The sequence below is a fragment of the Myxine glutinosa genome, chromosome 6, assembly GCF_964187855.1.
Source record: "Myxine glutinosa chromosome 6, kmMyxGlut1.1, whole genome shotgun sequence".
Taxonomy (NCBI): domain Eukaryota; kingdom Metazoa; phylum Chordata; class Myxini; order Myxiniformes; family Myxinidae; genus Myxine; species Myxine glutinosa.
Genome location: NC_136266.1, coordinates 10,945,409 through 11,017,497, shown reverse-complemented (window position 1 = coordinate 11,017,497; position 72,089 = coordinate 10,945,409). Strand labels below are relative to the sequence as shown.

Sequence of the window (72,089 nt, the reverse complement as noted above, 5' to 3'; positions counted from 1 at the left end):
ATTGTGTACGTACATAATGCCAGCAATCGTCGTCCACAACTCGGGCACAATTTGGTGTCTCGTGGTGACCTTTAACAGAGAAACTAGTCTATTAGTACGTGGGCTGATCCCTTAAAAAAACAAAATTCGTCTGCACCTCTTAGATATTAGGTTTCTGTGTTTTATTTTGTACATATGTGTATAAGAAAACATTTTAACTTGGGAAACTCTCTGAGAAAGTGTCCATTCTGCCTCAAAATTACGTTTCAACCGTGTCACCCCCTCTTGAACCGAAACTAACAACTTTCAATTCGAACATTGTATTTCGCATGTGTATACATCTTTACAATCACTTGAAGTGGGTTTCTAACTTATTCTAACATGCTGATTACAGATACAGAGACCACAGACTGTTCAACCTTGTTAGGTTACGATATTCTCTAGGTCATTCTTTACACGCGGATTGTTGCAAACCTCAACCGCTTTTGCATACACAGCTTGGTCAGATGTGATTACAAGTCTGCCATGTTCAGTGTTAGTGGCCTGATAGTCCAGCAGGTCCACAACGTTGCTCGCATTGGTCAAAGCTGTATACACCGTGGAAAGATCTCCAGGTGCTTCGTTGATCACAGGCATGTACCCTATGTTATGGGAAAGCTGTCCCTCATCGGTGCTACACAGGATCTGGTTTTGTCGGCTCCATCCAGGCACCACCTGCAACAACAAGAAAGGTGCTCGTTTCAGAAAAGGCATTATTTGAATTTGAATTTGTGTAATCATGGTAGTGTAGCGGTTACCGCTGGATGCACACAATCGCCTTGCACCGGCCAGAACACGGCCAGACGTGCCTCTCCCGGGCATGCCCGGACTCACTGTTCCCGGGCATGCCCGCTATCGCCTTTCCAGGGCTCGCCCAGAGCGTCCGGGCATGCCCGCTATCGCCTTTCCAGGGCTCGCCCAGAGCGTCCGGGCATGCCCGCTATCGCCTTTCCAGGGCTCGCCCAGAGCGTCCGGGCATGCCCGCTCTCGCCTTTCCAGTGCTCGTCCAAAGCGCCCGGGCACGCCCAGCCTCGACTTGCCAGGCCGCAGCCAAACACGCCCGGGCAGGTCCAGACTCGCCTTTCCAAGGCTCGCCCTTGACACCCGGGCATGCCCGGTATAGCTTTTGCCGGGCAAACTTCCCGACATAAATGTGTATATATATTGCTGCCCGATAAACGGGCTTTGGTCAGAATACCTGAGCTGTTTTGTTTCAATAAAGCAACTCGGACGAATTCCGTCTTTGGTCGCGTCAATTCTTTCGACTCGCGTTGGAGCGCAGCTCCTTCAGTAGCATACGTCATGCTTCAGGAAATCCCCTGCGATGGAATTTGTGCCACCCCGTGCCCCTCCTGCAAGATGATTGACAATACGACTGTCGTTACGTACGGCTGCTGCTTCTTTGAGTTTCTCCACTGCAGAGAGCAATGTGAATGGTGTGGCCTTGTGTTTTTTCGTCGGTCTTTTTTATCTTGTTTGTGTAGCTCTTGGCATATGATACACTTTCCCAGATCAGTGGGTTGAACTTTAGAGCGTGTAAATCTTTTTTGTGGGGAACAACCGGCGATTTCATCAAATGCATCCTCAAGTGGTGAACGAGCTACACGCTTCTTTTCCATCGAGCGTACACTCTTTTCGAGGGTGTACACTTTGTAGCAGTTGATATGTTTCACGATGCTACTGGCTTCGACTGGCAGTGGAACTGTTCCGTCAATGTATTGTTTGAGGGTTTCGTAGACATGGTCTTTCCGACGTTTCGCGGCATCGCACAATTTACCCCACGAAGCTGTTGTGAACGTGACTTCCTTGCCTGGAGTTTCACTGTACCCATGACAGACGCACTGGTTCCATTTCACCGGTGGCATCGTGCCTCCTCAACGTCGACGAATCACTGTTTCAGATCTGGAAGTATATGATAAATATTATATAATTACTGTAAACATATATGAGTATTTGAAATCTTAGCACTAGCTGTAGAATATGGTGAATAATATATATCCACCATGCTAAAAAAACAATATCTATATTGTGTTCATTGGTTGTTTCTGATTCATATCTGCTTCAAATAATTTTCAGCAAACTAAAACATGAATACATGCGTTTGGTGTCATATTGAGGTTACTTGCTTTCTAAATGAAAGAAAAAGTAATTTTTTTCGAATTTGCTGCAGCCCTGTTCGACATACACTTGACATTTACCAACAATTATGTGTAGTTTACCAAAGAAATAATGTGGGCATTGTATCCTCATGTCTGGAAACATACAAAACGATAGTTCATACACGTATGTACCTGATCTAGATTAGAACATGTGAGAATTAAAATGTTTCATCATAATCGGTTGTGGCCATCTTGGATTTCACAGATGGGCCCAACCTAAAAAGGTTTAACAGTCTGTGGTCATTGTATCTGCACTCAGCACGTCAGAGTAACTGAGAAACGCGCTTCAAATGATCGAAAAGATGGATATACATAGGAAAAACAATGTTCCAATTTATAATTGTTGGCTTCGGATCGGTCGGATTTCAGGGGGGGGGGGGGGGAGGCGTACCGTTGAAATGTAATTTTGAAGCAGAATGGACACTTTCTCAGAGGGTTTCCCTAGCTAAAATTGTTTCATATACAAATATGTACAAAATAAAACCCAGAAACCTAATATCTAAGAGGTGCAGACGAAAACTGCATTTTAAGGGTCTTATGGGAATCGGCCCACCGACTATATCCATGAGTCTGTGAGCTAAGTTGTCCAATTTCCAGAAGATCGCATGGTTTTTTTTTCTTTCTACATCTTTGGCAGGTGAGTGCTTCTACGGGTGGCTAGAACCACTTCTCGCACGCATTGCTGAAAACCGCACACGTGTGGTTAGCCCCGAGATTGTTGCCATTGACCCGGACACCTTTGAGTTTTCGAAACCCAGTGGTTCGGCGCACGAGGCAAGCCGTGGGATTTTTGACTGGGCCCTCACATTCGGCTGGGAACCCGTTCCAGTCCGACTTCGATGGCACCGGCGGGACCAGTTGGACCCCATCATGTAAGTGTATTGGTTTATGGAATCGATTTGGGGAATGAGAGACCATGTGTGGAAATTTTTTGAATTTTTTTTTGGACATCATGGAAGGCTGATGTAGAACTGGTTAATAACATAGCATTGCTCAATGCATGACTTCCATCTAAATCTTCTGACCTCGCCTTTATATTTGACCTCCAATGTTACTTTCTGGCCATGTGACCAGCTGCTGACTGTGTCTCCCCATAGGTCACCAACATTTGCAGGTGGTCTTTTTTCTATCTCGAAGTCATACTTTGAGCATTTGGGAACATATGACGAGCAGATGGAGATATGGGGAGGAGAAAACATTGAGATGTCATTCCGGGTAATTTAACTTATTTTGTTCAGAAGGAACGTCGACTTTGACTCGCGTTGTTTTCATGACGCCAAGCTCGCTGGGTTGACCCCAGCCAAGAACCAGGGAGGCATGGTGGAAAACATGCGTCTTGACCATGAATAGGAGGAAATGGTTTGGACTGCTCTGTTGGTCCAGTCCATTTCGTGAAGTAAAAAAGAGAAACCAACATATACAAGATGATTTAATATCCATTATTGAAAAACGATTCACCAGTTGTGTATTCTTCTGTGTTAGGTGTGGCAGTGTGGAGGTCGCCTCGAAATCATTCCCTGCTCGGTGGTTGGTCACGTTTTTCGCACGAAGAGCCCCCACAGCTTCCCAGCAGGACCGTCCGTCATTACACGTAACCTTGTGCGAGCTGCCGAGGTTTGGATGGATGAATACAAATCTATTTTCTATCGGCGCAACCGTGAGGCAGCGAGGATTGCATCCCAGGTGCGTGGGCGCATGCGATGCCAATCACTGCCAAGGCTTGGAGCGAGATGTGTCTGGAGCGAGATGTGTCTGGAGCGAGATGTGTCTGGCACGAAGCTGCATGCCATGAATTATGTTCTAGACTTGGGCAAGCTTTTTCAATGTCTCAGTAATTTTGAGTGTGTGTGTGTGTGTGTGTTTGTGTGTGTGTTTGTGTGTGTGTGTGTGTGTGTGTGTGTGTGTGTGTGTGTGTGTGTGTGTGTGTGTGTGTGTGTCCTGCTTCGTGTGGTCACCACTATCTCTAAAGAGGAACTGGACAACTTTTAAAACATTCTTCAGTGTCTGGTGGAGTTAGATGTCGTAAGGACTAGCAACTCCACTTGTGGAGATAGTTTTTTTTCTGGTTTTTTTTGGATACAGGATCGAGGCTCAGGCAAGAGCTAACATTTATCACACAAAAAAATCAAAACAGACACACAAAGTATATTATAAAAAGGGGAGCGGTAGACAAGATGGGGAGAGAAGGGGAAGCACACAAACACAACATTTGAGAGCAGGGACATCGGGAATGTGTGGGAGGGAGAGGGCTTGGGGGGAGGAGGCATGGGAAGTGGGGGGGAGAAGTTTCAAACACAAGGACACCAAGGACTTCCAGGAAAGAAGTTGGTATTTCAAAAAAGTGGATTTGGGGTGAAATTAGCGGGGGTAGAAAAGATCAAGGTTTTGGACGGGGGAAGATAAGAGATGGTGGTGAACAGCTGTTTTAAAGACCTGGAGGGAGGAGTGGGATTGAAGAGAGTGAGGGAGTTTGTTCCAGAGGTGGGAGAAAAGAGGAATGAAGGAGTGAATTAGTTGGGCACATTGTTTGGATAGTAACCCCCTTGTTCTTTTCACACAGTTGTGTTTTCAGAGGAAAGGCCTGTAAATGTTTCCTTGGTATGTTTATGTATCACGGGGCATACAGCAGCGATACTTCTGTAAGAAAGACCAAATTGAATGATTTTTGATCATTCCTCGGTTGTCTGTTGCTTTTCCTAATCTTTCATCACACAGAAGGCATTTGGTGATATATCTGAGCGTCTCAAACTCAGACAACAACTTTCTTGCAAGAACTTCAGCTGGTACCTGACCCACGTGTATCCGGAAGCGTACATCCCCGATCTCCATCCTGAAATCTTTGGAGCCGTAAGTTTCCTTTGTGTCCCTCTTTGTCGCCCTTGTTTTTCTGTACCTGCTTCTCATTCCACCTGCACGAAACTCCCATATATACAGTGGAGTTCCATTATCAGGAACACTCGTTAATCAAGTGGCGCTTATGCTGGACAATCCTGTTTGAATTAATTAATTTCATCTTGATAATAAAAATGATGAAATGTAAAATGTTCAGGAGAAAAAAATAATTAATATCCATTGAAACTTTGTGGATAAATTAAATAAAACTATGTTATGGCTAAATGTCAACTTTCAGGTTGAACCATATTAGGTGAAATGTAGATTTTTTTAAATTTTATTTTATATTTATTTCGGTGATGTCATGGCGGTGTTGTGCTCCCTTGCACTGAATTACAGGGGACATCCTTTATGCTTACTTATTTATTTGGCAGGAAAGGCGGGAGGGAATGGTAGGAATGAGGACCGACCTGTACACAGATTGTACCTGCAGGTTATCACCACGCTGTTGTAATTGGAGTAAGTCAGCCCGATGTTAATGTGCTCACCATTAAACTGTCTTGTTTTCGGTTCTGTACAAATCTCAACACTTTTTGCCTTTCCGATGTGATGTCAACAGGGGGCGCCGCATTCTGGAGCATATACCGTCTTTCAGAGGGGACGTAAATGCGCTCGTCTGACTTGTGAGGGTCCCGCAGAAATAACAGTGCACGAAAAGGGTCATTGTGAGTGTTGTTGGATTGATGGTGAGTTGTGTTTTTTTTTTTACTGTTAGGTCTGCCTACAGAAGGGAACGAACGGACAGGAAAAGAGGAACAGGAGGGGGAGCAGGGGGAGGAAACGCTGAAACTAGCAAGTAAGATTGGTGGGTTGGATAGGTTAATGGGGATACTAAATACCATGTGGCAGGATTGGGGATGACAAGAGATGGGAGCGCACTGGTTGCTTGAGGCCCTGGATGGAAGAGTGAGACAGGACAACCTATGCAACGTGATTCCATAGATGGAAGATGCGAAGAATAAAATAGTTGAAGTGTGCAGTCAGCCTGAATTTTGGAAGTTTAACCAGGAAGGGATTACCGAAAGAACGTGTGCATTCTGGAGTTGCTGGGGAGGGTCGGAGGATTGAGACAGAGCAGAGGGAGCGATGTTAGAGTATGGACGATGGAAAACAGAGACCCCACCGACCTGCCTACGGTGTGAAAGCAACAGACCTGTGCTTCACCCTCATCATGGGAGATTCCAATAATTCTGAGAGATTTCGATTTGATAGAATCCAGGAGAGACAGAGGTGATGCTGGAGCACCATCTCGTACCACTAACCTACTCCGGCACCATTGAGCTATGCGCAAAGGCCTTGTAAGCTATGAGTAGCTCTGATTTTTATTTTTTCCAAGGAAAGACCAGGATCAACGGAGGATTCCCAGTCTGCAGCTAGCTTTGGAGGCCAGCTTTGCTATGTGGTCAGCCCAGGAAAAGTCATGGCTGATTGTGAGGCCTAGAAGTTCAAAAGACTGAACCTCTTCCAGTGGCTGACCATAGAAATGGGCAGGTGGGTTCGTTTGATGATCTTTCCGGAGCGACAGGGTGAGACTGAGATTTTCCAGGATTTAAAGACATGTTCCATTTAACAGACCAGCATCTCATCAATTACAGATCAGCAGAGAGTGATGTAGCTGCTGTCGGCCTATCAGTGAGATGGGAGTATTATATAACACAATGTGGAGTTGTCTGTAAGAGGGAAGGAAGGTTTTCCAGAGCATCAGATAGGTCATTTATATGGACGAGGAACAGGTCTGGGCCCAAAACATTGCCACGGCAAACTCCAGGTTACACTGGAAATGTGGAGGAGAGGGATCTTATTAAAGGCAGCACATTGACTGACTGAGTGGAGGAAGTCAGGAATCCAGCAATGAAGGCCTTTTATGCCACAGGCAGAGATCTTGGTAAGTAAAGCAGGATTCCAGACTTTGTCGAATGGCCAGAATATGCCCAGGGAGACGGTCCAAACCACTTGTTTGAGATTTAAGACCTTCAAATCATTCCTGAGAGGAGCAGAGGCATGTCCAGTATAGAGTGGCCAGGACAGTGTCTTCATTGGGAAAGTTGGAGTGATTGGGCGAGTTTCTGTTTTATTTCATGTATATGGCAACCTGGGGGTTGCAGGACACTTGTTTTCTGACCTGCTGCAGGTCCTGGTGGACTTGAGCGGAAATGACATTGGAGTCAAAACTGTGACAAAGTCACTTGAAAACCCAGGTTACCAAGGTGTAGCTCGTGCTGTTTATTTTGCACTAGTGTATGCAAAAGGTCTTTATAGTCCACGCACAGGGTCAAAATCTAATTGGTCGGTAATAGTCTACTCAAGGGATCTCGTGCGTCATCTTTTGCAAAATTTGATTTTTATTTCTTCGTTTGCAGGATTTGAGGAATAGTATGATGACCAAATGCAAGCTGATTTTTAAGTTAATCATCTGTAATAGGATATGAAAGTTAGCTACAGGTAAATCGGGTAAAAAGGAAATAAGGACAACGAAACAAATGGCGTTTTCTCCTTTTTAAAGGTTCGGAATCGAGGATTGGACAAGTGCTTGGACACTGGGGGGGAAGGTGGACAACCTGGTAAAGCACTCATACTGTACCCCTGCCATGGCCTTGGAGGCAATCAGGTATAAAGACTTCTTGCAGATTCCAAAATGTGTTTAAAATCTGTTTGAATTCGAGATAACATTTCTTCAACAAAATAAAGAAAAGATGTGTTTTTATTTTCAGTGCCCCCCTTCCTGCACCCCCCGCATCCCCCACCCCCCAAAGCAATTTGTGATGTATCTGCTTCGCTCCCTCTTAATCACATCACATTGGATAATACTACATTGACTCCTCTTAATCCTCGTTTCACCGTTGCCCGTTACCTCCTCCCATGTTCCCGATACCGCTTGCTGCACATGGAGACAGTACTTTGAATACACGGTACAGGGGGACATGCGACACAATGTGCAGTGGCCACTGTGCGTACATGCCATGCTGGATGCCGTGTGCCTCGAGGTGTGTCGCCATCACAGCGCCGGTATGCTCGTGCCTGGCGAGCAGCGGTGGACCCTACGTAAGGTACTTGCTCGGCTCGCCGCAGGTTTCGTTTTTTGATCCTCCTTTTCTTCCTGGTTCTCAAACATGTGCTTACAAAAATGCAAGTGATCATTCCGGATTCGTCTGTGCTGCCATTGATTTGATGTTCTCTGTTTGTGTTGGTTGCTCTTCGTATAGAGTGATTACTCGTGTATTTTTTCACGCTCCTATTTATTTTGATCCTGCGGCTCAGGCTCTGATTATTTTGGGCCTACCGTTTTTACGGTGTAGCCCATCGGGCAGAGCCGTCTAGAACAGTGTTTGTTCGTCTGTATGTATGGATGTATGTATGCATGTATGTATATATGTATGTATGTATGTCCCCTCAAACGTATACCAACCAGAGCTGAGAATCTGGTTGCATGACAGGGTGATGTGATTACGTCTGATGTCATTACGGCGGTGCTGCAGCTGACTCTCCACGCACCGCCATTTTGATTTCTATACCGTTCATTCCGAACATATCGTCGAACCTGTCATATATCACATTCGCCATGCTCTAACTTTACGTTTTTCATTCAGTGTGAAACACAAACAAACCAATTGTTAAAATGACCATCAAATATCGAAAGCATAGACGTTACGTCTCTTCCACCAATACGGTACATATAGGCCTTAGGCGTTATGACTCACCGTCCGCTTCAGACAAATTTAACCCAGGTTTCTTAATACAGTAGTATCGTTTTTGTAGTAATAATAATATTACAGTAAATATAACCATAACACTTTAATCCCAATGTCGTGAATGGAAAGTTGATGGATTTAAGTGGTGTAAAAGCGGAAGTGAGGAATTCACCTGTTTTAAAAATAAATAAATATAATTTTCATAATAATAACGTAACGTTATTATTATAGCAAATCTAATCGTAACACCAATCCCTTTGTAGTGACTGCAACGTTACTGGAGGTTAAATATATATCTTATATATATTAAAGTAGCGGAAGTTTTGTGTCTGACCGTCATTGTGTATATGATGTCATTAGGGCGTAAACACCCGCTCACTTTGAGAGCGGCAGGAAGGGTCATTCCTCTTTGGGGTATATAGATTGCAGTCTCTCTATGGTCGGGTCTCAAGAACATTGGGTGTGTGTTCATTTACAAAGTTTCTTGTGGAGAGATCGCCAAGTGGTTAAAGCATTCGTGCAAGCACTCCATTCAAAACCATTAAGGAACGGCTGGCTTGGCAAGCGCTCACTAGCTGATTGGTAAATGAGCACACCTCCAACCATTGTGGGGTATATAGATTACAGTAGATCTTCGCTCAGTTCTGTAAGTAAAACTTACCTCATGGATGTCTGGATTCCTCCAAATTTCTTTGTTTAATGTTATAAACAGCATCAGCGACTGTTTAAAAAGCCAATCATGTGTGTTTGTGGTTTATAATATTTTGCAAGCCCGGCTCTGCCACTGTTAGACTTTTGGTCTTGTTTCTAATGATTTCCCATATAATACTCGCTATCACCCTGTCTCCATCCCCTCTGTTCCATTATTCACCACCCTAGCTTTGTTTCCTTCCTCATACCTAATGTTTAGTAATAAAATAAAAAATAAAACTTTCTTTACCTAACAATTTGTTTCTCTATCTCGCTTTCTGTTGACTACGTATTCCACAGGCCCTGCCTCCTTATCTCTTCCGAGAAGGCAAATCTGAAGGCAACCTCCAATCATTCCACAATGCCTAGACCAAGTGTGTGTCCACTCCAAGGAAAACCAGGAAACAATATCTGGCCAACCTCAAGGTTGGACTCTCAAACCTTTCTCCTTCTTCAAAGACTCGGTGGTGCCTGGTTAAGTCTATCTCTGGGGTATGCTCCCCTTCATCCTTTCCCTCACTTCAAATGAACCACAGCTGACTGCTCATGAGAAGGCCGAATGTCTCAATTCTGTGCTTGCTTCCAAATATTGTGTACCAAACGCCTCACTCCCTACACCTACCTCACTGGTACCCAACTGCTCATGGATACTGTCTTTCACACTTGAGAATGTAGAGAGGTGTATGGCAAACCTCAACTCCAATTCTGCGACAGCCACAGACATCATCAGTGCATGTGTCATTAAAACCTCCTCTGCTGCTCTTGCTCATCCTCTTTCTACTCTGTTCACTTGATCGTTCTCTCCGGGTCAGTTTCCAACTATCTGGGAGTTAGCCAACATCGCTGCAATGCACCAAATGTGGTGCAAAAATGGATCCTCGTAATTACAGGCCTATCCGTTTGCTTCCAATTTATAAGCAAAGTCATGAAATCTATCATTACAGTTAACATGAATCCTTCCTTTTATCCAACGACCTGACCTCAGATTACCAGTTCGGATTCAGGCCTGGTCATGTTACCCTAGACATGCTCTAGGGCCGTCTCTGGACATATCTCGAGCATGTTGATACAGTCTGACACCACGCTCTGATCTCCAAACTCTGCGTATGGTATCCAAGGCCGCCTCCTCTCATGGATCACTGACTTCCTCTACTCCCATAGTCAGTGTGTATCTCTTAACAGGATCCTCTAATGTCCTCTCCCTGTCAAGGCTGGAGTGCCCTAAGATAGTGTCTTGGGCAAGGTCTTGTTCCTCATCTTCATCAAAGGTCTTTCTGATTTCCTGGGAAATTCTGCTCATCTCTTTGCTGACGATTCCACCATCTACTGTATAATTTTCATCCTCCTTTACTGACAGGCAGGTAGCAGCCTCTTCCCTCTCTGCACACCTTGGTAGAATCAGGAGCTAGTCCAACACTTGACATATGTCTTTGAATCCTGACAGATCTCACACAGTCATCCTGTATTCTCCAATATGGCAGTCTGGCAAACCCTCCCATCTACTTCCTAAACAAACCACTTGAAGAGGTTAAGTTACTCGAACTTTTGAGCCTCACTATCAGCCATGATTTTCCTTGGGCAGACCTTACTTCCAAGATGGCTTCCAAAGGCAGCCACCAACTGGGCATCCTTTGTCGTGCAACCTCTTTCCTTTGCTAATCTGAACTTTTGAGAACCTACTAGGCGTTCATTCGCAGCTTGATGGAGTACTGCTCTCACCTTTGGGCTGGTGCCCTGGATATGGATACTAGTGTCCGTTATTAGTGTCCGCTAGCCCTGGCGTCACACCTTGCCCTTCTTGATGCCGTGGAAAGCAAAGCTCTCAAAATAATTGGGATCTCTCACGACGAAGCTGAGTGTCTATGCCTGCTACTTTCCTTTCCTCTTCTTGCTGTGATTCATTACCCTCGCCTGAGGAGAGGGTATTGCATTTGAGTCCGTTTGTTACTTGCCGGAATAGTTTCCGGCAAGTATGTTGGTCGGTTGGTTTGTCTGTCTGTCTGTTTGTGCGCAGTAATAGGTCTACATCGTTGCACATAGCGTCGCCATACTTTACACACATATTTGCCTTGCCCTGGAATATACTGTGCCCAATTTTTAACTCTCTAAGCCCAAGGTCAAGCTCAAGGTCACCCAAAACGTGAAATCAGGGGGGTCGAGTTTTCATTTAACATATATTTCAAACCATTATAACTCTAAAAGTACAAGAGATATGCATACACTTACTGTTACTGACATATAGGAAGTCACATACGACATTTCATTTGGCACCATGACCTTTGACCTTGAGTGACCTTGAAAGGTCAAACTCAAGGGCAAAATTTGTTTTTTTTACTAATACCTCAGTCAAACTTCATCCGATTCCCTTCTAACCAACACCCCTGGAAAAAACAGTACATTCCGGCAAGTCCTCGGTCTCTGACCGATTTCTAGTTTGTTTGTTTCTCCGCACAGAATAAATATGATTTTTCTGTGCAACCGTTGGTCCGATTGACAGGAAATTTTCACCATAGGTGCAACTCCACCTGTAGATTTTTTTTTAATGACAATTATGACGTCATAGGTCACGTGGTTCGTCACCATCTTGGAAAAACCGAAAAACTTTGCACCTCCATATCTCCGAAAGCGCTGCATAGAACAAATTGAGACATGGCTCATTGTAAAGAACTCTCTATGTGGAATAACATCTGTTAATGATGATGTCATAGGTGCCTCCATTATGACGTCATAATTCAACAAGTACAAAATATCATCCGATCAAGATGAAATTTCTTGAGTATAATCCAGGAATAAATTGGTGGAGAAAAAAATAATAATGATATCATTGGTCACGTGGTTCGGCCGCCATATTTGTTTTAACACAAAACCTTTAAAAGCCACTGAAAACGCATCCTGGCGAGGGTTTGCAATCTCTGATTGCTCTTTCTTGTTCATCTTGTGTGTAGCTTTTTCACCCTCATGTGTTTTTTCTTCCCAACCTCTTTATCTCACTCTCACTTCTACTCTGCTGTTGGTGTTTCCGTCTTTCCATTTTGTTCCCTTCCATGAACCTTGATCATGTATACAAAAAAGAAGGAAAGAAAGGAAGAAAAAGAGCTCATGAGTTGATGGTGCCCTTTTTAATTCTTCTTGTTCTCTTGATTGACTCCATTGTATATAAAAAAAACTTCAACATTACAATTGGATTAACTTTTGGAATAAGCTTTTTGAGGATAAATGCGGGGTACAGTTCCATAGTTTTCCTTCCGTCTTTGGTTGGAAAAGCTGCACAGTTAGTTTGATATATTGCATCGGTTGGAAACGTGTATATAAACCGTTGTTGAAACTTCCCAAGGAAGCAAGAAACACTGCTGTGCCGTTTCCAATGGTCACATGTGTCAAAACAGCCAAAAAGACAGCTCGGTGCAGTTTGTTTTTGGTAAAGCGTTACCTTCATACACAGGAGGTGTTTGTCTCTGTGTAAAAATAGGACTTTTGAGTGCTGTTTGCAGACTCTCACATCTGTGCTCGTTTCGTTATCCCTCCCTGGTCCCCGGAAGAACAAGTTGATTTACAACCCCCTCACGGACCTTTGCCTGACGGCCAGGGGAGAGAGCCCGTCGCTGGTTCCGTGCAACCCACGTGACAAGCACCAGCAGTGGATCTTCGCGTAGAGGAGTCGGTGACCTTTAGAAAGTGTGGCGCGGAAAGCCAGCACGGGTCCAAAGAACACATCGCCGTGCCAGTGGAATCACGGCCTTGACCCGAGCCCTTGGCACGTGTTCCTCACTTGAAAACAGACTCGCGAATGCTCCGTCCAATGACTTCAATTCCCAATGGATCATTCATCTTCGGTCTCGGTAGTTTACGTGTGCAAGGTGTGCCTTTTTCGATGAATACCAAATGCTTTGATTTTGATGTTTGTATGGAAGATTGTGATTTTGCTATAACACAAAGCGGTGTTAGCTTTGTTTATTCGTTCCCCCTCCACTCCCTTTACTACCTCATTCGTGGAGTTCATCAGACATTTTGCTGGACAACACGAGTACATTAGGCTACATTGTGAGGAAGTACCGACGTGACCTCATAGTGGATAATAAAATAAATTAAAGTTTTTGTGAATCGTGTGTTGACTTTTCTACAAACCAAAAACGAGTGTTGAAAAGGCATTTTCGAAGATGGTATTTTGATTATGACCGAGTACTTGTGTTATGTATGGGTATTATGCTTACCTCCACCAAAAAGGTGCATGGAGGTTATGTTTTCACCCCTGTCTGTTTGTCTGTCCGTTTGTTACTTGCCGGAAAAGATTCCGGCAAGTATGTTGGTTGGTTGGTTTGTCTGTCGGTCTGTCTGTCTGTTTGTGCGCAGTACTACGTCCACATCGTTGCACATAGCATCGCCATACTTCACACACATATTTGTCTTGCCCTGGAATAGACTGTGTCCAATTTTTAACTCTCTAGGTCCAAGGCCTCCATTCTGACGTCATAATTCGACAAGTACAAAACTTCATCCAATCAAGATACAATTTCTTGAGCGCCATGTCGGCATAAACTGGTGGAGAAAAAATAGAAGTCATCGGTCACGTGGTTCGGCCGCCATCTTGGAAAAACCGAAAAACTTTGCACCTCTTTCTCCGAAAGTGCTGAATAGAAAAAATTGAGACATGGCTCATTGTAAAGAAATCTCCATGGGGAATAAAATATGTTAATGATGATGTCATAGGTGCCTCCATTATGACGTCATAATTCGACAAGTACAAAACTTCATCCGATCAAGATGAAATTTCTGGAGCATAATCTTGGAATAAATTAGTTTAGAAAACAAATAATGATGACGTCATCGGTCACGTGGTTCGGCTACCATATTGGTTTTAACACAAAAGCCTTAAAAACCACTGAGAATACATCCTGGCGAGGGTTTGCAATCTCTGATTGCTCTTTTTCTTGTTATCCTTATTGTCAAGGTCATCCAAAACGTGAAATCATGGGGGTCGAGTTTACATTTAAAATATATTTCAAACCACTATAACTCTAAAAGTACAAGAGATATGCATGCACTTACTGTTACTGACATATAGGAAGTCACATACGACATTTCATTTGGTACCATGACCTTTGACCTTGAAAGGTCAATCTCAAGGTCAATTTTTTTTTTTTTTTACTAATAACTCTGTCAAACATTATCCGATTCCCTTCTAACCAACACCAAAATGTTCATTATTCAATTCCCGAAAAATAACGTGTTGCATAAAATGGTGAAAAATGCTGAGTTTTAATTATTTTTTAGGGTCAAAGGTCAGGGGGCCAAAGTTTGGGGTCAAAGTTTTCATTGAAAAAAAATTTCAAACCACTATAACTCTGAAAGGACAAGAGATATGCATACACTTACTCAGTTACCTTCCACTGCTTTGCCTATCTACATGTTTAGATTTCCCGCCATTTTGATCCAAAATGGCCGATAAAAAAGTACATTCCGTTAAGTCCTCGGTCTGAACGATTTTTCGTCTGTCTGTGCGCAGTACTACGTCTACACCGTTGCACATAGAATCGCCATACTTTACACACATATTTGTATTGCCCTGAAATAGACTATGCCCAATTTTTAACTCTCTCGGCCCAAGGCCTCCATTATGACGTCATAATTCGATAATTCTACAAGTACAAAACTTCATCCAATGAAGATGCAATTTATTGAGTGACATGTCGGCATAAACTGGTGGAGAAAAAAAAATTGATGATGCCATCAGTCACGTGGTTCGGCCGCCATCTTGGAAAAACCGAAAAACTTTGCACCTCTATATCTCCAAAAGTGCTGAATAGTAGTTTTTCTGGTTCTGTTCTGTAGTTTTTCTGGTTCTGTTCTGTAGTTTTTCTGGTTCTGTTCTGTAATTTTTCCTGGTTCTGTTATGGAGTTTTTCTGGTTCTGTTCTGTAGTTTGTCTGGTTCTGACCTGTAGTTTTTCTGGTTGTTCTGTAATTTTTTCTGGTTCTGTTATGGTTTTTCTGGTTCTGTTCTGTAGTTTTTCTGGTTCTGTTCTGTAGTTTTTCTGGTTCTGTTCTGTAGTTTTTCTGGTTCTGACCTGTAGTTTTTCTGGTTCTGACCTGTAGTTTTTCTGTTTCTGACCTGTAGTTTTTCTGTTTCTGACCTGTAGTTTTTCTGGTTCTGGCCTGTAGTTTTTCTGGTTCTGACTAGTTTTTCTGTTTCTGACCTGTAGTTTTTCTGTTTCTGACCTGTAGTTTTTCTGTTTCTGACCTGTAGTTTTTCTGTTTCTGACCTGTAGGTTTTCTGGTTCTGACCTGTAGGTTTTCTGTTTCTGACCTGTAGTTTTTCTGGTTCTGACCTGTAGTTTTTCTGGTTCTGACCTGTAGTTTTTCTGGTTCTGACCTGTAGTTTTTCTGGTTCTGACCTGTAGTTTTTCTGTTTCTGACCTGTAGTTTTTCTGTTTCTGACCTGTAGTTTTTCTGGTTCTGACCTGTAGTTTTTCTGGTTCTGACCTGTAGTTTTTCTGGTTCTGTTCTGTAGTTTTTCTGGTTCTGACCTGTAGTTTTTCTGGTTCTGACCTGTAGTTTTTCTGGTTCTGACCTGTAGTTTTTCTGGTTCTGACCTGTAGTTTTTCTGGTTCTGACCTGTAGGTTTTCTGGTTCTGACCTGTAGTTTTTCTGGTTCTGTTCTGTAGTTTTATTCTGTTCTGTAGTTTTTCTGGTTCTGACCTGTAGTTTTTCTGGTTCTGACCTGTAGGTTTTCTGGTTCTGACCTGTAGTTTTTCTGTTTCTGACCTGTAGTTTTTCTGTTTCTGACCTGTTGGTTTTCTGGTTCTGACCTGTAGTTTTTCTGGTTCTGACCTGTAGTTTTTCTGGTTCTGACCTGTAGTTTTTCTGGTTCTGTTCTGTAGTTTTTCTGGTTCTGACCTGTAGTTTTTCTGGTTCTGACCTGTAGTTTTTCTGGTTCTGACCTGTAGTTTTTCTGGTTCTGACATGTAGTTTTTCTGGTTCTGACCTGTAGTTTTTCTGGTTCTGACCTGTAGTTTTTCTGTTTCTGACCTGTAGTTTTTCTGGTTCTGTTATGGAGTTTTTCTGGTTCTGTTCTGTAGTTTTTCTGGTTCTGTTCTGTAGTTTTTCTGGTTCTGACCTGTAGTTTTTCTGGTTCTGACCTGTAGTTTTTCTGGTTCTGTTCTGTAGTTTTTCTGGTTCTGACCTGTAGTTTTTCTGGTTCTGACCTGTAGTTTTTCTGGTTCTGACCTGTAGTTTTTCTGGTTCTGACCTGTAGTTTTTCTGGTTCTGTTCTGTAGTTTTTCTGGTTCTGACCTGTAGTTTTTCCGGTTCTGACCTGTAGTTTGTCTGGTTCTGACATGTAGTTTTTCTGGTTCTGACCTGTAGTTTTTCCGGTTCTGACCTGTAGTTTGTCTGGTTCTGACGTAGTTTTTCTGGTTCTGACCTGTAGTTTTTCCGGTTCTGACCTGTAGTTTTTCTGGTTCTGTTCTGTAGTTTGTCTGGTTCTGACATGTAGTTTTTCTGGTTCTGTTCTGTAGTTTTTCTGGTTCTGACCTGTAGTTTTTCTGGTTCTGACCTGTAGTTTTTCTGGTTCTGTTCTGTAGTTTTTCTGGTTCTGACCTGTAGTTTTTCTGGTTCTGACCTGTAGTTTTTTTGGTTCTGACCTGTAGTTTTTCTGGTTCTGTTCTGTAGTTTTTCTGGTTCTGTTCTGTAGTTTTTCTGGTTCTGACCTGTAGTTTTTCTGGTTCTGACCTGTAGTTTTTCTGGTTCTGTTCTGTAGTTTTTCTGGTTCTGTTCTGTAGTTTTTCTGGTTCTGTTCTGTAGTTTTTCTGGTTCTGACCTGTAGTTTTTCTGGTTCTGACCTGTAGTTTTTCTGGTTCTGACCTGTAGTTTTTCTGGTTCTGACCTGTAGTTTTTCTGGTTCTGACCTGTAGTTTTTCTGGTTCTGACCTGTAGTTTTTCTGGTTCGGACCTGTAGTTTTTCTGGTTCGGACCTGTAGTTTTTCTGGTTCTGTTCTGTAGTTTTTCTGGTTCTGACCTGTAGTTTTTCTGGTTCTGTTTTGTCGTTTTTCTGGTTCGGACCTGTACTTTTTCTGGTTCTGTACTGTAGTTTTTCTGGTTCTGTTCTGTAGTTTGTCTGGATCTTTTCTGTAGTTTTTCTGGTTCTGACCTCTAGTTTTTCTGGTTCTGTTCTGTAGTTTGTCTGGTTCTGACCTGTAGTTTTTCTGGTTCTGACATGTAGTTTTTCTGGTTCTGACCTGTAGTTTTTCTGGTTCTGACCTGTAGTTTTTCTGGTTCTGTTCTGTAGTGTTTCTGGTTCTGACCTGTAGTTTTTCTGGTTCCGACCTGTAGTTTTTCTGGTTCTGACCTGTAGTTTTTCTGGTTCTGACCTGTAGTTTTTCTGGTTCTGTTCTGTAGTTTTTCTGGTTCTGACCTGTATTTTTTTCTGGTTCTGACCTGTAGTTTTTCTGGTTCTGACCTGTAGTTTTTCTGGTTCCGACCTGTAGTTTTTCTGGTTCTGACCTGTAGTTTTTCTGGTTCTGACCTGTAGTTTTTCTGGTTCTGTTCTGTAGTTTTTCTGGTTCTGACCTGTAGTTTTTCTGGTTCTGACCTGTAGTTTTTCTGGTTCTGTTCTGTAGTTTTTCTGGTTCTGACCTGTAGTTTTTCTGGTTCCGACCTGTAGTTTTTCTGGTTCTGACCTGTAGTTTTTCTGGTTCTGACCTGTAGTTTTTCTGGTTCTGTTCTGTAGTTTTTCTGGTTCTGACCTGTATTTTTTTCTGGTTCTGACCTGTAGTTTTTCTGGTTCTGACCTGTATTTTTTTCTGGTTCTGACCTGTAGTTTTTCTGGTTCTGACCTGTAGTTTTTCTGGTTCCGACCTGTAGTTTTTCTGGTTCTGACCTGTAGTTTTTCTGGTTCTGACCTGTAGTTTTTCTGGTTCTGTTCTGTAGTTTTTCTGGTTCTGACCTGTCGTTTTTCTGGTTCTGACCTGTAGTTTTTCTGGTTCTGTTCTGTAGTTTTTCTGGTTCTGACCTGTATTTTTTTCTGGTTCTGACCTGTAGTTTTTCTGGTTCTGACCTGTATTTTTTTCTGGTTCTGACCTGTAGTTTTTCTGGTTCTGACCTGTAGTTTTTCTGGTTCCGACCTGTAGTTTTTCTGGTTCTGACCTGTAGTTTTTCTGGTTCTGACCTGTAGTTTTTCTGGTTCTGTTCTGTAGTTTTTCTGGTTCTGACCTGTAGTTTTTCTGGTTCTGACCTGTAGTTTTTCTGGTTCTGTTCTGTAGTTTTTCTGGTTCTGACCTGTATTTTTTTCTGGTTCTGACCTGTATGTTTTCTGGTTCTGACCTGTAGTTTTCTGGTTCTGACGTCACATCGACAAAATAGTGTCCAAACTGTTATTAGTTTTGTTGCTGTGTTATGCGTGATTGTCTCCACATCCACCAGGGACTTCTTCAGCACTAACCAAAGCTTAACCACCTTTACCACACTGTTAGCATCACCTTCATTACCATTGCGGTTCATGCACACCTCTCTCAACCTTTAGTTGAGAAAATTTGTTGTCCTTGTTTTTCTGCTGATGCAAACCGACTCTTGTCCTTTTATAGACCCGTTTTCCCTTGTTGGATCCCCTTTCCTCGTCCTCGATAAGTGCCGGGCTGCAAGAGGAACCTTTACAGTGAAGATGTTGAAAGTTTTAAGATTCAATTTGTGTTTATTTACGAGATCTCGGGATGGAAAGTGAGCACTTGCCACAGTAAACAAACTTGCTTCGTGCTCAGGTGTGGACCAAGACCTTCGAGAATGCAGGGTTCAAGTCTGGCCTCATCGAGATGGTGCATTTGCGCACACAGCTCGTATAAAGCACCATTTGTACTTTCTTCCGATGCTTTTGCCCACTTCTCTCCAAGTTCCGCTCCATTTGTCTTTCATCGCTTCCTCCACAGCTGCTCGTCCCAAGGTACCCCACCCGCCGGGTCATAAAGAGCCGAAGTTGGCTCCACATATAGGTCACCATTCCCAAAAGCCATTTGTTCTTGAAGCAGTGAAACGTCACAAAGCACACAAAGAACGTTCCGATTTCTTGCTGAAACGTTCGTTTTAATGGACATTGATTCCCGCCAGGAAACTCATTCGTAAAGGTCATGTGCGCAAGGTGTCCAGGATGGTGTTCACAGGTGCAGGTGAATGGCTGATTGAGTGTGGCTGAACATCAAGGCAGCGCTAACGATACCCGTGAGTTGTATCGCTGCATACCTGCATACCTATTACCCGTTTCAAAGGACACGATGGTGCCCTCCGCACTCTTTGAACCTGCAAGGCAGGCGTGGAATGAAGTCCCAACGACTCGCACAAACTGTAATACTCCATCACTCTTTAATGTCAGACGCTGTTTAAAAGGTGCCTTCTCCCCCCGAAACCCGACGCCCTTTTCCTTTCGCGGGATCGCGGGAAGACCCGCACCGCACGGTCCACGTCTGCAGGTTCCCAACAAATAGGAATGACCGGATCGTGCCGCCCTCCGGCATCCGGCCGAGCACGGATCGGTCCGGTGCTATCCGTGCTGCTCCTGCTTTCTTCAAGCCCGGTCACCTCCTTTTCCTCCATCTGCGAGCCCATGCGAGTGCCCATGTGTGCCGGGATGCCCTGGGACCTAACGCGGGTCCCGAACCTGCTGCACCACGGCACGCAGGGCAACGCGGCTCTCGCCATCGAGCCCTTCCAAGCGCTGCTGGACACCAACTGTAGCCGAGACCTGCGCTTTTTCCTGTGCGCCATGTACGCGCCCGTGTGCGCGGGGGCTCTCGTGGCCGACGACCCCATCCGGCCGTGCCGTGCGGTGTGTGCGCGCGCACGTGCACGCTGCGAGCCCGTCGTCTTGCGCTACGGTCACCGCTGGCCAGAAGCGCTCGCCTGTGACTCCCTGCCCGTGTACGAGCACGCCGTGTGCATCCAGCCCGAAGCCATCGTGCTGGGACTCCCGCACGGTGCGCTTGTGCCGCCAAGTTCGACGGGGATATAGGGGAGGCAGGACATGAAGCCCGCTTCGTTTGATCCGTACATATGTTGCATACGGAACGCACGTTCTATATAGAGGAATGCTTCACAATGTAAACATATCTGGAATACCCAGAATCTCTTGGGAGATTTGTCACAAATAGGGGGAGCAGTGTGTGACGCAATTAGGGTAATAATTCAATTAACTGTCTTTGAATTAATTAAATAATAATGGTATGCCGAGATGAATGTCACACCCTATTAAAGTTTCTTCTCGAATGTGATACACAGTATGATCCATAGCATAAAATATATCGTATAAAATTTCATCCTCAGCATACAATCTATCATATCTATATTAAAATAAACAGGAGTGTGCGTTCATCCCAAAACTACTCCCTCAGTTTTGGGGAAAGCCCCAACAAACTTTCTGCGGAACGTGTTTGGGGTCCCAGCGGGTGTCGAAAGGTAGGTGGGAGGTTTCATAAAATCCTCAATAAAATTATGATTTGCATTTTTTATCGATACAAAGTTTCTCCCAATCTGGAAGTACACATGATGAGGAAGATTCACTCGTTTGGTATCTCAATACAATCGTGATTTTGAGTTTACACCCCAACGATGCCGCTTTTATCCATCCTAAGGTGGGTGAGAGTTTTGTAAATTTCTCCTTACCATAAAATATAATCCTTACAGAATAATGTCATATAAAATATATTAATCCTTATCATAAAAATATATCACACAAAATATATTGCTTACAGAATAATATATCATATAACATATAATCCTTACATAATAATATATCATATAAAATATAATCGTTACAGAATAATATATCACACAAAATATATTCATTACAGAATAATATATCATATAAAATATAATCCTTACATAATAATATATCATATAAAATATAATCGTTACAGAATAATATATCATATAAAATATAATCGTCAGAATAATATATCATATAAAATATAATCGTTACAGAATAATATATCATATAAAATATAATCCTTACATAATAATATATCATATAAAATATAATCGTTACAGAATAATATATCACACAAAATATATTCATTACAGAATAATATATCATATAAAATATAATCCTTACATAATAATATATCATATAAAATATAATCGTTACAGAATAATATATCATATAAAATATAATCGTCAGAATAATATATCATATAAAATATAATCGTCACAGAATAATATATCATATAAAATATAATCCTTACATAATAATATATGATATAAAATATAATCGTTACAGAATAATATATCATATAAAATATAATCCTGACAGAACAATATATCATATAAAATATATTCATTGCAGAATAATATATCATATAAAATATAATCCTTATCATAAAAGATATCACACAAAATATATTCATTGCAGAATAATATATCATATAACAAATAATCCTTACATAATAATATATCATATAAAATATAATCGTTACACAATAATATATCATATAAAATATAATCCTTACATAATAATATATCATATAAAATATAATCCTTACAGAACAATATATCATAAAAATATAATCCTTACAGAATAATATATCATATAAAATATAATCCTTACAGAATACTATTTCATATAAAATATAATCCTTATCATAAAATATATCACGCAAAATATATTCCTTAGCATATATAATATATCATATAAAATATAATCCTTACAGAACAATATATCATAAAAATATAATCCTTACAGAATAATATATCATATAAAATATAATCCTTACAGAATAATATATCATATAATATATAATCGTTACAGAATAAGATATCATAAAACATATAATCCTTACATAATAATATATCATATAAAATATAATCGTTACAGAATAATATATCATATAAAATATATTCATTACACAACAATATATCATATAAAATATATTCATTGCAGAATAATATACCATATAAAATATATTAATCCTTATCATAAATAATATATCACACAAAATATATTCCTTACAGAATAATATATCATATAACATATAATCCTTATCATAAAATATATCATAAAAATATAATCGTTACAGAATAATATATCATATAAAATATAATCCTTATCATAAAATATATCACACAAAATATATTCATTGCAGAATAATATATCATATAACATATAATCCTTACATAATAATATATCATATAAAATATAATCGTTACAGAATAATATATCACACAAAATATATTCATGACAGAATAATATATCATATAAAATATAATCCTTACATAATAATATATCATATAAAATATAATCGTTACAGAATAATATATCATATAAAATATAATCGTCACAGAATAATATATCATATAAAATATGATCGTTACAGAATAATATATCATATAAAATATAATCCTTACATAATAATATATCATATAAAATATAATCGTTACAGAATAATATATCACACAAAATATATTCATCACAGAATAATATATCATATAAAATATAATCCTTACAGAACAATATATCATAAAAATATAATCCTTACAGAATAATATATCATATAAATTATAATCCTTACAGAATAATATATCATATAATATATAATCCTGACAGAATAATATATCATATAAAATATAATCCTTACAGAATAATATATCATATAAAATATAATCGTTACAGAATAATATATCACACAAAATATATTCATGACAGAATAATATATCATATAAAATATAATCCTTACATAATAATATATCATATAAAATATAATCGTTACAGAATAATATATCATATAAAATATAATCGTCACAGAATAATATATCATATAAAATATGATCGTTACAGAATAATATATCATATAAAATATAATCCTTACATAATAATATATCATATAAAATATAATCGTTACAGAATAATATATCACACAAAATATATTCATCACAGAATAATATATCATATAAAATATAATCCTTACAGAACAATATATCATAAAAATATAATCCTTACAGAATAATATATCATATACATTATAATCCTTACAGAATAATATATCATATAATATATAATCCTGACAGAATAATATATCATATAAAATATAATCCTTACAGAATAATATATCATATAATATATAATCCTTACAGAATAATATATCATATAAAATATAATCCTTATCATAAAATATATCACACAAAATATATTCCTTAGCATATATAATATATCATATAAAATATAATCCTTACAGAACAATATATCATAAAAAATATAATCCTTACAGAATAATATATCATATAAAATATAATCCTTACAGAATAATATATCATATAATATATAATCCTTACAGAATAATATATCATATAAAATATGATCCTTATCATAAAATATTTCTTATAAAATATCCTTACCATATATTTCATATAAATTATAATCCTTACAGAAGAATATATCATATAAAATATAATCCTTACAGAATAATATATCATGTAAAATATAATCCTTACAGAATACTATTTCATATAAAATATAATCCTTATCATAAAATATATCATGCAAAATATATTCCTTAGCATATATAATATATCATATAAAATATAATGCTTACAGAGCAATATATCATAAAAATATAAGCCTTACAGAATAATATATCATATAAAATATAATCCTTACAGAATAATATATCATATAATATATAGTCGTTACAGAATAATATATCATATAATATATAATCCTTACAGAATAATATATCATATCATATATAATCCTTACAGAATACTATATCATATTAAAATTTTAATCCTTACAGAATAATATGTCATATAAAATAATCCTGACATAATATATCATATAAAATATAATCGTTACAGAATAATGTCATATAAAATATAATCCTTACAGAATAATATATCATATAAAATATAATCCTTACAGAATAATATATCATATAAAATATAATCCTTAGCATATTATATATCATATAAAGTATAATATTTAACATGTAATATATCATATAAAATATAATCTTTACCATACAATGATATTGTATAAAATATAATCTTTACCATATAATATATTGTTGCGAATATGGAATTTGACCTCCATATCCGCTTGTAAATATTCCCCTATCTTCTCCGATACTCCCCAACTCTCCCCTTACCCCATTCCCTAGTCCCATTGTCTGTAAACAACACCCATTAGAGCCGATCTTCCCCTTCATTCCCCCATTAAATGTCGTGCCCAGGTCCCCCGCACCACACGTAGACAATTATAGGACATCTTGCTAGTTATTCTTAATCTATGTCAGTTAAGGACTTGTTTCCATTAATTATGACTCTTCGTTGCACCAGAATGTGATGATATGGCACCAGTAGGAGTTTAGGACCTTCCCATACCTCCCCGCATCTCTTCCCATCATCTCAAGCTCCAACAACAACCACAACAACAGCGGCTTTGCGTCCTCACTCCGGCTCGGTTGGCCGCCATTGAACATGTGCTCGACGGGGTTACCCAGAAGGGGGCTCCCTGTCGGCCCCTCGTCAAGGGCGGAGCCGGTAACCCCCGCACCCAATGAGAAGCCATGGGCCGATGCCATATGGGGCGGAGCTAACGAGCGAGGGCGTGACTCCCCGCCGGATATACGCGGCCCCGCGCCGGACGTGACGTCAGATGCGCCCCGAGCTTGGAAGGACAAGACGCCACCCTCCCGAGCGCTGAGCGACCTCCCCGGCATCTCCACCAAAGTCGCGACCCACGAGCGCTGAGCGACCTCCCCGCATCTGCTGGACACCACCGTACGTGATTCTGTCCCTGAGCCAGGTGCACCTGAGCCATCGACTGCCGCTTTCCTTGCCATCAAATCCCGTGTGAGTCAGCGTTGTCCCGTTTATCTGTGGTCTGTCTAGGGTTAATATAAGAGTGTGTCTAAGTGCCTGTCTTCCTATGATGTCCCTCTCGTCCCTGTAATCTAACCTTTTTCCGTACGAATATACTTGAAAATCGAAACCCTGGTGTCGTATTGTGTCATTATAGCCCAGCCGGGTGTCTTCTCTTTCCTATTGAGCCAGCGTAGCGCGATTAGTCAACATTCGGGCACAATCGGGTAACTTGTACGGATACGGCGGCCATCCCGCTCGGCCCACCATACCATCAAAGTCGTATCTGTAACAATTGGTGTCGGGAGTGAGATTCGAGGCCCGACCAAGTTTTGAAGAAAAAAAAAAAAAAACGAATAGAGGAAAAAAAAAAATTTGGTCAAAATTTGGAGCGGCCGAAATTTGTTTTGTTTTACGAAACTCGAATTTTGCAAGTCGCGCTATGGCGGATCAAGACGGCTGGGGTCCGGTAGGGGAGAGTGAAGCAGGGTCGGTCCAGGACCAAATTGAGGGACATGAGGAGAGCGAAGCAGTGAGGGCGGCAGGTTCGCAAAATAGCGCCGTCACGCACGAAGTAGCGGGCGCGCAAAATGGCGCGCTCGCTCACGTGGTTGAAGGGTCCCAAAATAGCGGCGCCGCGGAGGGCGAGCCTGCGGTGGCGGCTGGGGACGCTGGGCAAACCGGGTTTGACCTCAGATTATTCTTGACCCAACTGAATGCAAAAATGGATAGGATGGAGGGCCAAATGAGGGTTGATAGTGGGCGAATAGAGGGCCAAATGGGGGTAATGGGGAACCGGATGGATGCTCAGGGTGAGCGATTAGAGGGCCAAATGGGGGTAATGAGGGACGAAGCGAGGGGTACTGGTGAGGGGTTAGACAAGAAATTTGGGAAGTTAGACAATAATTTTGAGGAGTTAGACAAGAAATTTGGGAAGTTAGACAATAATTTTGAGGGGTTAGACAACGGGATAAAAGAGGTGAGAAATGGGTTAATGGGGGTAGAAAACAGAATGGCCGCTCAAGAGAATCAAATGGAAGGGATGCAAAAAGGGTTAGAGGGGTTAGAAAACAGTATGGAAGGCAAATTGAGGGACATGAGGGACCAAGCGGAAAGGGAAGTTAAACAAATGGAGCAGCAGATAGAGGGGGTCAGAATGGGGGTAGAAACCAAACTGGATGCTCACAGGGAGGAAATGGAGCAGATGAGGGTGGCATCTGGGCAGGAGATGCAAGTGATGGGAGAGGAGATCAGAAGAGGAGTGAGTGAGGAGGTCGGAGGAGTGCGCGAGGAGGTGAGGCACTGTAAGGAGCGCATGGAGAAAGAGGTGAGAAAGGGGACTGTAAAATTGCAAGGTGGTATAGAGGAGTTGACGCTGGGAGTAGAACAACTGACAGTGGGACAAAAGGAGCTGGGGGACCAGGTAAAGAAGAACACAGCGGTAATAGAGGGTTTAAAATCGACACAGAAGGAGATGAAAAAGGACGTAGGGGTAATTAAAAAAGAGTGCCAGACGGTACATGAGGACCTGACGAGGAAAATGGACAAGGTGGTAGAGGTAATGGAGGTTAAAGAGCGGGAGGTGCGGGAGCACATAGAAAAAAATAAAGTGGAGTTAGAGGAAGAACTTAAAGGGGCGCACGAAGAGATGAAGGAGATGAAGCAAAAATTAGAGGAAGTGGAAGAAGGGGTGAGCGAAATTAAGAAGCGACGGAGAGAGGATAAGAAAGAGATAAAAGAGGAGGTAAAAGAATTGGTCCAGAGTCTGTGTTCGGATCGTGATGATGTGCTCATTAACCGGATGAGGGATTCGCAGGTGATGGAGGAGAAGCGAAGAGAAAGAGGACCCGGTGTAAGTGGTGACCAATATGGTCGTGCGTATGATGCGCCAGGGGATTTAAGAAGCTTGGGGGTCGAGATGGACCCGGGTGTTCGTGAGAGGCCGTTGGTGAAGTGTGCGACAGGTCTGGTGTGCGAAAAAGGAGGTGTGCGAGAAAGTCCGACTCTGGGGTGTGTGAGGAAAAAGTGCGTGCCAAGGAGTGAGGGTGCTGGCGAGAGTGAGTCGGTCGTAGCGCGTGTGCGAGGGAGCACATGGAAGCGTGGTGTGGTGAGTGTTACAGAGGGTGTAACGCAAGAGTGTGCGCGAGGAAGGTGTGTGACGGACAGGTGCATGGGGAAAGAGTGCGCTGTCAAAGGCAAGGAAGAATGCACACCTGTGGTGAGTGTTACAGAGGGTGTAACGCAAGAGTGTGCGCGAGGAAGGTGTGTGACGGACAGGTGCATGGGGAAAGAGTGCGCTGTCAAAGGCAAGGAAGAATGCACACCTGTGGTGAGTGTTACAGAGGGTGTGACGGGAGAGTGTGCGCGAGGAAGGTGTGTGACGGACAGGTGCATGAGGAAAGAGTGCGCTGTCAAGAGTAAGGGTGAGTGCGCTGTCAAGAATGGAGGTGAAAGTAGTGGGAGTGACATGGAGCGTGAGTTAGTTGTGACAGGTGAACGAGGATGTACACCTGGGATGGAAGGATGCACACCTGGAATGGTAGAGCGTGAGTGGGAATGCACGCTGGAGTTGGTGGTGAGGCACGTGGTTGGGTGTGCGAATGAGAGCACACCTGTGATTGTCACAGAGGAGGTGACCGAGGAGGGGGCGCGAAGAGGTGTATTGGTGAGGTGTGCGAACAACGAATGTGTGCCAAAGTGTTCGGTGGTCAGGTGTGTGACCAAGGCTGTGAGTGGAATGGGTGTGCCTGGGTGTGTAAGGAACGGTACGAGGAGCATGGGCACGGCTGGATGTGTGAGCAAGGAACGGGCTGCGGGGTGTAAGCGTCCAGGTGAAGCATCGACGTTACACGGGTTAGAGGTTAGAGCGACTTTTAGCCGAAGCAGGCCCTCGGTGCGTGCCGGGCCTCGCTTTGAACGGCCGCGTCCAGGCTCCACTAGGCGGAGCTGGCAGCCCGATAGAAAGGGTCGTCATGGCGACCACTTTTTGGTGAGGCATTCCGGCAGGCCGAGATCGAGCCATGGGATGGCTCCGTGCCGAGATGGTGCGTGGGATCTCGGCCCGGGTAAACCTCCTTCCCTGCACCGAATGCGGGATGCATCCAGCCACTGGCACAAAACAACCAGCATTCATTGTTTGGCTTTACGAAGCCGGGCTTTGGACGGGAATTGGCGCACCGAGAGGTATTAGTGAGTAGACTGGGTGATGAGGTTAGTGTTTTGGCCCCAAAATTGGAGAAAAACAAAATTTGATGATTGGCAAGGGATTGGCAGTAGTGATTGGCAGATGATGGGTAGTGATTGGCAAATTTTTAATTTGTTGAAATTTGATGTGCAAAATTGGTAGTGAGAGACCCCCGATGTGGTGGGATGGCAAATCCACCATCCCTCACATAGGGGGGGCAAAGGAGCAATAGATTATGGGGTGTATGGCAGTGAAAACTAGCCCGGGTGGGTTAGGATATGGTGTGTAGGGATCTAGCGAAGATGACCTTAGGTAACGTTAAGTTTAGTTAGTGACTGATACCTGTAGTGGGGACGCAGGTAGATTAGTATGGATGATAATGACGTGGGAGCGCAATAGTTTAAAGGGACGACTGGGAAGCGCAAGTTTCAGAAGGGAGTAGTTAGCTGAGATGATGCTGTGTGTGTGAGGATTGAACAGGTGTGATTGCACAGGTGTGCAACTGGACAGGTGTGATTGCACAGGGGTGCATCTGGACAGGTGTGTGGAGCAGTGTATGAGTAGTGAGTGTTGTGGATCAGCGCGAATGCGCTTGGGGAGAGAAGGGTGCAGGTGGCACCAAGTGTGAGAGCACAGGTGTGCAGGTACAGGTGTGTGGAGAGAGTTGGAGTGAGTGGTACGGAGTGGTGTGCATGGTGCGAAGGTGTGAATGGGGGAAGAGTGGACCCCTTTCACGAGTACCCGGGGCGGGTAGTGTAAGTGTTAGGTAGAGGGTGCAGGTAAATTGTGGTTGGATATTGGCATTTGTGGTGCGGTTGCAGAATGGTGTTGTGAATGGGTGCATTAGTGTTGTGGAAATGGCTGGGCGTGTAGCCTGTTAGTGTGTGTAGTTGGTTGGGCACTCCACCACTGTGAGGATGTCGGCCAGGTGAGGCCGCAGGTGGGCTCTGGGAGCCGGTAGTTGTGAGTGGGTGCCTGAGGATCCCGGGTGTGGATCGGGCAGCCCAGTGCCAGAGAGGGCACCGAGTGGGGAGAGTGCCAGAGGGCCTTCCCCAGGTAGTTAGGTTAGGGCAAGGAGCAGGTAAGCTCGGAGGCAACTGCAGTGGTGGAGGTGTGCAGGTGGGTAGACCCACTGGGAGAGGTACACGCCACAGCCCAGAAATTGTACGAGGGCACCGGGAGATGAATCGGGGGAGTGAGACCCCAAATTGAAGAGCACCACAGTTTGGCCAATGGGAATTGGTTTTTAGAACCCATAGTGTAAGAGGGCCAATGGTTTGGCCGGAGAAAGCCCCCGGGTAGTGTAAAGTTGTTAAAGTCATTTAGGAGATAGTTAGGATTGATGAACCTGTCGCACCATACGCAGCCACTTACCTGTGGTGATGATGATGACTCCACACCTGTGTTTTCTTTGTTTGTGTTGCAGAAATGAGAATTGCTGTTGGATTTGTGAGACGCATCACGACGTGGATGAGACATTGGGGTGATTCCATCTCTCCCTCCCTAGGAGGGACTGATGATGAATTGGTGATGGCAAATTTTGATGTTGAGTTGAAAATGGCAAATTTTGATGAGAGTTGAAAATGGCAAATTTGATTGGTTAGGAGGGAGAGAAGACGAATTTGGTATATGGGAGGAACGGGGAAGACAGTAGGGATGTTTGTGGATTTGTAAAGTAGATGTTTATGGGTAGTGTTGTGTTTTGTTGATACAGTAAGGGGTAAGGGAGGGGCCATGTAGGTTACCTGGTGGGGGGGGCGTACGGTAGGAACGTACCTGTCTCACCTGGTTCCCATGTGCCCCCAGTGTGCATCACCTTGCATTGCGTGCACTTTTGCGCCCTTACCACCTTGCTCACTTGTCTTGTTTTTGTCTCCCACCTCCGAGGATCTGGCTTTGGGGTAGAGAGAGAGGAGAGAGAGGTGCTGGCGACGCAGTTGTGGGCCTGCACTTTCGCTGCTTGCTGCCGGGATCGATACACCATATGGACCGCAATGTTTGTGGCCACCCACGATGGACCGCAGTTCGTTTGCGGCCAAGCACCACCCGGGGATGGACCTATGGGTCAACGTGGCACCTATGCCATACAGGTGAACCACTTTTAAGTAACACCAAGTGCACCACAAGAAGAGCAAGAGACACCTGCAGGGTTAGGGGTTGTCGCATTTATTTTTAATCATTGAACAATGGTGACTGCACCGATTGGTGGTGGGGTGGTGCTTTTGATGCTCGGGAAGGGTGCTCTGCACGTTATTAAAGGCCGTCGGCCACAGAGCACTCGTGGGTTGGTGTATCGATGCTGGCAAGCGCGCTCTCTCTATGCATAACATCTGCATGTGTTCCTCCAAAGACAGGTCCTGGATCGTAGTGTAAATATCAGCGTAGTCTTGTAAATAATGCTCCCTACCGGCTGTATGTTTAGTTTGAGGATTCTTTCCGGATTCGGTTATCCTGTGGGTGTGTTTCTGAGAGGAGAAGGGTGCAACGTCGCAGGGGGACATATTTACTCATTTGTGAATATCTATAAAACTGTCGCACTCAGGGTAGAGTTAATAGTAGAGGGAACTACATTGCGTGCCACACTAAAGTAGGTAAAAATTTATCGGGTCGGGACGCCCCGAGGGTAGAGAAGGGTGCAATGTTGCGAATATGGAATTTGACCTCCATATCCGCTTGTAAATATTCCCCTATCTTCTCCGATACTCCCCAACTCTCCCCTTACCCCATTCCCTAGTCCCATTGTCTGTAAACAACACCCATTAGAGCCGATCTTCCCCTTCATTCCCCCATTAAATGTCGTGCCCAGGTCCCCCGCACCACACGTAGACAATTATAGGACATCTTGCTAGTTATTCTTAATCTATGTCAGTTAAGGACTTGTTTCCATTAATTATGACTCTTCGTTGCACCAGAATGTGATGATATGGCACCAGTAGGAGTTTAGGACCTTCCCATACCTCCCCGCATCTCTTCCCATCATCTCAAGCTCCAACAACAACCACAACAACAGCGGCTTTGCGTCCTCACTCCGGCTCGGTTGGCCGCCATTGAACATGTGCTCGACGGGGTTACCCAGAAGGGGGCTCCCTGTCGGCCCCTCGTCAAGGGCGGAGCCGGTAACCCCCGCACCCAATGAGAAGCCATGGGCCGATGCCATATGGGGCGGAGCTAACGAGCGAGGGCGTGACTCCCCGCCGGATATACGCGGCCCCGCGCCGGACGTGACGTCAGATGCGCCCCGAGCTTGGAAGGACAAGACGCCACCCTCCCGAGCGCTGAGCGACCTCCCCGGCATCTCCACCAAAGTCGCGACCCACGAGCGCTGAGCGACCTCCCCGCATCTGCTGGACACCACCGTACGTGATTCTGTCCCTGAGCCAGGTGCACCTGAGCCATCGACTGCCGCTTTCCTTGCCATCAAATCCCGTGTGAGTCAGCGTTGTCCCGTTTATCTGTGGTCTGTCTAGGGTTAATATAAGAGTGTGTCTAAGTGCCTGTCTTCCTATGATGTCCCTCTCGTCCCTGTAATCTAACCTTTTTCCGTACGAATATACTTGAAAATCGAAACCCTGGTGTCGTATTGTGTCATTATAGCCCAGCCGGGTGTCTTCTCTTTCCTATTGAGCCAGCGTAGCGCGATTAGTCAACATTCGGGCACAATCGGGTAACTTGTACGGATACGGCGGCCATCCCGCTCGGCCCACCATACCATCAAAGTCGTATCTGTAACAATATCATATAAAGTATAATATTTACCATATAATATATCATATAAAATATAATCTTTACCATATAATATATCATATAAAATATAATCTTTACCATATAATATATCATATAAAATATAATCTTTACCATATAATATATCATATAAAATATAACTGTGTAAGCTCATTTTTGTCATAGCAACGTTCGGTAATCTCCAGGCTGCTCGTTGCGTGTGTTTCAGAAGAAAGCGATCTACCCTCGCTCGGTCGACCATTCCGTCCAGGACTACAAAGCAATGAATGTGCTTCTGGTATGTCCTCCACGAAGGGCAAATCTCGCTCTCCATTTATTTATCTCAACCATTTATTTTGCCTAAAGGACGAATTGCACAATGTGCTGTTGGGGTGCTGAGTGTTGGGGAAATTGATGTGTGCGATTCGTGCATTCATTGGTGTAACATGTGTGTGCCATCTAAGGATGTCCCAGCTCTACCCACTGTGTTTTATCATTTGCTCTCCCAAGGAAGTTGTAAGTGCAGAAGAGTGAGAGCAACGCGGCGAACCTACCTGAGGAATTACTTTGATTTTGGTAAGTTTGATAAACCCCAGTTTTATTACCCTCGCCAGAGAAGAGGGTATTGAATTTGGGCTCGTTTGTTTGTTTGTGTGTGTTCGTTTGTTTGTTTTTGTTTGTTTGTGTTTGTTTGTTTGTGTGTGTTCGTTTGTTTGTGTGTGTTTGTGTTTGTTTCTTTGTGTGTTTGTGTGTGTTTGGTTGTGTGTGTGTTTGTTTGTTTGTGTTTGTTTATGTGTTTGTTTGTGTGTGTTCGTTTGTTTGTGTGTGTTTGTGTTTGTTTCTTTGTGTGTTTGTGTGTGTTTGTTTGTGTGTGTGTTTGTTTGTTTGTGTTTGTTTATGTGTTTGTTTGTGTGTTTGTGTGATTGTTTGTTTGTGTGTTTGTTTGTTTGTGTGTGTGTGTTTGTTTGTGTGTGTGTGTTTGTTTGTGTGTGTGTGTGTGTGTGTGTGTGTGTGTGTTTGTTTGTGTGTGTGTTTGTTTGTGTTTGTTTATGTGTTTGTTTGTGTGTTTGTTTGTTTGTGTGTGTGTTTGTTTGTTTGTGTGTGTGTTTGTTTGTGTGTGTGTGTGTGTGTTTGTTTGTGTGTGTGTTTGTTTGTGTTTGTTTATGTGTTTGTGTGTGTGTTTGTTTGTTTGTGTGTGTGTTTGTTTGTTTGTGTGTTTGATTGCTACTTGGCAAAAAAATTATTTGACAAGTATGTTGATCACTCCAGTTTGTGTGTGTGTGTTTGTCTGTCCACTCACTTATACTTGCCCACAGGTCACAATTTTAAACCGATCTTCACAAAAGTTCACCAAATGGTAGCGTTCATGGTCTGACAAAATCCTATGTTTTAGGTCAAAAGGTCAACATAGGCCAAAGGTCAACTACTTTTTACAGATTCCTAAAATCCTCAATTTTCATCCGATTGACTTGAAATTTGAATAGGATTTTCATATCAGCAAACTGAATTCAATCACCAACTATTTTTGAGATCAACATGGGCCAAATGGTCAACATAGGCAAAAGGTCAACCACTTTTTTCATATTTCGAAAATCCTCAATTTTCATCCGATTGACTTGAAATATGAATCGGATTTTCATATCAGTTGACTCGATTTAACTACCAATTATATTTTAGGTAGTATGCTGTAGACAACAACTGCCCAGGGTAGTACTACCATTCTGACCTGGGTGCGTTCAAGTAGTGTCCAGAACCATCTTTCACTCTCCGTGTCAGGATTGCTTGTCTTACTCTCTGTCTCACTCAAACTAGAGCTACCGGCCTAACTTTAATCTCTCTTTCTCGCAAACAAACATCATACACTTTTCTTCTCTTTTATTTAAGGCCTGGCCAGAGTACATATGGTTATGGTTGATCAGAGTAGTGATGGCAATGTACAAAAGAGCACGCACAGCTGTAAGGACGAAGGACGGGAACAGTGGTGAGTTTGAGGTGAAGGTGGGAGTGCATCAGGGGTCGGTACTAAGTCCACTACTATTTGTAGCTGTGATGGAGGTGCTGGCTCAGACCGTAAAGGAGGGTTTACCGTGGGAGTTGTTGTATGCAGATGATCTGGTGTTGATTGCGGAAAGTATGGATGGACTGAAGGAAAAGATGAACAAGTGGAAGGAATGTATGGAGACAAAAGGTCTGAAGGTGAATATCGGAAAGACAAAGGTGATGGCAAGTGGTAAAGCATGTGGTGAGGTGGAAAGAACTGGGAAGTGGCCGTGTGCTGTGTGCAGGAAGGGTGTCGGAGTGAACTCCATTCAATGTACAATGTGTGCTGAGTGGGTTCATCAAAAATGTAGTGGTCTGAGAGGGTCATTAACCAGTGTGGCAGCTACATTCAAATGTAAGGTGTGCACAGAGGGAGCTGCAGATGGAGGAAATGTTGAGTTGGATCTTGGAGATGGCGTGAAGCTGGAAGGTGTGAAAACATTTTGCTACCTCGGAGACATGCTGAATGGAGAAGGTGGATCAGACTCGGCAACGGTTGCTCGAGTGAGATGTGCATGGAAGAAGTTTCGGGAACTGAGTGGCGTGCTGATGAGGAGGAGAGTGTCGCTGAAGCTGAAGGGAAAGGTGTATGATGCATGTGTGAGAAGTGTTATGATTTATGGGAGCGAGACATGGGTAATGAATGTAGAGCAGCAACGAAGGCTGGAAAGGGTGGAAATGCGAATGGTTCGATGGATGTGCGGAGTATTGTTGAGAGAGAGGAAGACAAATGATGAATTGCGAAAGATGATGGGAATATTGCCTGTGATTGATGCTGTGAAGAGGAACAGGTTGAGATGGTTTGGTCATGTATTGAGGAAGGATGAAAGTGACTGGTTGAGAAGAGTGATGGAAGTTAATGTAGAAGGAAGTAGAGGACGGGGAAGACCGAGAAAGACTTGGCTAAAGATGGTGGAAGAAGAAATGCGGGCAAGGGGGTTAACAAGGAGAGATGCAGAAAATAGGGCAAAATGGAGAAGATTGTCATGGGGACCGCAAGGCTAACCCCCGCAGGACAACATGGCCTTAAAATGCATGTTGTTGTTGTTGTATTTAAGGCCTGGCCTCGATGAGGGCTACATAGTCCGTGCCTGGAGCCTTGGACATAAAACAAAAATACATATATATTTGAGGTCAACATAGGCCAAAAGGTCAACATAGGCCAAATTTCTAAAATTGTCAATTTTCATCCGATTAACTAATAATTTGAAAACGATTTGCATATCAGGTCACTGAATTCAACCACCAATTATTTTTGAGGTCAAAAGGATGCTCTACTGAGTGCCGTTCTAGTTTGTTTTGTTTTCCGCCAAGTGTCGCTCTATGAGTGATTTTTCATGTCTGTTTGTTTGTCTGCATAGAACTTGAGTATGCTTTTCCCTGCAACAGTTGGTCCGATTGAGAAGAAATTTTCACAACAGGAGCGCCTCCTGCTCTAGAATGTTTTAATGATAATTATGACGTCATGGGTCACGTGGTACGGGTGCCATCTTGGAAAAACCGAATAACTTTGCACCTCTATATCTGCGAAACTGCTCTATGGAAAAAAAATAACCATGGCTCATTGTCAAGCACACCTCATGGGGAACAACATATATTCATGATGATGTCATCGGTGCCTTCATTATGACGTCACAACTAGACAAGTATAACACTTGATCCTATCAGTTTTAAATTTATTGAGCATGATCTACACAAAGATTGTACGCGAGAATGAAATTGACGACGTCATTAGTCACGTGGTTCGGCAGCCATGTTGGATTGAACATAAATCTGCGTCCTCAATAAACCACCCAAACACAGCAGCTGATATAAACACCACACAAAATACATCACAAAAACACGTCCTGGTGAGGGTCTGCAATCTCTGATTGCTTTTTCTTGTCCAGCGAAGTGAACATCACCCCACCACCACGCACCCTCCTTCATCCCTATACCTCCTCTAACACCTCTTTCACTGTACTCTTCAACATTTCCAAAAAAAAAAATCCTTTATCCCTCCTATCCTCCCCTCTCTTCTTTCTTTTCCCAAATTTCATTTTCTGAATCACATCACAACCTCATGTGATACGTAACTTCAAATATACGGACAATTCCTAGATATTGCTACTTTGGCTGACTTATCGAAGGGTGATGAGACATTTTGTGTTTGTCACTCGACAACAGCCAATTCGTCCCACTCCCGCTAAAAAATAATATAATATAATTATCGCAATAATAATAATGAACCGTTTGTTTAAATATTAATTTTATTTGCATATATGACTCCTCCCCCTTCCCCATTTAAATTAAGTCTATAGCCTGACGAATTAATTTAATCTGTTGTTGGTGTAGTGCAGGCATGATGGTCCGAATGGCCTCCTCCTGCATCAAAGTTGATTGTTATAAAATTGAAGAAGAGGAAATCCATGATTAATTTCGTGACATCTAAGAGGCATTCACACATTCCAAGGCTATTCCAAATGTTAAGGAAATCTCGTGAAAATTTCGACTTGCACGTTACACCCTCCCGTAACTCCTCACCTTCCAGTGCACACAGAGCTATATCTATATTATAAGCGTGAAAGGTTGTCTGTTTGTTTGTTTGTTTGTTCTGAAACAGCGTCGCCATTTCTAAACGGATCTTCACCAAATTTGGCACGGGGGTCCCTATGCATCACAGAATCACTGATGAACCAAAAAATTCCACCGCCCCACACTCCCCCCCCCCCCGGGGACCAAATTTGCCATTTCTCAACGGATCTTCACCAAATTTGGCATGGGGGTCCCTATGCAACACAGAATCACTGATGAAGCAAAAAATTCCACCGCCCCTCACCCCCCCCCCCCCCACCGGGGACCAAATTTGCCATTTCTCAACGGATCTTCACCAAATTTGGCACGGGGGTCCCTATGCAACACAGAATCACTGATGAACCAAAAAATTACACCGCCCCCCACCCCCACCCCCCACCCCACCCCACCGGGGACCAAATTTGCCATTTCTCAATGGATCTTCACCAAATTTGGCACGGGGGTCCCTATGCACCACAGAATCACTGATGAACCAAAAAATTCCACCGCCCCCACCCTCCCCCCCCCCGGGGACCAAATTTGCCATTTCTCAACGGATCTTCACCAAATTTGGTACGGGGGTCCCTATGCACCACAGAATCACTGATGAACCAAAAAATTCCACCGCCCCCCCCCCCCCCCACCGGGGACCAAATTTGCCATTTCTCAACGGATCTTCACCAAATTTGGCACGGGGGTCCCTATGCACCACAGAATCACTGATGAACCAAAAAATTCCACCGCCCCCCCAACCCCCCACCCACCGGGGACCAAATTTGCCATTTCTCAACGGATCTTCACCAAATTTGGCACGAGGGTCCCCATGCACCACAGAATCACTGATGAACAAAAAAACCCGACCACTCCCACATCCGACCCCCACCCACACCCCCCGGGGACCAAATCTGACATTTCTGCACTGCCTCCAAATCAAAGCTATTTCATCCTAGGATACCCTCTCATGGGATGTTTCAGGAGGCGATTGTTCACAGCCATTTGCAATAATGTTTACAAATACTGGTATTTTCAGTACAAAAGGTAAGATATAGTTATATTGATTTTTGTGTATGTTTTTCAGTCAATACGCATATTGTTTTTCACTCAGTGGTGTCATATACTACTCAACACTAACGTATGTTTTTCAGTCCATACGGATATTGTTCTTCACTCAGTGGCGTCATATACTACTCAGCACTAGCGTTTCAATACATTTGTGTTTTTCTCCTTTCTTACAGACAATCACTTCTCAGTAACTTCGTAAATGGGACCTAAATGTAACGTTCTGCAAATGCAGATGCACATGCAATACAAGTACAGCAAAAGAGACAAAGAGAGTCCTCAACAGAGAGAGAAGCTCGACTTGCAGCCCAGCGAGCCAGACAGGCACAACTGAGATCAGCTCAAACTCCTGCTCAAACACAAGCGCGAATTGCTGCACAGCAGACCAGACAGGCACAACTGAGATCAGCTCAAACTCCTGCTCAAACACAAGCGCGAATTGCTGCACAGCAGACCAGAGAGGCACAACTGAGATCAGCTCAAACTCCTGCTCAAACACAAGCGCGAATTGCTGCACAGCAGACCAGACAGGCACAACTGAGATCAGCTCAAACTCCTGCTCAAACACAAGCGCGAATTGCTGCACAGCAGACCAGGCAGACAGCACTCAGGGCTGCAGAAACTCCGGCCCAGACAACTTCTTGAAAAGCGGCTGATTTAGCCAGACATTCAGCAGCCAGGGCAGCAGAAACTCCGGTCCAGACAAGGGCACGACTTGATGCACACCGCACCAGGCAGACACCAGTGAGAGCAAGCAAGTGGCAGAACAAGAGGCTTGCTGCCTTTCAATATGACTCCTCCATCAACTATGAAGGTGATTCTATTGTTCACATAGGTGGAATGTATGTCATCTGTAAACACTGTAGAGCAAAGAAGTGGAAGGCTGAATCACCTGGAATTTGTTGTGCTGGAGGCAAAGTGCTTCTCCCACCCCTCACAGAATCACCTGAACCACGAAAGTCACTTTTAGCTGGCAGCAACAGAGACTCCCACCATTTCTTGCCAAACATACGAAAGTACAACTCCTGCTTTCAAATGACCTCATTTGGTACTACAAGCATTGTGCAGCAACAAGGACGGATGCCAACCTTTAAGTTTCAGGGACAGGTTTACCATTTGGCTGGTTCGCTTTTGCCCTTACCTAATGAAGACCCAAAGTTTCTTCAAATTTATTTCCTGGGTGGTGAGCAGTAGCAGGTACAGCAGCGCTGCAGAAATATTACAACTGTCAGAGAGGAAATTGTGCTGGCCCTTCAGCAGATGCTCCGTGCTCATAATAATTATGTTAAGAGTTTTCGCACTACTTTGCATAATCTAACACAGCCAAACTGGAAAGTAATCATCCATGCTGACAGAACTCCAACAGGACAGCATCCACAGCGCTTTAATGCTCTACTGTTTCGGATGTGGCTGTCCTCATATCTGGACAAGAATTCAATCGGCGAGACATCATTCTCCAACAGCAAGATGACAAACTGATTCGTATTTCTGAAACTAATAAGGCCTATGATGCCTTGCAGTATCCTCTCATATGCTGGAAAGGTGAGGGTGGATATCACTTTGTACACCATAGACGTGATGGAAAAAAGTGTCTGCCAATGACTTCTATTCCTACCGAATTATGGTCAGACAAATGGACAGTCATATTTTGCGATATGGTCAGCTCTTCCACCAATTCATTGTTGACGTGTATGCCAAGATTGAGTCTGAGCGATTGTGCTACATCAGACACAACCAGAAGAGATTAAGAGTGGAAAGCTATGTTCACCTCAGAGATGCTGTTGCAAATGATGGTCATGCTGCCAATGTTGGACAGTTGGTTATACTGCCCTCTTCCTTCACAGGGGGTCCTCGCTACATGCATGAGTACACACAGGATGCCATGACTTATGTTCACTACTATGGTAGACCTGATGTGTTTATCACTTTTACCTGCAATCCTACATGGCCCGAGATCACAGCAGAACTTATGCTTGGTCAGACAGCCCAAGACAGGCATGATCTTCTTGCCAGAGTGTTTCGCCAGAAGGTTATTTCACTTATGAATCTCATCACAAAAGGTGCTGTTTTTGGAGATTGCAGATGTTACATGTACTCCATTGAATGGCAAAAGCGTGGATTGCCACACATCCACATTTTGGTCTGGCTTAAGGATAAGATTCGTCCAGCTCAGGTAGATGATATTATCAGTGCAGAGATTCCAAATCCTACCGAGGACAAAGTATTGCACGAAGTAGTGGTGAAGCACATGCTCCATGGTCCCTGTGGTCACATCAACACTCATTCTCCTTGCATGAAAGCAGGAAAATGCACAAAACGATACCCCAGACCTCTTCTTACAGAAACTCAGACAGATCAGGATGGACATCCTTTGTACAGAAGAAGAAAGCCAGGTGATGGGGGCTTCACCACTACTCTCAGAATGAAACAACAAGAAATTGTCATTGACAACCAGTGGGTGGTGCCCTTCAACCCTCTCCTTTCACGCATCTTCAAATCACACATCAATGTTGAAGCATGCTACTCAGTCAAGTCTATCAAGTATGTCTTGAAGTACGTCAACAAAGGTACTGATCAGGCAGTCTTTGGTCTGCAGAGAGAGGAAACCAAAAATGATGAGGTATCAGCATATCAGATGGGTCGTTACATCAGCAGTAATGAGGCTGTGTGGCGTATTCTCAACTTTCCCATTCATAAACGCCACCCAAGTGTTATGCATCTTGAGATCCATTTGTAAAATGGGGAAAGAGTTTACTTCACAGAAGAAACCGCGCTGCAGCGAGCCCAGCAGCCACCTCGGACCAAACTAACTGCATTCTTTGATTTGTGCAAACAGGATTCCTTTGCTAGAAGTCTTCTCTACTGTGAAGTGCCCAGATATTACACCTGGCAAGAAGGGAAAAAGGCATTTCAGCCAAGAAAGCAAGGTGCAACAGTCCCTGGACACCCTCACATCAGATCCAGTCAAGTGTTAGGTCGTGTCTACACTGTTCATCCCAGCAACTCTGAGTGCTTTTTTTTTTATCTCAGACTCCTCCTGCACAACATTCATGGTCGAACCTCATTCCAGGATCTCAAGACAGTTGCTGGATATGTCTGTGCAACATACCGTGAAGCTTGCCTGAGAAGAGGTCTCTTGGAAGATGATGCACACTGGAACAGTACCTTGGAAGAGGCTGCAGTCTCGCATTCTCCAAGCAAGATGAGGAGCCTCTTTGCTATCATTATCTGTGCCTGTTCACCATCCAATCCTGAGCAACTTTGGCATCATCACCAGGACAGCATGACAGAAGACATACTGTATCAAGCACAACAAGAGTCAAAAAACCCAAACCTGCAGTTTACCTCTGCCACGTACAACCAAGCACTGGTACTCATTGAAAATACTGTACAGTCCATGGCTGGCAAGGATCTTCAACAGTGTGGACTGCCTGCTCCTGTACGAACTGAACCTGCAACTCTCAGTCGAGAGATGCTTCAGGCAACCACCTATGACATTCAACAGCTGCAACAGTATGTCCACCAAAATGAACCACTCTTGGTTCCAGATCAAAAAGAAGCTTATACAAGGATCAAACAATTGTTGACATCTGACTCGGGTGGAATCGTTTTCCGTGATGCCCCTGGTGGAACAGGCAAAACGTTTTTGATCAAATTAATTTTGGCACAAGTTCGTTCACTACAGCAGATTGCTATGGCAGTGGCCTCATCTGGAATTGCTGCAACTTTGCTCACAGGTGGCAGGGCTGCTCATTCTGCCTTTAAGCTGCCACTCAACCTGGCCCACAATGAGAGTCCTGTGTGCAATATTGGCAAAGGATCTGTACAGGCACAGGCTCTAAAGCAGGCCAAGCTGATAGTATGGGATGAGTGCACAATGTCTCACAGACTTGCATTTGAGGCTCTCGATCGCACCTTACAGGATCTCAGAGGTAACACTAAAATCATGGGTGGAGTCACACTCTTGCTCTCTGGAGATTTCAGGCAAGCTCTACCAGTCATTCCAAAGGGTACACCTGCTGATGAGTTGAGAGCATGCCTCAAAGAATCCTACATTTGGAGACGAGTGGAAAAACTCCATCTTTCTACCAACATGAGAGTTGCACTTAACAGAGATGTCTCAGCAGGCCAGTTTCCAAAGGTTTTGCTTCAATTGGGCAATGGTCAGCTACCAGTAGACACTGAGACTGGAGATGTCACAATACCCCCAAATTGTGGAACAATCATCAACACATCTGAAGAAATGCTATTAAAGGTTTATCCGAGCCTCTCACAGAATTATAAAAACCATGAGTGGCTTTGTGAACGTGCCATCCTTGCTCCCAAAAATGACATTGAGCAGGATATTAATGCCATCATCATTCAACAGCTACCAGACCAATCCACATGGTACAAGTCAGTTGACACTGTAGTTGATCTTGACGATGCTGTCAACTGTCCAACAGAGTTTCTAAACTCTCTTCAGCTCACTGGCGTTCCACCTCACAATCTGCAACTGAAAGTGGGAGCCCCCATTATGTTGCTACGAAATTTGGATGCACCAAAACTCTAACGGTACAAGACTCGCTGTCAAAACTCTTATGCCCCATGTGATCGAAGCCACCATTATGACTGGTTGTGCCAAGGGAGAGGATGTTTTTATTCCACGGATTCCCATCATCCCAACAGATATGCCATTTCAGTTCAAGCGCCTTCAGTTTCCAGTGAGACTATCATTTGCAATGACCATCAACAAGTCCCAGCGACAGTCTCTCAAGGTTGCTGGAGTTTTTTTTTTTTTTTTTTTTTGTATACAAGATCGAGGCTCGTGAAAGAGCGAACATTAATCACACAGAAAGACAAACCGACACATAAAACATATAACATCGGGAGCGGTAGACAAGATGGGGAGAGAGGGGAAGGACACAAACACAACATTTGAGAGCAGGGACCGAGAGACATGGAGACATCGAGAGATCTGAGAGAGGGCGAGGGCTTTGGGGGGGGGGGGGGCATGGGAAGGGGGCGGTGGGAGAGGTATAAAACACATGGACACTGCCAGGACTTCCAGGAAAGAAGTTGGAATTTCAAACAAGGTGGATCTGGGGTGAATTAGCGGGGGTAGAAAAGATCAAGGTTTTGGATGGGGGAAGATAAGAGATTTTTTTTTTTTTTTTTTTTTTGTATACAAGATCGAGGCTCGTGAAAGAGCGAACATTAATCACACAGAAAGACAAACCGACACATAAAACATATAACATCGGGAGCGGTAGACAAGATGGGGAGAGAGGGGAAGGACACAAACACAACATTTGAGAGCAGGGACCGAGAGACATGGAGACATCGAGAGATCTGAGAGAGGGCGAGGGCTTTGGGGGGGGGGGCATGGGAAGGGGGCGGTGGGAGAGGTATAAAACATATGGACACTGCCAGGACTTCCAGGAAAGAAGTTGGAATTTCAAACAAGGTGGATCTGGGGTGAATTAGCGGGGGTAGAAAAGATCAAGGTTTTGGATGGGGGAAGATAAGAGATTTTTTTTTTTTTTTTTGTATACAAGATCGAGGCTCGTGAAAGAGCGAACATTAATCACACAGAAAGACAAACCGACACATAAAACATATAACATAGGGAGCGGTAGACAAGATGGGGAGAGAGGGGGAAGGACACAAACACAACATTTGAGAGCAGTGACCGAGAGACATGGAGACATCGAGAGATCTGAGAGAGGGCTACATGTTCATGGTGGTGAACAGCTGTTTTAAAGACCTGGAGGGAGGAGTGGGATTGAAAGGAGTGAGGGAGTTTGTTCCAGAGGCGGGAGAAAAGAGGAATGAAAGAGTGAAGGTGAGCAGAGAGCCGAGATTTTGGCAGTTTAACCATCAGAGGGTTGCTGGCAGATCTTGTGCGACCTGTAGGAATATTTGGGGGACAGAGCACAGAGAGAGCTGGGGGTGCAAGGCCGGAGAGGAGTCGGTAGAAGACAGAAAGACCACCTACCTGCCTGCGGTGAGTGAGTGAAAGGCCCTCAGAGATAGCTTCATCGCGGGAGATTCCAATAATTCTGAAAGCTTTGGTTTCAACAGCGTGAAGCCGAGCTAGGTGTGAGGCAGGAGCACCGGCCCATAGGGGAGAACAGTATTCCATTGAGCTGCGGATGAAAGCCTTGTATGTGGTGAGGAGCTCAGGTGTGCCGAGGAAGGACTTCGCACGACGGAGGATGCCCAGTCGGCGACTGGCTTTGGAGGCCAGCTTGGAAATGTGGTTTTCCCAAGAAAGATCATGGCAGATAGTGAGACCCAAAATCTTGAGCGACAGAACTTCTTGGAGAGGATTGTTGAGAAAGTAGATGGGAGGGTTGTCCAGTCGATCTTGAACTCAAGATCTTGATCTTGAGTTGAACTGACAAGTCCATGTTTCTCTCAGGGTCAACTCTACGTTGCATGCTCACGTGTTGGGGCACGCACACCTCTTTTCATCAGAGCACCAAACGGCAGAACAAGAAATGTTGTCTACCCCAGAGCTCTTGCTGACTAAAACACATGTCTGTTAATATTTTACCTCGGCAGCGCTGGTGGCCCAGTGGATCATGTGCTTGCTCGCCACGCAGACGATCCGCGCTCCAATCCCAGCAGTGGATCATGTGCTTGCTTGCCACGCAGACGATCCGCGTTCCAATCCCAACAGTGGATCATGTGCTTGCTTGCCACGCAGACGATCCGCGCTCCAATCCCAGCAGTGGATCATGTGCTTCCTTGCCACGCAGACAATCCACGTTCCAATCCCAGCAGTGGATCATGTGCTTGCTTGCCACGCAGACGATCCACGTTCCAATCCCAGCAGTGGATCATGTGCTTCCTTGCCACGCAGACGATCCACGTTCCAATCCCAGCAGTGGATCATGTGCTTCCTTGCCACGCAGACGATCCGCGTTCCAATCCCAGCAGCAGCAAAAATTTGTGAAGCCACCAAATGTGGCCCGTTCTGAGATATAGTCCCTAAATGGATTGGACCTAAATCACCAACTCACTCACTCTTTTTAAACTTAAATGACAACTTATAGCAAGTTCTTATGTTATGTACATATAATTACATACAACATGAACTACATAACAACTTGCTATAAGTCAAGTCATTTACTTTCTACATATTTGGAACCCAGGCAACGCCGGGTACCTTTGCTAGTTATGTTATATGAAGAACGCTCGTTAACGATATGTGAGCCGCATATCCACACGTTATTCTTTTTTTCCCCGTTACAATGTTCCAGCCGTGCGAGTACGCTCCGGAGGGGTTCGCGCACGTGGCTGTCGCGGCGCGCGCGTGTCGGCGCACGTGGAGCGCGTGCTGCGCGGAGGGGGCGGTCCCGTACGCACGGGCTCGGCCATACTGCACAGCGACACGCCTTGCGTGTGTCCGACACTACGTCCGGCCCAAGAATACCTGCTGCTATGTGACACCGACTCCACGCACTCCAGGTGGTTACCGATCGTCGCACCTGTCCAATATGACGCGTGCCTTCTGCGCCACGGTTTAAACCACACAACGGTTATATTTCTTACTGCATGGTTAACCTGGTTATCTCACCTATTTTTAATCGCTTTGTATGTTTTTGAAAAGTACACATACTTTGCTGGGCCTTGAATTAACAAGCAATGTCTGTGAATGCACCACCAGGTAAACTCTAAATTACAAGCTTCTTTTTTTTTTTTCATAACATAAGCACACCACACACTCGCAGCACCGTTATTCTTTAACCTAAGATTCTGCTGATCCACCTGAACACCTGTCTAATTACCCTGCGCTCAAGAAGCGAAAAGCGGGGTTAAGCATTCTGGTGTATACGTGTGCCGCACGTGTCTGCATTTTAAAAATGCATTTTCTCGGCAAACGTTGGTCCGATTGACACAAAATGTTACCATAAAAGCGCCTCCGCCTGTAGAATTATTTATTCATATTTATGACGTCATAGGTCACGTAGTATGGACGCCATCTTGGAAAAAAATCGAAAAAAGTTGCACCTCTATATCTCCGAAACCGCTCCATGGAAAAAATTGAAACATGGCTTATTGTCAAATGGGAATAAGATATAGTCAGGGCCCTTAGGGATATTTTGGGGCCGTTTGGTTCAAATTCTTCCAAAAGCACCAAATTTGGCCCAGATGTTGCCCATGCCATACTCTTTCGATTTTTGACGGGCGCCAAGATGGGCGCCCCCCCCCCCCCGGGGGCCCCATATTGGCGAAATACTAAATGGCTACCACCCGGATTAGAGGAAAATCAGTTAAATAACCAAAAGGGTTGGAATCATGTATGATACCACTTTTCATGGGTTGTCGAGGTCGAGGAATCCAATTATGATGTTACTTTGATGATTCGAGGTCAAGGTCAACCCTCAAGGTCATCCTAAAGGTCATTTTTGAGTCAAACATGTCGGTTTTTGAGTTGTTTGTCAAGATTTACGTGAGGTTCACCATTTTATGTTTCTGGGTTGGGTAATCGAACTCTGACCTTATTTTTGACAATTAGAGGAAATATTTACATGTCTATTTCCTAATTTTCAGGCATATGCAGTTCATCAGTCTAATTACAAAGGTATGGATTTTGATGTTTTATGAACTGTATGCCATATCCTTGTGTTTAATTTTTGTGCGATCATGATCCGGGTTCATGTATACATGATTGTATGCATGTCATAAATATGACGTCATAGGTCATGTGACCTGGCGGCCATATTGGATTTTATGAAAACCTTTAAAATGGATCCCTGCCTTCATTTTTCGATCGATTCATTTTGAACTTTGACCACTTAAAGTACGCCATGTGATTGGATGCATATCCTAATTATGACATCATAGGTCAGGTGACATGGCGGGATGGACCGGTATGGTCCCCGGATCATACCGCCCTTGGCGCCCGTCAAAAATCGAAAGAGTATGGCATGGGCAACATCTGCGCCAAATTTGATGCTTTTGGAAGAATTTGAACCAAAATATCCCTCAGGGCCCTGACTAATATGTTAATGATGATGTCATCGGTGCCTTTGTTATGACATCATGATTCGACAAGTACAACACTTATCTGATCATTGTGAATTTTTTTTCTCAGCAACTGTTGGTCTGATGGGCACGAATATTTCACCACAGGAACGCCTCCTCATGTAGAATATTTTATTGTAGGTCATGTGGTACAGGCACCATCTTGGAAAAACCGAAAAATGTTGCACCTCTATATCTCCAAAACTGCTGCATGGAAAAAATTGAAAAATGGCTCATTGTCAACTACTCGCCTTGGGAAATAAGATATCTTAATGATGATGGCATATGTGCCTTCGTTATGACGTCATAATTCGACAAGTACAACACGTATCGATCATTGTGAATTTTATTTCTCAGCAACTGTTGGTCTGATGGGTACGAAGTTATCACCATAGGAGCGCCTCCTCATGTAGAATATTTTAATGATAATCATGACGTCATAGGTCATGTGGTACAGGTGCCACCTTGAAAAATACGAGAAATGTTGCACCTCGATATCTCCAAAACTGCTGCATGGAAAAAATTGAAACATGGCTCATTGTAAATAACTCCATATGCGGAATAGGTGTTGTTAACGATGACGTCATTGGTGCCATAATTATGGCGACATAATTCGACAGGGACAACGCTTAGTCTGATAAGTTTGAAATAGCGTGATCTATGTAACAATTATATTAGAGAATATAAATTTATGATGTCATCACTCACGTGGTCTGGCAGCCATATTGGATCAAAGAAAAAAAAATGTTCAAAAACAGAAGAGTTGGCTCGCAATAAGTTGATTGCGCAGGGTACGTATTCTATGAATACCATCTAGTTTTGTGAGTAAAAGGTGCTTCATACGTCACTCAATGGGACTGCAAGAATATGGCTCATTCTCAGGTCCACGTAACCATTTCGAAATTTTCTCAACAGGATGATGCTGAGGAATGGTTGTGTGGCTGTAAGGTGGAACGAAACATGGACCAAGAAAGTGAAGGTGGGTCTGCAACATCCACACCCATTGTGTTGGGAAAAGTAATGTGCGTGTTTGGGAATATTTTTCATGCTGCCATGTTTCCAACTGGAAATGTGTAAACAGAGGATTTTGTACGTACATTGCCTTCAGAAAGTATTCACACCCCTTGACTTTTTCACATTTTGTTGTTACAGCCTGAATTTAAAATGGGTTAAATTGAGATTTTTTTTATTATCAATGATCTACACATAATACGGCATGATCTCAGTGGAATATTGTTTGTAGATTTTTTTTACAAAATAATTAAAAATGAAAAGCTGAAATGTCTTGCATCAATAAGTATTGTTACGAATTTGGTAGAGCAATATGTAGAGCAGAGTAGATCTGAGTAGGTAACATGCTTCGACTGTCGCGATAGGGAACACTTCCTGTAATAAGTCATGTGTAGGCGTTTGTCGGGTTAAGATGTATGATTGTGAATCTACCAGGAAATTCGTGTGTTAGTTAGTGTAGGGAATAATGAGTAGAGCCCTTGTATGTCTCACCTGGTAGTCAAACCTTTGTCCATTATGGCACTGCAGACCTCTTAAACATTAGTTAGGACCTTTAGTACAACACTAAATGACGCCCTCCCCCCCTGACATGACTTAGGAAGAAATCAGGCTAGAACACCGCCACAATTGGCCGCCACCATTTACACCTCCGAGAGGCCTACCCGACTCGCATAGCACGTGCTGTGACCAAGGAGTCGGGGACGAGAGTTGGAGTGACGCAGTGGGCGTGCACAGGGGCGAGTCGGTGGAGGCTCTGATTGGCAGAGCAGTGCGCCAATGCTGACGTCACCGGCGAGAGATATTAACGAGGGTCGGACACCATTTCGGAGAGATGAGATCAGAGCCCCGACCTGAGTTGAGCAGGAGGAGTGAAGGAGTTGAGTGACATTCCTGGCGCAGTCCAGAGCAGTTGGGTTTGAGACGCAGCAGGACTTTGGTCCATGTCAACCTCGTGTGGAGCCGCGAGCCTGCGTGGGACACGTGGAGCGAGGGCCTGTGGGACTTGGAGCGAAGGACCTCGTGGTGTGCGGTCGGGGCCGAACGGAGCCGCGTTTTGGACAGCAGCCAAGGAAGACGACAAGACAAGCTAAGCCGAGCTCCGCGTGTACATTTTACAAGACGTGTTTCTTTCTTTAATTCATGTCCCTCGTCTCGTGTTTGATATCTGGTGTGTGTGGGATCCCAATTTAGTTAACTTCGGTTTATCGTCACATTTTCCTGTCCCTGCCTGTTATCCAATAAACCCTTGCATTACTTTTTGTATATAATACCTGAACGCAGTTTACCGGGTGATTGATTTGATAGATAAGGCTGTGGGGACTTGCGCTGCTTCCCTCCATTCCCCGCGCTTAGGGGTTTTAGATTTTGGAATCCGCTATTGAGCTTCCGCCTCGGAGTTAAAGCCTTCGTGATCGGCATTCGCGATCGCCTGATATAAATTTCGGCGGTTGTGCGACAGTATTCAGCCCCTTTGCTATGACCCTTCAAATTGAGCTCAGGTGCATCCAATTTCCTTTGATCATCCTTGAGATGTCTCTATAACTTGATTGGAGTACACCTGTGGCCAATTCAATTGATTGGACATGATTTAGAAAGAAACACACCTTTCTATATAAGGTCCCACAGTTTACAATGCATGTCGGAGAAACTCCACCATGAAGTTCAAGGAACTGTACATAGAACTCCGAGATCGAATTGTGAGGAGGCATAGATCTGGGGAAGGGTATAAAACAATTTCTAGAGTGTTGAAAGTTCCCAAGAGCACAGTGAGCTCCATCATTAGGAAATGGAAAAAATATGGAACTAGGAGACTTAAAAGGATAGAGGGAACAATGAATGGAGCCAAATACAGGCAAATCCTTGAGGAGAACCTGCTTCAGAGTGCAAAAGACCTTAGACTGTGGCGAAGCTTTACATTCCAACAGGACAATTACCCCAAGCATACAGCAAAAGCAACACTGGAATGGCTTCAGAGCAAGTACATGGAAGTCCTTTAGTGGCCCATACAAAGCCCAGACTTTAATCCCATTGGGAATCGGTGCAAAGACTTGAAGATTGCTGTTCACCAGACGCTCCCCATCCAACTTGACAGAGCTTGAACAAATGTGCAAGGAAGAATGGGACAAATTCCCCAAATCAGATGTGCAAAGGTGATACAGATGTACCGAAGAATATTCGAAGGTGCAATCACTGCCAAATGCACTTCTACGAAATATTTACTCAAGGGGTTGAATACTTATGTAAACTAGAACGGGCACTCGGTAGAGCGCATACCTTCGCCGCAGCTACTGTTCTGTACTTGGCATGGGAGTGTAGGGAACAGAACAACAAAAATACGATTTTGACCTTTTCGTGACCTTGACCTTGACCTTTGACCCGATTGCTCCCAAAATCTAATCAAATGTGTCCCGTATAATAACCAATCATCCCACCAAATTTCATGCAATTCGGTTGAATACTTTTTGAGTTATGCGAATAACATACACACACACACACACACACAGACATACAAATAAATACACAGCGATCAAAACATAACCTTCCGCTTTTGCGAAGGTAATTAGATATTTCCATGTTTCATTTTTAACTATTTTGTAAAAATTTCTCAAAACACACTTCCACTTTGACATTATGGGGTATTATGTGTGGATCATTCACAAAACAATCTCAATTTAATCCATTTTTAATTCGGGCTTTAACACAACAAAATGTGAAAAACGTCATGGAGTGTGAATACTTCCTGAAGGCGGTAGGGCCTACATCACATGTAGGACAAATATGGCAGGAGACATCGGTGCACTTAGCCATGAATTACAAGGTTGTTGTTGGTTTTCCCTTTGTAGCCAATGTTTTGTAGCCAAGGGACGGTCCACTTTGTGATGTAACACCTTGTCTGTGAAGCATCATTCAGGATCAGGAATAGAACCCAGGCCATACAGCTCAAGGTAAGGACACAATACCAAATGATGCACAAACCAACAAAGTAAATGTGATTTGGACTTGGGATCACAACAACATGCAGCATGACCTCAGATGGACCAGACCAAATAGGTCATGATCAGGTGTTTTTAGAGCAGGTGTTTTCGAAATGTCCTAAGTATGGATGAAATGTTGATGCGGTTTCGTCATCATGATGGACGTTTCTCCACCTGGACTGCAGGCCTGGGAAAAGCTGAGGCGCCTGAGAAAAGGAGCATCGGAGAGACACAGCTGGTACAAAGCAAAGACCGTTTACATTCGCCGACGCCGTGGTGACCATTTACCAAGTTGATGAGCTGGAGGATTTCGAAGAGATGGCTGAGAGGAGTACCTTGATTATCTGACTCGTTTTAAAGGTTGACATATTCGCTGAACTTGAAAAGTTCATTTTAACTTTGAGAAAGATGCTAATGAGACATTAAACAAGGTGACCGTGTTAAGGAGCCGAGGGATCGGACATTTAATTGATGTCAACAGGTGATACTTTTGTCATTTTAAAATGAAGTTTGTAGGGATTCATTCCCAGAAGACTGTGTTCCTTGTTACGCTGAAGTGGTCGCTTCCTGTCTTTGCAAACTCGTATCATCACGTGGTGTGCATGGCAGGCTTTTGCTGTAAGATCAATGCGTTTTATCCTGAGAGATGCAGAAGGCGTTCAAATTGGACACGGACCTTTTTTATAAAACGCAGTGTAAAATGTTGATGAATAATTTTGGAATCTTTTGTAATGTTGGTGACAAATCACATGCATTCCTGCGGAAGAGGATGGCAGCAAAATAGATGAAGAAAGTGGATTATCAGATAATTCTGGAATTTGTGGTTACCAAAAACATCAACAATGTCGAGGTTCCCAAACGATTGGCTGCACAGAGTGGTGATGAGTGCTTGTCATGGACATCCGTATTTGGGTGGTGCAAATAATAATGTAACGGGCAACAAGTTTGTGCAACCATGGTACAAGTTTCAAACAAACTTTAATCCTCAAAGGAAGTAAATAGTGAGCATGATTATATGAACCTGTATTGGAAGCAAACACAGGTGAATACCGGATGAAATAGAGGAGAAAATGATTGGAGTTTGGGATGGAGAATGAGAGGTCACAACTAGAGTGGAAGCGAAGACGAGAGGGTCACAATATGTCATAACGAGAGCGAAGGTGATGGTGTGCCATCGCCTCGTGCATTCCACCCCAAGGAAAGATTAAAGATGGCAAAACATTCCACGAGGAATGATCCAATATCAAATTTTGAGTAAAAAAAAAAAATGTTTTGACCCCTGCTACCTTCAGTCCTCACCCCCTGGTACATGAACTGGGGGTCAAATACAAAACGTCATTACATATTCCATGTGTCCCCCCTCCATGTTGATGATATATGCAAAGTTTCATTAAAAATGTCTTAAAATGTGCCCGTAATTGCATTTTTTGGTATTTCACCTTTTTACCTGCACCAGGGGGTGGCGGCAAAAGCGACACTGCCCTTGCACCTTCATACCATGTGGTGATGATAACTTGGTGAATTTCTGCCTATCCGTTTAGGAGCGGACAGGGTGACCAACGGATGCACGGACAGATGGAGTTGATCACAATATCCCTCCTGTTCTTGATTAAAAAGCATGGGGATAATAATCATTCCTGCAAATATTGCTTTTTTGTATGATTATCTCAAGTTCCTGCTGTGTACAGTTTACACATTGTACTTCAGACATGATCCATAATGACTCAAAAACATTCAATGGATCAACATAAAGTGTTCATGGGGGTGATTAAACAAACCTATAGGATAGGGGGAAGCTTATAAATGTTGTAAGGTTTGTTTCCACAATTGGTGCCCCCAAATTTTAATGAGATCGCACAGTTTGTTCGACCTATTGGAGTAGAAACCACCATTTAGGGGTTTTTCCTTCCTTTTTTTCTGCCAATCTCCGAGCTGTATCTCAGAGTTGGCTGCGACTTTCGGAAGGAAATTTTGCATCAATAATGGAATGCCTAAGCCTGGTGTTGGCTCAGCGGTTAAGGTGCTGGCTTGGGATCCTAGGATCCTGGTTTCAAATCCCGGTCGATCGCTGAATTAACGCCAGGGGGGTTGACTCAGCCTGTCATACTTCCGAGGTCGGCAAATTGAGTACCAGCTTGCTGGAATGAATGATCCCGGTGTGTACCCCGATTTAGAATAGGTACACCGTATCCCTGCGCATCGTAAGAGTTGACTAAGGGTTGGCGTTAGGAAGGGCATCTGGCCATAAAAACATTGCCTCAAAAAGGGAACCTTGATTGTCATGGGGCCCGCAAGGCTAACCCCCGTTCTAGCAGGGAAAAATGCCTTAAAACGATCATTCAATAATTCAATGCCGTATCCCCGGTGTGTACCCCAGTTTAGAATAGGTACACCGTATCCCTGCGCATCGTAAGAGGCGACTAAGGGTTGGCGTCAGGAAGAGCATCCGGCCATAAAAACATTGCCTCAAAAAAGGAACCATGACAATTACAACTACATATGGGCAGGGTACAGCCCAAAGTACCCCACTCCCTCTCGTCAAAACTCAAGGTGGGGAACCCGATCGAAGCAAGGGTGGAAATCACTCCATTTATGACGACGAAACGTCTGATGCCCAACGAGGAGATCGGTTTCTGAGGTTTGGGACATGGAATGTTGGGACAATGACAGGGAGATCAGGAGAAGTGGTGGAAGTATTGGTCAGAAGAAGAGTGGACATATGTTGTGTGCAGGAGACAAGATGGAAGGGAAGTGGTGTGAGAATGGTGAAGGGTAGACAGGGACAGAAATACAAGTTTGTGTGGCAAGGGTGCCCGGAGGGTGTGAATGGTGTTGGTGTCCTGTTTTCTGAGGAGTTTGTCGACAGTGTGGTGAGTGTGACAAGAGTGAGTGATAGGTTGATGATGGTGAAATTGATGATTGGAAAGCTCTTGGTGAACATCATCTCGGGATATGCTCCGCAGGTTGGTCGGAGCGATGAAGAGAAGGACAAGTTCTGGTGTGCGAGAGAGAAGCTGATGGAAAACGTGAAAGATGAGGAAGTTGTTGTGGTAGGAGGAGACCTGAATGGACATGTGGGAAGGAGTATGGACGCTTTTGAGGGAGTTCATGGGGGTTACGGATATGGTGTGAGAAATGGAGAAGGTGAAAGGATTTTGGAGTTTGCTGATGGAGCTGATTTGTTGATTTGTAACACTCAGTTCCAGAAAGAGGATAATACACTTGTTACATACACGTCAGGTGGGTCGACGACAACCGTTGACTACCTGATGGTGCGTAGGCGAGATAGGGGGCACCTCCGGGACACAAAGGTGGAGGCTGTTTCACAGCACCACTTGGTTGTCTGCGACATAAGGGTGAAAGGTGCGAGGAGAGCTCGGCGGGTGAAGTACCAACCGAGAATGCAGGTGTGGAGGTTGAAAGAAGTGACAGGGAGGCATTAAAAGAGAGGCTGAGTATGGTCGAGGATGATGTGGTTGGATGTGGTTGAGCTTGAACGTGGTTGGATGTCAATGAAAGATAGTTTGTTGGGAGCCGTTGGAGAGGTATGTGGATGGACTAAAGGACCACCGAGGGACTCGGAAACATGGTGGTGGGATGATGAAGTTGGAAAGAGGATTGACGAGAAGAGGAATAAGTTCAAGGAGTGGCAGAAGGCGAAGGGTACGGGAGCAGAAACAGCAGAGCATGAAAGTTATAAGGCAGCCAAGAAGGCTGCAAGGAAAGAGGTAGCAAAGGCGCAGGAGGCATGCAGGAAAATGTTCGGAGAACGCTTGGATTCGGAAGAGGGTCAGAGTGCGGTTTTCAGGATTGCAAAGCAGATAGCGAAAGAGAGGTGTGATGTGATGGGGGTGAGTTGCTTGAAGGATGAAGTGGGACAAATCGTTGTGGACCCAAATGGAATTAAAGGAAGATGGAAGAGATATATGGAAATGCTGTTGAATGCAGAAAATGATTGGGATGGCAACATGGAGAGTAACCCAGTTTTCGGACCGGCAGAGAAGATAACTGAGAAGGAAGTTGAGGAAGCGATAAAAGCAATGAAGTGTAGAAAAGCTGGAGGGCTGATGGGAGTTGTGGGAGATATGTTGAAGGCAGCAGGAAGTTGGGGTGTGAAGAGAATGACAGAGATCTGTAATCTGGTCGACAGAGATCTGTAACCTAGCTCGGCTTCACGCTGTTGAAACCAAAGCTTTCAGAATCATTGGAATCTCCTGCGACGAAGCTAACTCTGAGGGCCTCTCACTTACTCATCGCAGGCAGGTTGGTGGTCTTTCTGTCTTCTACCGACTCCTCTCCGGCCTTGCTCCCCCAGCTCTCTCTGGGCTCTGTCCCCCATATATTCCTACAGGTCGCACAAGATCCACCTGCAACCCTCTTATGGTTAAACTGCCAAAATCAAGACTCTCTGCTCACCTTCACTCCTTCATTCCTCTTTTCTCCCACTTCTGGAACAAATTCCCTCTCTCTCTTCAATCCCACTTCTCCCTACAGGTCTTTAGCTGTTCACCACCATCTCTTATCTTCCTCCATCCAAAACCTTGATCTTTTCTACCCCCGCTAATTTCACCCCAGATCTACTTTTTTGAAATACCACCTTCTTTCCTGGAAGTCCTTGTCGTTTCCTTGTGTTTTATACTTCTCCCACCTGCCCCCCCTTCCCACGCCTCCTCCCCCCAAGCCCTCTCCCTCCCACAGATCTCCCGATGTCCCTGCTCTCAAATGTTGTGTTTGTGTGCTTCCCCTTCTCTCCCCATCTTGTCTACTGCTCCCCTTATTATATAGTTCCCCTTATTATATACTTTGTGTGTCTGTTTAGATTTTTTTTGTGTGATAAATGTTAGCTCTTTCACGAGTATCCAAAAAAAAAAAAAAAAAATCTGGTGGTGAAATAAGGCCGCATTCCAGTGGATTGGGAACTGAGTACCCTCGTCCCTCTATACAAGGGGAAAGGTGACCCTCTGGACTGTGGCTCGTTTCGAGCGATAAAGTTATTGGAGCATGGAATGAAGGTATTGGAAAGGGTGTTGGAGAAGAGGATAAGGAAGAAAGTGAAGAGCGGCGAGATGCAGTTTGGATTTATTCCAGGAAGAGGAACGACAGACGCCCTTTTTATTGTAAGGCAGTTGCAGGAGAAGTATACTCAACATCAAAATAAACTTATCAATCTTTACAAGGACACTCATTGAAATCCTCCATGCAAAAATGAGAAATATTTGAACACAGAGGTAAAGTTCAGCTATCTTTACTAAACACATGTCAATAAACAAGAGGTTGCCTCAATCACAAAAAAAAAAAAAAGCATGAACATCACACGGGGTGGTGCAACAAGTCACAGCACTGCAACACAAGGGCACACACCTGGATACAGTCAAAACAAAATGACACAGGAATGGAGACAACACTCCTAACAGTCAAGGACAGAATGACAGCAGTCCTCAATATCATATGTGTCCTCCCTGAGCTGTGATGCAGCCTGTACACCTCCGACGCATGCTCTGTACCAGGCGTCTGATGCCGTCCGAGGGAGGTCTGTCCCACTCCTCCTGCAAGCCTTGAATGAGCATTTACCAATTGACAGCCGTTGATCTCTTCGATGCAAGATGTCGACCAAGCTCATCCCATAAATGCTCAATGGGATTGAGGTCAGGGGAATAAGGCATCCAAGGCATCACTTCAACACCCTGTTCCTGGAGGAAGTTGGGTGTCAGGCGAGCAGCATGGGGTCGAGCATTGTCCTGCTGGAAAACTGCGATGTCAGGATGAGCCTGGAGAAATGGCAGCAGATGAGGTCTCAAAACTTCATTGACATAACGCTGACTAGTGAGATTGCCTTCGATGACGACCAGAGGTGTCCTGAAACGGGTGGAAATGCCGGCCCATACCATCCCAGTGGGTCCTCCCCAACGATTGATCTGGCGAATACAGCATGATGCATACCTTTCCCTACCTCTGCACCATACCCATTGATGCCCATCAGCAGCATAGAGGCAAAATCTGGACTCATCGCTGAACAAGACTGCACTCCACTGTTTCTGTGTCCAGCGGCGATACTGCAGACACCATCTTAGTCTGTTCCGCCAATGCACTGCGTTCAACACTGAACCTCTGCAAGAATGTCTTGCCACCAGGCCCTGACTTCTCAAGCGCCTCCACACAGTCGAGACACTGATGCGGTTGTTGTGGCGACCTTTTGTCACTGCAGCTGTTTGCGTCGCAGGGTGGAAACGATCACGAAGATGCTGCAGCACAATCCAGTGGTCTTGGTTTGGGGTCGTCACCCGTGGTCTTCCTCTTCGTGGAACATCATTCACAGTTCCAGTTTCACCGTAACGCCTGGTCAGGTTGGAAATTGCAGGCTGTGAGCAACGAAGACGTTGGGCAGTTGTTTACTTGCTTACACCAGCCTCAAGCATCCCAATTGCCCTTAAACGTTGTTCAGATGTCAGGCGTGGCATCTGAATTTTCTTGTTGTTTCCCCTGTCAGAAGCCTCCAGAGTGACTATAGACAGCAGTAAATGAATGTCTAACCACGAGAACTGAAGGATTTCATTATGAGGGTCATTATTTAAAGGGAAATATCCCTATACAGAACCACTCAAGCATGCCATTGTTGGTCAACCAGGTGATTGAAGTGAAGTTCCCGTTACATAATGAGCCATTGCAATTGAAGAAACGTGTTTGTAAAGCTGCACATTTCAAAAAATGCAAGTGATAAGTTTATTTTGATGTTCAGTTTATGTATATACAGTGCATTCAGAAAGTATCCAGACCCCTTCACATTTTGTTGTTGCAGCCTTATGCTGAAATCGTTTAAATTCATTTTTCCCCTCATCAATCTACACTCAATATCCCATAATGACAAAGAGAAAACAGGATTTTAGAAAGTTTTGCAAATTTATTAAAAAGAAAAAACTGAAATATCACATTTACATAAGTATTCATACCCTTTGCTATGACACTTGAAATTTAGCTCAGGTGCTTCCCATTTCTCTTGATCGTCTTTGAGATGTTTCTACACCTTGATTGGAGTCCACCTGTGGTAAATTCAATTGATTGGACATGATTTGGAAAGGCACACACCTGTCTATATAAGGTCTCACAGCTGAAAATGCATATCAGAGCAAAAACCAAGCCATGAGGTCGAAGGAACTGCCTGCAGAGCTCAGAGACAGGATTGTGTCGAGGCACAGATCTGGGGAAGCCTACAAAAAAAATCTCTGCTACATTGAAGGTTCCCAAGAGCACAGTGGCCTCCATAATTCTTAAATGGAAGAAGTTTGGAACAACCAGGACTCTTCCTAGAGCTGGGGCCGCCCGGCCAAACTGAGCAATCGGGGGAGAAGGGCCTTGGTAAGAGAGGTGACCAAGAACAAAATGGTCACTCTGGCTGAGCTCCAGAGATCCTGTGTGGTGGTGGGAGAAACTTCCAGAAGGACAACCATCACCAACACTCCACCGATCTGGGCTTTATGGCAGAGTGGCCATGCGGAAGCCTCTCCTCAGTGAAAAACACATGAAAGCCTGCTTGGAGTTTGCAAAAAAGCACCTAAAGGACTCGCAGACTGTGAGAAACAAGATCCTGTGGGTTGACTCAGCCTGTCATCCTTCTGAGGTCGGCAAATTGAGTACCAAAACAATTATTATTTATTTCATTTAATTGCGCAATTAATCGATGAATTATTGAACAATGCTCCCTCCCGCTTCTGTTTCCATGTGCTGCATGTACTTTGAATGTAGCTCTACTTGTTTTGTTTAAAGTTGTGCATATCATCACATGCCTGAAATAATAAACGATTATTATAAGGACTGGAGATGTTGATGATGCTTCTCAATATACATCACTTAGAATTTACATTTTATGACTTTGTCAAGGATTTTCTTTGGTGAAAACTTGTTTTTTGCTTTGAATGGCCTCACACCCTCATTTTACCTCTGATTTGATTTCTGTTTTCATATCTTTGTAAATGAACAGGATTATAATTTTTCCCACATATATCCATTGGTCTTCATGTCTGGTCGTCACTAAGACAAAGACTCGGTGAAAACAAATTGTGTGTAAATCCGTCCACTTTTGATTGATTTACCACATTGAGTGGCTTTTCATGGTGCAATGCTTCAATGTTCCTCGTGTGTGCTCTTCCTATAGGCCTCGTCTCCTGCCCTCTTCTCCTCCTCCCCATCCACCCCTCGTCTTCCTCCCTTCCCCCTAACCCCTCTCCCCATCCTCACTCTCCCTTCCCTCCTCTCCTCCCTCTTCCTCTCTCACCCTCCCCTCCTCTCCTCCTCGGAAACCTGTGACTCAATTCCCAGAGGCCAAAGCTCAAGCGGTATGTCAAATATTATAAAGTATACAACTGATCGAATAAAATGTACGTGTTTTGAATTATCAGAGATGACGAACAAGTCCCCAGCTCTGCAGAAAGCCTCGGCGTACCAAGCAGTTTTGGCCACCATGCTGCATCACGTGCTCATTTTCATATTTATCACGTTTTACAGCTGTTCCATTATCTTCGTGTTCCTACATAACACTCACTACACGTGGTGTCTGCTCTCATTCTGTTCGCTTCCACAGCAACCATGCCAATATTTTGGGGGAACCGTGCTCCATCTGCTCAAACCGCAGCATGTGCGAAAATGTTGCAAAAGCGTTGCGCACGCAATTAAAAGGATAAAAAAAGAAAAAATATTCACCATCTGCCATCATCTTCCAATAATGTATCGTGGTGTACACACAATATGGCACTCTTTGGGGTTTTACTACTCCAATTACCGGACCCGATGAAACCATAATACTTTCTTAGGTTTATGTTTAACGGAATGGACAAGACATTGGTGATGTCACGATGAACAAACTTATAGTGAGATTAACGAAGAAGAATTTCGTAAAAGGAGTGATATGTAATGGCAGCGAACTGTGAGATAAAGGATCTTAGTGAGAAGTGGAACTGAATCCATGCAAACAGGGAGATGATTTCATGGATGCAGAAGAAAAGGGAATAAAATAGCTTTCAAAGGTCGTTTGAACAGGTGAGACCCTGCAACATACGAGATAAGCAAAACGGATAAATCCCACAAAGTGTGAGGCTGAACAAATTCCATAAAGTGTGAGGCTGAACAAATTCCATGAAGTGTGAGGCTGAACAAATTCCATAAAGCGTGAGGCTGAACAAATTCCATAAAGCGTGAGGCTGAACAAATTCAATAAAGCGTGAGGCTGAACAAATTCCATAAAGCGTGAGGCTGAACAAATTCAATAAAGTGTGAGGCTGAACAAATTCAATAAAGCGTGAGGCTAAACAAACTCCATAAAGTGTGAGGCTGAACAAATTCCATAAAGTGTGAGCCTGAACAAATTCAATAAAGTGTGAGGCTGAACAAATTCCATGAAGCGTGAGGCTGAACAAATTCCATGAAGCGTGAGGCTAAACAAATTCAATAAAGCGTGAGGCTGAACAAATTCCATAAAGCGTGAGGCTGAACAAGTTCCATAAAGTGTGAGGTTGAACAAATTCCATAAAGCGTGAGGCTGAACAAGTTCCATAAAGTGTGAGGCTGAACAAATTCCATAAAGCGTGAGGCTGAACAAATTCCATAAAGCGTGAGGCTGAACAAATTCCATAAAGCGTGAGGCTGAACAAATTCAATAAAGCGTGAGGCTGAACAAATTCAATAAAGCGTGAGGCTGAACAAATTCCATAAAGCGTGAGGCTGAACAAATTCCATGAAGTGTGAGGCTGAACAAATTCCATAAAGCATGAGGCTGAACAAATTCCATAAAGCGTGAGGCTGAACAAATTCAATAAAGTGTGAGGCTGAACAAATTCCATAAAGCGTGAGGCTAAACAAACTCCATAAAGTGTGAGGCTGAACAAATTCCATAAAGCGTGAGGTTGAACAAATTCAATAAAGTGTGAGGCTGAACAAATTCCATAAAGCGTGAGGCTAAACAAACTCCATAAAGTGTGAGGCTGAACAAATTCCATAAAGTGTGAGCCTGAACAAATTCCATAAAGTGTGAGGCTGAACAAATTCCATGAAGCGTGAGGCTGAACAAATTCAATAAAGCGTGAGGCTGAACAAATTCAATAAAGCGTGAGGCTAAACAAACTCCATAAAGTGTGAGGCTGAACAAATTCCATGAAGTGTGAGGCTGAACAAATTCCATAAAGCGTGAGGCTGAACAAATTCCATAAAGCGTGAGGCTAAACAAACTCCATAAAGTGTGAGGCTGAACAAATTCCATAAAGCGTGAGGCTGAACAAATTCAATAAAGTGTGAGGCTGAACAAATTCAATAAAGCGTGAGGCTAAACAAACTCCATAAAGTGTGAGGCTGAACAAATTCCATAAAGTGTGAGCCTGAACAAATTCAATAAAGTGTGAGGCTGAACAAATTCCATGAAGCGTGAGGCTGAACAAATTTCATGAAGCGTGAGGCTAAACAAATTCAATAAAGCGTGAGGCTGAACAAATTCCATAAAGCGTGAGGCTGAACAAATTCCATAAAGCGTGAGGCTGAACAAGTTCCATAAAGTGTGAGGTTGAACAAATTCCATAAAGCGCGAGGCTGAACAAGTTCCATAAAGCGTGAGGCTGAACAAATTCCATAAAGCGTGAGGCTGAACAAATTCCATAAAGCGTGAGGCTGAACAAATTCCATAAAGCGTGAGGCTGAACAAATTCCATAAAGCGTGAGGCTGAACAAATTCAATAAAGCGTGAGGCTGAACAAATTCCATAAAGCATGAGGCTGAACAAATTCCATAAAGTGTGAGGCTGAACAAATTCCATAAAGTGTGAGGCTGAACAAATTCCATAAAGCGTGAGGCTGAACAAATTCAATAAAGCGTGAGGCTGAACAAATTCAATAAAGCGTGAGGCTGAACAAATTCCATAAAGCATGAGGCTGAACAAGTTCCATAAAGTGTGAGGCTGAACAAATTCCATAAAGCGTGAGGCTGAACAAATTCAATAAAGCGTGAGGCTGAACAAATTCAATAAAGCGTGAGGCTGAACAAATTCCATAAAGCGTGAGGCTGAACAAATTCCATAAAGCGTGAGGCTGAACAAGTTCCATAAAGTGTGAGGCTGAACAAATTCCATAAAGCATGAGGCTCAAACAAATTCCATAAAGCGTGAGGCTGAACAAATTCAATAAAGTGTGAGGCTGAACAAGTTCCATAAAGTGTGAGGCTGAACAAATTCCATAAAGCATGAGGCTGAACAAATTCCATAAAGAGTGAGGCTCAACAAGTTCCATAAAGCGTGAGGCTGAACAAATTCCATAAAGCGTGAGGCTGAACAAATTCAATAAAGCGTGAGGCTGAACAAATTCCATAAAGCGTGAGGCTGAACAAATTCCATAAAGTGTGAGGCTGAACAAATTCCATAAAGTGTGAGGCTGAACAAATTCCATGAAGTGTGAGGCTGAACAAATTCCATAAAGCGTGAGGCTGAACAAATTCCATAAAGCGTGAGGCTGAACAAATTCAATAAAGTGTGAGGCTGAACAAATTCAATAAAGCGTGAGGCTGAACAAATTCCATAAAGCGTGAGGCTGAACAAATTCAATAAAGTGTGAGGCTGAACAAATTCAATAAAGCGTGAGGCTAAACAAACTCCATAAAGTGTGAGGCTGAACAAATTCCATAAAGTGTGAGGCTGAACAAATTCCATAAAGTGTGAGGCTGAACAAATTCCATAAAGCGTGAGGCTGAACAAATTCAATAAAGCGTGAGGCTGAACAAATTCAATAAAGCGTGAGGCTGAACAAATTCCATAAAGCATGAGGCTGAACAAGTTCCATAAAGTGTGAGGCTGAACAAATTCCATAAAGCGTGAGGCTGAACAAATTCCATAAAGTGTGAGGCTGAACAAATTCCATGAAGTGTGAGGCTGAACAAATTCCATAAAGCGTGAGGCTGAAGAAATTCCATAAAGCGTGAGGCTGAACAAATTCAATAAAGTGTGAGGCTGAACAAATTCCATAAAGCGTGAGGCTAAACAAACTCCATAAAGTGTGAGGCTGAACAAATTCCATAAAGTGTGAGCCTGAACAAATTCCATAAAGTGTGAGGCTGAACAAATTCCATGAAGCGTGAGGCTGAACAAATTCAATAAAGTGTGAGGCTGAACAAATTCCATAAAGCGTGAGGCTAAACAAACTCCATAAAGTGTGAGGCTGAACAAATTCCATAAAGCGTGAGGTTGAACAAATTCAATAAAGTGTGAGGCTGAACAAATTCCATAAAGCGTGAGGCTAAACAAACTCCATAAAGTGTGAGGCTGAACAAATTCCATAAAGTGTGAGCCTGAACAAATTCCATAAAGTGTGAGGCTGAACAAATTCCATGAAGCGTGAGGCTGAACAAATTCAATAAAGCGTGAGGCTGAACAAATTCAATAAAGCGTGAGGCTAAACAAACTCCATAAAGTGTGAGGCTGAACAAATTCCATGAAGTGTGAGGCTGAACAAATTCCATAAAGCGTGAGGCTGAACAAATTCCATAAAGCGTGAGGCTAAACAAACTCCATAAAGTGTGAGGCTGAACAAATTCCATAAAGCGTGAGGCTGAACAAATTCAATAAAGTGTGAGGCTGAACAAATTCAATAAAGCGTGAGGCTAAACAAACTCCATAAAGTGTGAGGCTGAACAAATTCCATAAAGTGTGAGCCTGAACAAATTCAATAAAGTGTGAGGCTGAACAAATTCCATGAAGCGTGAGGCTGAACAAATTTCATGAAGCGTGAGGCTAAACAAATTCAATAAAGCGTGAGGCTGAACAAATTCCATAAAGCGTGAGGCTGAACAAATTCCATAAAGCGTGAGGCTGAACAAGTTCCATAAAGTGTGAGGTTGAACAAATTCCATAAAGCGCGAGGCTGAACAAGTTCCATAAAGCGTGAGGCTGAACAAATTCCATAAAGCGTGAGGCTGAACAAATTCCATAAAGCGTGAGGCTGAACAAATTCCATAAAGCGTGAGGCTGAACAAATTCCATAAAGCGTGAGGCTGAACAAATTCAATAAAGCGTGAGGCTGAACAAATTCCATAAAGCATGAGGCTGAACAAATTCCATAAAGTGTGAGGCTGAACAAATTCCATAAAGTGTGAGGCTGAACAAATTCCATAAAGCGTGAGGCTGAACAAATTCAATAAAGCGTGAGGCTGAACAAATTCAATAAAGCGTGAGGCTGAACAAATTCCATAAAGCATGAGGCTGAACAAGTTCCATAAAGTGTGAGGCTGAACAAATTCCATAAAGCGTGAGGCTGAACAAATTCAATAAAGCGTGAGGCTGAACAAATTCAATAAAGCGTGAGGCTGAACAAATTCCATAAAGCGTGAGGCTGAACAAATTCCATAAAGCGTGAGGCTGAACAAGTTCCATAAAGTGTGAGGCTGAACAAATTCCATAAAGCATGAGGCTCAAACAAATTCCATAAAGCGTGAGGCTGAACAAATTCAATAAAGTGTGAGGCTGAACAAGTTCCATAAAGTGTGAGGCTGAACAAATTCCATAAAGCATGAGGCTGAACAAATTCCATAAAGAGTGAGGCTCAACAAGTTCCATAAAGCGTGAGGCTGAACAAATTCCATAAAGCGTGAGGCTGAACAAATTCAATAAAGCGTGAGGTTGAACAAATTCCATAAAGTGTGAGGCTGAACAAATTCCATAAAGTGTGAGGCTGAACAAATTCCATGAAGTGTGAGGCTGAACAAATTCCATAAAGCGTGAGGCTGAACAAATTCCATAAAGCGTGAGGCTGAACAAATTCAATAAAGTGTGAGGCTGAACAAATTCAATAAAGCGTGAGGCTGAACAAATTCCATAAAGCGTGAGGCTGAACAAATTCAATAAAGTGTGAGGCTGAACAAATTCAATAAAGCGTGAGGCTAAACAAACTCCATAAAGTGTGAGGCTGAACAAATTCCATAAAGTGTGAGGCTGAACAAATTCCATAAAGTGTGAGGCTGAACAAATTCCATAAAGCGTGAGGCTGAACAAATTCAATAAAGCGTGAGGCTGAACAAATTCAATAAAGCGTGAGGCTGAACAAATTCCATAAAGCATGAGGCTGAACAAGTTCCATAAAGTGTGAGGCTGAACAAATTCCATAAAGCGTGAGGCTGAACAAATTCCATAAAGTGTGAGGCTGAACAAATTCCATGAAGTGTGAGGCTGAACAAATTCCATAAAGCGTGAGGCTGAAGAAATTCCATAAAGCGTGAGGCTGAACAAATTCAATAAAGTGTGAGGCTGAACAAATTCCATAAAGCGTGAGGCTAAACAAACTCCATAAAGTGTGAGGCTGAACAAATTCCATAAAGTGTGAGCCTGAACAAATTCCATAAAGTGTGAGGCTGAACAAATTCCATGAAGCGTGAGGCTGAACAAATTCAATAAAGCGTGAGGCTGAACAAATTCCATAAAGCGTGAGACTGAACAAGTTCCATAAAGCGTGAGGCTGAACAAGTTCCATAAAGTGTGAGGCTGAACAAATTCCATTAAGCGTGAGGCTGAACAAGTTCCATAAAGTGTGAGGCTGAACAAATTCCATAAAGCGTGAGGCTGAACAAATTCCATAAAGCGTGAGGCTGAACAAATTCCATAAAGCGTGAGGCTGAACAAATTCAATAAAGCGTGAGGCTGAACAAATTCCATAAAGCATGAGGCTGAACAAATTCCATAAAGTGTGAGGCTGAACAAATTCCATAAAGTGTGAGGCTGAACAAATTCCATAAAGCGTGAGGCTGAACAAATTCAATAAAGCGTGAGGCTGAACAAATTCAATAAAGCGTGAGGCTGAACAAATTCCATAAAGCATGAGGCTGAACAAGTTCCATAAAGTGTGAGGCTGAACAAATTCCATAAAGCGTGAGGCTGAACAAATTCAATAAAGCGTGAGGCTGAACAAATTCAATAAAGCGTGAGGCTGAACAAATTCCATAAAGCTTGAGGCTGAACAAATTCCATAAAGCATGAGGCTGAACAAGTTCCATAAAGTGTGAGGCTGAACAAATTCAATAAAGCGTGAGGCTGAACAAATTCAATAAAGCGTGAGGCTGAACAAATTCCATAAAGCGTGAGGCTGAACAAGTTCCATAAAGTGTGAGGCTGAACAAATTCCATAAAGCGTGAGGCTGAACAAGTTCCATAAAGTGTGAGGCTGAACAAATTCCATAAAGCGTGAGGCTGAACAAATTCCATAAAGCATGAGGCTGAACAAATTCCATAAAGCGTGAGGCTGAACAAGTTCCATAAAGCGTGAGGTTGAACAAATTCCATAAAGCGTGAGGCTGAACAAATTCAATAAAGCGTGAGGCTGAACAAATTCCATAAAGTGTGAGCCTGAACAAATTCCATGAAGCGTGAGGCTGAACAAATTCAATAAAGCGTGAGGCTGAACAAATTCAATAAAGCGTGAGGCTGAACAAATTCCATAAAGCATGAGGCTGAACAAGTTCCATAAAGTGTGAGGCTGAACAAATTCCATAAAGCGTGAGGCTGAACAAATTCCATAAAGTGTGAGGCTGAACAAATTCCATGAAGTGTGAGGCTGAACAAATTCCATAAAGCGTGAGGCTGAAGAAATTCCATAAAGCGTGAGGCTGAACAAATTCAATAAAGTGTGAGGCTGAACAAATTCCATAAAGCGTGAGGCTAAACAAACTCCATAAAGTGTGAGGCTGAACAAATTCCATAAAGTGTGAGCCTGAACAAATTCCATAAAGTGTGAGGCTGAACAAATTCCATGAAGCGTGAGGCTGAACAAATTCAATAAAGCGTGAGGCTGAACAAATTCCATAAAGCGTGAGGCTGAACAAATTCCATAAAGCGTGAGACTGAACAAGTTCCATAAAGCGTGAGGCTGAACAAGTTCCATAAAGTGTGAGGCTGAACAAATTCCATAAAGCGTGAGGCTGAACAAGTTCCATAAAGTGTGAGGCTGAACAAATTCCATAAAGCGTGAGGCTGAACAAATTCCATAAAGCGTGAGGCTGAACAAATTCCATAAAGCGTGAGGCTGAACAAATTCAATAAAGCGTGAGGCTGAACAAATTCCATAAAGCATGAGGCTGAACAAATTCCATAAAGTGTGAGGCTGAACAAATTCCATAAAGTGTGAGGCTGAACAAATTCCATAAAGCGTGAGGCTGAACAAATTCAATAAAGCGTGAGGCTGAACAAATTCAATAAAGCGTGAGGCTGAACAAATTCCATAAAGCATGAGGCTGAACAAGTTCCATAAAGTGTGAGGCTGAACAAATTCCATAAAGCGTGAGGCTGAACAAATTCAATAAAGCGTGAGGCTGAACAAATTCAATAAAGCGTGAGGCTGAACAAATTCCATAAAGCGTGAGGCTGAACAAATTCCATAAAGCGTGAGGCTGATCAAGTTCCATAAAGTGTGAGGGTGAACAAATTCAATAAAGCGTGAGGCTGAACAAATTCAATAAAGCGTGAGGCTGAACAAATTCCATAAAGCGTGAGGCTGAACAAGTTCCATAAAGTGTGAGGCTGAACAAATTCCATAAAGCGTTAGGCTGAACAAGTTCCATAAAGTGTGAGGCTGAACAAATTCCATAAAGCGTGAGGCTGAACAAATTCCATAAAGCATGAGGCTGAACAAATTCCATAAAGCGTGAGGCTGAACAAGTTCCATAAAGCGTGAGGTTGAACAAATTCCATAAAGCGTGAGGCTGAACAAATTCAATAAAGCGTGAGGCTGAACAAATTCCATAAAGTGTGAGCCTGAACAAATTCCATGAAGCGTGAGGCTGAACAAATTCAATAAAGTGTGAGGCTAAACAAATTCAATAAAGCGTGAGGCTAAACAAACTCCATAAAGTGTGAGGCTGAACAAATTCCATAAAGTGTGAGCCTGAACAAATTCCATAAAGTGTGAGGCTGCACAAATTCCATGAAGCGTGAGGCTGAACAAATTCAATAAAGCGTGAGGCTGAACAAATTCCATAAAGCGTGAGGCTCAACAAATTCCATAAAGCGTGAGGCTGAACAAGTTCCATAAAGTGTGAGGCTGAACAAATTCCATAAAGCGTGAGGCTGAACGAGTTCCATAAAGTGTGAGGCTGAACAAATTCCATAAAGCGTGAGGCTGAACAAATTCCATAAAGCGTGAGGCTGAACAAGTTCCATAAAGCGTGAGGCTGAACAAATTCCATAAAGCGTGAGGCTGAACAAATTCCATAAAGTGTGAGGCTGAACAAATTCCATAAAGTGTGAGGTTGAACAAATTCCATAAAGCGTGAGGCTGAACAAATTCAATAAAGCGTGAGGCTGAACAAATTCAATAAAGCGTGAGGCTGAACAAATTCCATAAAGCGTGAGGCTGAACAAGTTCCATAAAGTGTGAGGCTGAACAAATTCAATAAAGCGTGAGGCTGAACAAATTCAATAAAGCGTGAGGCTGAACAAATTCAATAAAGCGTGAGGCTGAACAAATTCCATAAAGCGTGAGGCTGAACAAATTCCATAAAGCGTGAGGCTGAACAAGTTCCATAAAGTGTGAGGCTGAACAAATTCAATAAAGCGTGAGGCTGAACAAATTCAATAAAGCGTGAGGCTGAACAAATTCCATAAAGCGTGAGGCTGAACAAGTTCCATAAAGTGTGAGGCTGAACAAATTCCATAAAGCATGAGGCTGAACAAATTCCATAAAGCGTGAGGCTGAACAAATTCAATAAAGTGTGAGGCTGAACAAGTTCCATAAAGTGTGAGGCTGAACAAATTCCATAAAGCATGAGGCTGAACAAAGTCCATAAAGAGTGAGGCTCAACAAGTTCCATAAAGCGTGAGGCTGAACAAATTCCATAAAGTGTGAGGCTGAACAAATTCCATAAAGTGTGAGGCTGAACAAATTCCATAAAGCGTGAGGCTGAACAAATTCCATAAAGCGTGAGGCTGAACAAACTCCATAAAGTGTGAGGCTGAACAAATTCCATAAAGTGTGAGGCTGAACAAATTCAATCAAGTGTGAGGCTGAACAAATTCCATAAAGTGTGAGGCTGAACAAATTCCATAAAGTGTGAGGCTGAACAAATTCCATAAAGTGTGAGGCTGAACAAATTCCATAAAGTGTGAGGCTGAACAAATTCCATAAAGTGTGAGGCTGAACAAATTCCATAAAGTGTGGGGCTGAACAAATTCCATAAAAGGTGAGGCTGAACAAATTCCATAAAGTGTGAGGCTGAACAAATTCCATAAAGCGTGAGGCTGAACAAATTCCATAAAGTGTGAGGCTGAACAAATTCCATAAAGCATGAGGCTGAACAAATTCCATAAAGTGTGAGGCTGAACAAATTCCATAAAGCGTGAGGCCGAACAAATTCCATAAAGTGTGAGGCTGAACAAATTCCATAAAGTGTGAGGCTGAACAAGTTCCATAAAGTGTGAGGCTGAACAAATTCCACAAAGTGTGAGGCTGAACAAATTCCATAAAGTGTGAGGCTGAACAAATTCCATAAAGCGTGAGGCTGAACAAATTCAATAAAGTGTGAGGCTGAACAAGTTCCATAAAGTGTGAGGCTGAACAAATTCCATAAAGTGTGAGGCTGAACAAATTCCATAAAGTGTGAGGCTGAACAAATTCCATAAAGTGTGAGGCTGAACAAATTCCATGAAGTGTGAGGCTGAACAAATTCCATAAAGTGTGAGGCTGAACAAATTCCATAAAGCGTGAGGCTGAACAAAATCCATAAAGCGTGAGGCTGAACAAATTCCATAAAGTGTGAGGCTGAACAAATTCCATAAAGCGTGAGGCTGAACAAATTCTATAAAGCGTGAGGCTGAACAAATTCCATAAAGTGTGAGGCTGAACAAATTCCATAAAGTGTGAGGCTGATCAAAATCCATAAAGTGTGAGGCTGAACAAATTCCACAAAGTGTGAGGCTGAACTGACAGATGACACAATGTGAGACCACAACACTTTGGATTGTGGCAAGTTAATTATTTTCCATGCACATGTAACACCTCGTGGGCATTAACAACCAATGCCACCACCACATCACATATTTTATAAGCATGAGTCATGCATGGCAGGGAGGAGTCATGGCAGTTCGTTATGACTTTTACATTCGTTGTGATGCCAACGGATCATGTGGTTCAAAATAATTACTGAAGTCTCATCAGAAAAGTCGTTTTTGTAAGTTTGTGGAAACATTGGATCTCATCAAGATATTTCAAAGGTAATTCCGAGGAGTGCCTCTTTTTACTTTTTAACCACCATGTTGTTTTTGCCTGGATACGTGTTTTGCCTGGATACGTGTTTTGCCTGGATACGTGTTTTGCCTGGATACGTGTTTTGCCTGGATACGTATTTTGCCTGGATACGTGTTTTGCCTGGATACGTGTTTTGCCTGGATACGTGTTTTGCCTGGATACGTGTTTTGCCTGGATACGTGTTTTGCCTGGATACGTGTTTTGCCTGGATACGTGTTTTGCCTGGATACGTGTTTTGCCTGGATACGTGTTTTGCTTGGATACCCACTTTTTAACCACCATGTTGTTTTTGCCTGGATACCCGCTTTTTAACCACCATGTTGTTTTTGCCTGGATACCCGCTTTTTAACCACCATGTTGTTTTTGCCTGGATACCCGCTTTTTAACCACCATGTTGTTTTTGCCTGGATACCCGCTTTTTAACCACCATGTTGTTTTTGCCTGGATACCCGCTTTTTAACTACCATGTTGTTTTTGCCTGGATACCCGCTTTTTAACCACCATCTTGTTTTTGCCTGGATATCCGCTTTTTAACCACCATGTTGTTTTTGCCTGGATACCCGCTTTTTAAGCACCATGTTGTTTTTGCCTGGATACCCGCTTTTTAACCACCATGTTGTTTTTGCCTGGATACCCGCTTTTTAAGCACCATGTTGTTTTTGCCTGGATACCCGCTTTTTAACCACCATGTTGTTTTTGCCTGGATACCCGCTTTTTAAGCACCATGTTGTTTTTGCCTGGATACCGGCTTTTTAACCACCATGTTGTTTTTGCCTGGATACCCGCTTTTTAACCACCATGTTGTTTTTGCCTGGATACCCGCTTTTTGACCATCATGTTGTTTTTGCCTGGATACCCGCTTTTTAAGCACCATGTTGTTTTTGCCTGGATACCCGCTTTTTAACCACCATGTTGTTTTTGCCTGGATACCCGCTTTTTAACCACCATGTTGTTTTTGCCTGGATACCCGCTTTTTAACCACCATATTGTTTTTGCCTGGATACCCGCTTTTTAACCACCAAGTTGTTTTTGCCTGGATACCCGCTTTTTAAGCACCATGTTGTTTTTGCCTGGATACCCGGTTTTAACCACCATGTTGTTTTTGCCTGGATACCCGCTTTTTAAGCACCATGTTGTTTTTGCCTGGATACCCACTTTTTAACCACCATGTTGTTTTTGCCTGGATACCCGCTTTTTAACCACCATGTTGTTTTTGCCTGGATACCCGCTTTTTAAGCACCATGTTGTTTTTGCCTGGATACCCGCTTTTTAACCACCATGTTGTTTTTGCCTGGATACCCGCTTTTTAACCACCATGTTGTTTTTGGCTGGATACCCGCTTTTTAACCACCATGTTGTTTTTGCCTGGATACCCGCTTTTTAACCACCATGTTGTTTTTGCCTGGATACCCGCTTTTTAAGCACCATGTTGTTTTTGCCTGGATACCCGCTTTTTAACCACCATGTTGTTTTTGCCTGGATACCCGCTTTTTAACCACCATGTTGTTTTTGCCTGGATACCCGCTTTTTAACCACCATGTTGTTTTTGCCTGGATACCCGCTTTTTAACCACCATGTTGTTTTTGCCTGGATACCCGCTTTTTAACCACCATGTTGTTTTTGCCTCGATACCCGCTTTTTAACCACCATGTTGTTTTTGCCTGGATATCCGCTTTTTAACCACCATGTTGTTTTTGCCTGGATACCCGCTTTTTAACCACCATGTTGTTTTTGCCTCGATACCCGCTTTTTAACCACCATGTTGTTTTTGCCTGGATATCCGCTTTTTAACCACCATGTTTTTGGCCACCATGCTGCATCACATGCTCATTTTCATATTTATCAGGTTTTACAGGTGTTCCATTATCTTCGTATTCGTACATAACACCTACATTTTTAACCGAAAAAACGTTGATATAGAATGTTTATCTTGTTTAACCGCATAATCACCTGTTAATGAATTTGAACTTTACAAGCAAATTGGTTATCTTGTTTAACCGCATAATCT

At 43.2% G+C, this 72,089-nt stretch overlaps 2 protein-coding genes across 6 annotated transcripts in view; both read left to right on the top strand.

Annotated features, from left to right (window-relative positions):
- Positions 1-13,549, top strand: part of LOC137429581 (polypeptide N-acetylgalactosaminyltransferase 6) — an 86,353-nt gene extending 72,804 nt beyond the window's left edge. For 3 of the 4 annotated variants that reach the window (XM_068119600.2, XM_068119601.2, XM_068119599.2), the window contains 7 exons: positions 2,815-3,049; positions 3,275-3,392; positions 3,660-3,860; positions 4,893-5,024; positions 7,573-7,677; positions 7,964-8,116; positions 12,988-13,549. In XM_068119600.2, the coding sequence (XP_067975701.2) occupies positions 2,815-3,049; positions 3,275-3,392; positions 3,660-3,860; positions 4,893-5,024; positions 7,573-7,677; positions 7,964-8,116; positions 12,988-13,101 (1,058 nt within the window). In that variant the 3' untranslated portion in view covers positions 13,102-13,549. Of the gene's footprint in view, positions 1-2,814; positions 3,050-3,274; positions 3,393-3,659; positions 3,861-4,892; positions 5,025-7,572; positions 7,678-7,959; positions 8,117-12,987 lie in introns of those variants that run through there. The other variant, XM_068119602.2, reaches the window with a different exon arrangement.
- A 6,296-nt stretch (positions 13,550-19,845) lies between these two features.
- On the top strand, positions 19,846-52,245 carry LOC137429132 (secreted frizzled-related protein 3-like). 2 transcript variants are annotated; one of them, XM_068119145.2, is made up of 6 exons: positions 19,846-20,404; positions 32,414-32,479; positions 32,692-32,757; positions 45,081-45,288; positions 47,764-47,827; positions 51,020-52,245. In XM_068119145.2, the coding sequence occupies exons 1-6, from the start codon at positions 19,918-19,920 to the stop codon at positions 51,128-51,130; spliced, it is 1,002 nt and encodes a 333-aa protein (XP_067975246.2). In that variant the 5' UTR covers positions 19,846-19,917; the 3' UTR covers positions 51,131-52,245. The 2 variants fall into 2 exon arrangements, with proteins under 2 accessions (XP_067975246.2, XP_078635719.1); XM_078779593.1 differs by having other exon boundaries at positions 32,411-32,479.
- The last annotated feature ends 19,844 nt before the right edge of the window (positions 52,246-72,089 follow it).

Coding starts and splice junctions, on each gene's coding strand:
- LOC137429132 (XM_078779593.1), top strand. CDS start 19,918: ATGACCGGATCGTGCCGCCCTCCGGCATCCGGCCGAGCACGGATCGGT. Junction 32,480..32,691: donor AAGCAATGAATGTGCTTCTG/GTATGTCCTCCA, acceptor TGCTCTCCCAAG/GAAGTTGTAAGTGCAGAAGA. Junction 32,758..45,080: donor GAGGAATTACTTTGATTTTG/GTAAGTTTGATA, acceptor ACAATGTTCCAG/CCGTGCGAGTACGCTCCGGA.